The sequence below is a fragment of the Panthera uncia genome, chromosome B1 (assembly GCF_023721935.1).
Source record: "Panthera uncia isolate 11264 chromosome B1, Puncia_PCG_1.0, whole genome shotgun sequence".
Classification (NCBI taxonomy): domain Eukaryota; kingdom Metazoa; phylum Chordata; class Mammalia; order Carnivora; family Felidae; genus Panthera; species Panthera uncia.
In genome coordinates, this window is record NC_064811.1 from 111,197,278 (window position 1) to 111,269,366 (window position 72,089).

Consider the following 72,089-nt stretch of genomic DNA (forward strand, 5'->3'; position numbering starts at 1 on the left):
CTGCATACTATTTTCCATAGTGGTTCTACCAATTTACGTTCCCACCAACAGTGTATGAGGGTTCCCTTTTCTCTACATTCTCTTCAACATTTGTTACTTCTTGTCTTTCTGATAATAGCCATTATAACAAGTGTGAAGTCATGTCTTATTACAGTTTTGATTGCATTTCTCTGATAATTAGTGATGTTGAGAATTTTTTTATGTGTTTGTTGGCTTTCTTTGGGTCTTCCTTGGAAAACTCTCTATTCAGATTCTCTGCCCATGTTTTAAATGGATTATTTGTTTGTTATTGAGCTGTATCAGTTCTGTATATATTTTGGATATTAATCTCTTATCAGATACATGATTTGCAAATACAGTTACCTTTGAACAACATTGGTTTGAACTGTATGTGTCCACTTACATGTGGATGCTTTATCAAAAACATTTTATCAAAATGTCACACAGTATTAGAAGTGTATTTTCTCTTCCTTATGATTTTCTTGACAACGTTTCCTTTCTTTAGCTTTCTTTATTGTAAGAATGCAGTATATAATACATATACACAATACATGTTAATTGACTGCTACTGGTTGAGTCTTCTGGTCAACAGTTGACTATTTAGTAGCTAGGTTATGGGGGAATAAAGTTATTTGTAGATTTTGCCTGTGTGGGTGGTCAGTGCCCCTAACACACACTTTGTTCAAAGGTCACTTGTATCTTCTCCTGTTCAAGCCTGCCTTTTACTTTTACAGTTTCCTTTACTGTGAAGAGGATTTTAGCTTGAGGTAGTCCTGTTTGTTTATATTTGCATATGTTCCCATTGCCTTTAAAGTCAGATCCATAAAAATATCACCAAGACTGATGTAATGGACTTGAACATCTATGTTTCCGTCTAGGAGTTCTATGATTTCAGGTCTTACACTCAGTTTTTAATCCATTTTCAGTTAATTTTTATGTATGATGTAAGATAATGACCAGTTGCGTTCTTTTCCATGTGGCTGTTCATTTTTTCCAACTAAAGACATTGCCCTTTCCCCATTATAGATTCTCACCTCATTTGTTGTAAACTAACTGACCATGTGTGCATGGTTTAACTTCTGGGTTCTCTATTCCGTTTCATTGATCTATCTGTCTTCTGTAATGCCAGTATAGTGTTTTGGTTATTATAGCTTTGTAATATAGTTTAAAATCAGGAAGCATGATGCCTTCAGCTTTGTTCTTCTTTCTCCAGATTGCTTTAACTTTTGGGGGTGTTTTGTGGTTCCTAAAAATTTTAAGCTTGTTTGTTAGAATTCTTTGAAAAATGCCACTAGAATTTTAACAGGGATCACATTGAATCTATAAATTGCTTTGTACAGCTTAACAATATTTTTTCTTCCAATCCTTGAACATGGAATATCTTCCCATTCACATGTGTCGTCTTTAATTTCTTTCAACAATGGCTCATAGTTTTCAGTGTACCTCATTGGTTAAACTTATTACTAGGTATTTTATTATTTTGTTGTTAGTGTATAAGACAAAACAGATTTTTGTATATTGATTTTGTAACTTGTAACTATTGAATTTGTTTATTATTTCTAGCAGGCTTTTTGTTTGTTTGTTCATTTGTTTTGTGGACTCTTTAAGCTTTTCTATATATATGATCATTGTCCGTAAATACTGACAGTTTTATTTCTTCCTTTCCAATTTGGGTGCATTTTAGTTCTTTTTCCTATCTAATTACTCTAAGACTTAAAATACTCTGTTGAATAAAAGTGGTGTGAGTTGGTGTCTTTGTCGTTTTCTTGATCTTAAAGGAAAATCTTTAATTTTTTTTGCCATTGAGCATAATGTTAGCTATGAGTCTAGGTACTTTCCAAACCACTGTTTTGGTGCTTGGTCCCAGGACATGTGAGTATGCAAATGAGCCCTTTAATAGCAGAATCTCCATTCCTTATAACTGTGTGGTTTTCCTGGATGTAAGACCAATTGGTTTTCAAAGCTAGACATTTTGGGGGTTTGTCTCTCTTGGCTGGTCCCAGGAACTGAGGTGCTTACTGTGCGGCACAAACTCTGTGCTCCTCATGGAGGAAGCTGCATTTGTTAAATCTCTTAATTGTGGATTACTGCAGTGGGAGTGGGATTTGGGGGAGACCAAATCTCTGTCTCTCCTACCCATCTTGATGTGGCTCTTTTATCCTTTGTTGTGGAAAAGCTGCACTGTACTGTATAGTTGTACTGTTTTCAGGTCTTTTTCAGAGGGAATTATTTCATATGTAGCTACAGCTTGGTTGTGTCTATGGGAGGAGGTGAGTTCAGGATCTTCCTATGCTGCCATCTTGAACTACCTTCCTAGTCACTATGTCTAAATGTAATAAAAGCATAAGTATATGTTGAATTGTTAGATTTGAACACTGTACACACAGATATTGTCGTATATGAAAATGGATATCCATCTTAGGATCTTATGGATTACAAAGAGAATGAAAAAATTCCAAGAGATGTTACCTGAATTTAATCCCTAGTATAACAAGGTCTCTGTACATAGCACAAGAGTTAGTGGAAGGTGCTATTTATTTAATTTTTGATGATAAAGGAAAGTAATATATTATAGGAACTAGGTGTTTGTATGTTGCTTTTTTTCACTTCTCCAACATGAAGACCATGAATTATAAACAGTCACAAATATCTCAGGTTTAGTCCAAGCCCAGACCAGGAAGTTTAATGAAGAAAAACATAGTCTTGCTTCAGAAGATTTGACTTCTCCAATCAGTTAAATTCGAAGTATACATTCAAAGTGCATTGTATGTTTAATATTGCCTTAATACCCAAACTCAAAGAAAAGAATATGGTGTCAAAATTCTTTCTGCTATTATATCTAGTAGTTAAAACATTTCAAGAAACAAAACTGAAATTACCACATTACTAAATCTTGATACTATATACTAATATATAACAAGGAACACCACCTGATGTTTTTGAATAGTGACTTATAGTACAGAGGAAGAAAATATTTCTGATTCATGTAACATATGTGAAAACCCATCTTGAAGGATTCTAGCATAACATTGGTCCTGCTATGAATGCTCTCTTCTACTGGATTATCTCTTAGTATTTTATATTGAATCTCTGCCTCAGTGTCAGTTTATAATTTTTAAATAAATAGATCAAATTTATACGTGATGTAGAAAATTTGGATTCATTTTACATTGTTATAACAAGGGAAAATTACATAGAATAAAGGTAATTAGTTAATATCGAACATAGAAGACTACTATTCTTTCTTATTTTAACTTAGAGTTGTCAGTTTTCTTTATATGCTTCCAAGTTACATAAAGTATAAAAATATGGTAGGTTTAACAGAATATGAGATGAGGACATTTTTATCCAAGGTAAAAAACACAAAGAGAAGTAAAGCATTATTCCCCATGCTCTTCTTGAGGTCAGGTAAAGAGACCCTGAGTACAAAAACCTTTTCCCTCTTGATGTGGAGGCAATTATTTATACTGTTTGGGCTGGAAAAGTTGACACTTGTTAGAAAAGAAGTAACAAGTAATTATTTCTTCCTTTATACAGCTTCAGAAAGTAAATTCATGTACTGGCTTATTAGAAAAAAAGAACTAAGTTGCTGAATATGACTGACCATATCAATTATGTGAAAGAAAGGAAATGTTATGCTAACATTTAGAATACCAGGCTAAAGGCATTTTGGGGGAGGTTTTCCTGCATATTTTGCCATTGAATCTTGGGTGATAATTGTTGATTGGGTCATGCGTATAGACAAAGTGTTCATCTTATTTGAGAGTATCTTTTCGTATTATCCTGATTTGGATGTAAATATTAAAAAAAAATCTTTAATGGTGAATTTATTCCTTTTAGGAATTCACACGTAAGTTTACCTTGGTTCACATAGCTGAGGAACACCAATTTGTTTGATAGCTTTAAGTGAAGGTCAAATATGAAATATATTATGAAAAGAATATCTAAAATATATTGAAAGTTTACTCTTGCCCAGGGACTTTGAAAGACTTTTGTATGCATAATCTCATTGTAAATCTTAGAATAATCATATGGGAGAAATATTAATGTATCCAATAGTCCAGAACAGAGGGCCAGATAAGTTAGGAAATTGGCCACAATGCACACAGGTTTGTATCAGTGATATAATTTGAATCCATATCTGTGTCCATAACACATATTTATGTTTTGAGAGAGAGAGAAGGCCCAAGTGAGTGAGGGGCAGAGAGAGAGAGGGATAGAGAGGGAATCCCATGAGAAGCAGAGAAAGAAAGAGAGAGAAAAAGAAAAAGAGAGAGATAGAGAGAGACAGGGAGAGAGAGAAAGAGCGTGAGCAGGGGAAGGACACAGAGAGAGGGAGACAGAATCTGAAGCAAGCTCCAGGCTCTGAGCTGTCAGCACAGAGTCTGATGCAGAGGCTTGAACCCACAAACTGTGAGATCATGATCTGAGCTGAAGTTGGACACCTAATGGACTGAAACACCCAGGTGCCCCAATATTAGTTTGCTTTAAATCATTAAACATTGGTAAAACAGCAAGTTATTCATATTAAGATTACAATAAAATTCCCTGTTGTCAAATTAGGAAATATTACTTCTTTTAAGCAGTTAAAATCTTAGCTTGCCAACAAAATATTAAAACAAAACATGAAGTCTAAAAAGATTGGAATGTTGGTGTTGATTTTTCTTCCTAGGCAAAAACCCAGAGATATTTTAAAAATCATTTTTGTATTAAAACTTCTGGCTAAATACTTATAAAACATCTCTTTGGCATTGGCTTTTTTGTTTAAGGAAGAAGAAAGTGGTAGAGAGAACCGTTTCCTTTTCCACAGAAGAAACTTGGCATTGACACTTGTCTCTAAAACATGTGATGTTCCTGTGATTCCTCGGATGTCTTTAAACTGGTGTCCAGCTGTTGGAAACCATTCTTGGTTTTGTGTGGCGTTAGCTCACAGCTGCTGTTGCTGATTCTTCTGCACCTGTTTTCTCTACCAAGTGTGCCCATCTGAGAGAATCAGAGCATGTGATGTGTGGATATCTATCTAGATGCGAATGCTTAAATTGTAAGTAACGAAAGATGATAAAAGCACTTTCAAATAAAGCATACCTTTGTTTTAAATATTCACAGTTTCGAGTTTAAGAGGCATTTAAAATATGCGAGCACAAAGGAACTGTATTAAAAAAATAAGAAAGGAGAGAGGAAAGCAAGTTTTACATGCTAAATTATAATTCCAAGGATGGGATTTTTTTTTTTTTGGAAATGATTTAAAGGAAAGGTTTCTTTTTATTTCTATAAGCAAACAAACACTGACTTGGGAAATAAAGAAAAATATATTACTATGTAATTAGCAGAAGGCTCAGACAGTACTAAAGAATGACATAACAGAATTATCTGTCACGATAATGCAAGGTGTATATGTATTTTGTTTCCTTCATGAGATTGTAGTCTTATTCAGGAAATTACTCTGGTAATTCAGAAAATTATCACTCTGTATCAGTACCATCAAAAGTGCCAGCTTCCTGAATTGGGTGCTGGAACAGAAAAACAAATTTAGTGGAAAAGGTAGAGAAATCCTAATAAAATCTGGAGGGCGTTTAATAGTGATATAGTAACATTGCTTTTCTTAATTAGACAAAGTACCATGGTAATATAAGATGCTAACACTAGGGGAAATTGGGAGAGGAACATATGAGAATTCTATGTAAATATACAAGTATCTCAAAATAAAATGAGTATTTCAAAAAAAATTCATATTGGAATCTATCATATATACAGGTCTTATCCATTCATTTAGCAGATATTTATTCAGTGGCTGTTGGTGCTTGGCACAAATTGGGTAGTGGAAAATGAAAAACAAACAATACAACTCAAAATACAAAAAGCAAGGTTCCCACTCTCATGGAACTTGCAGGCTAGTATGGAAGGCTTACTAATAGAAAGAGTAAAAGCAGATATACAATTATAAATTTTAAATATTTGAATTTTAAAATTTAATGATGCATTTAATTAGGGAGAAGTTTGCTGAGAAAGATATGTTTTTAAATTAATGCTTCTGTGATTTTTTTAGGTATTTTTTTATTGCAATAAAACATATGTAGCATACATTTAACAATATTTAGGCGTACCTAAATAGACCTAAGTTAAATACTTAATGTTATTAAATACTTAATGTCAATTGAGTGACATTATGTATATTCATATTGCTGTGCCACCTTCAACCCTATCAGAAATTTTACCTCATCCCAAATGAAGCTCTGTACCCATTAAACAATAAGTCCCCTTCTTCACCCCCAATGCCCCCACCTTAGTCCCTGGTAACCAATTTTCTACTGTCTGTTTCTATGTATCTCATATACGTGGAATTGTATGATATTTGTCCTTTTGTCTGGTTTATTTTACTTAGCATTACGTCATGTTTTTGAAGTTCATCCACTTTGTAGGTAAGTATCAGAAAATCATTCCATTTTAGGCTGAATAATATTCCATTGTATGTATATATTATATTTTGTTTATTCATCTACTGGACATTTGGGATGCTTCCACCTTTTAGCTATAATAACGTTCTTATGAACACTGAGGTACAAATATATATTTGAATCCCTCCTTTCAATTCTTTGGGGTACATACCCAGAGGCGAAATTTCTAGATTGTAGCAACTCTATGTTTAATATTTTAAGGAACTGCCACACTGTTTGCCACCACTCCTATTTTTTAGGCAAGACCTGAAGTGTGCAAAGGAAAAATTGTTTGGAGAAACAGTTAGATCGTGGATGGCTAGCAGGTAAGGAGTTGGAAGAAGGAGAAATTTTGAAACAAAACAGAAACAGGGTTGCACAGAGCCTCTGAGGCCGGAAAGATATTGGCCACTTTTCAAGACTGAAATGCGAGTAGCATGTGGTTGTTCATGGAGAAAGAAAAGGAGTTGAATTCAAGATGAGGTGTGGACTCAGACAGGGTTCAAATCAGATAGTTATGTATGTCACTGCAGTATGTGCATTTTATTCTATGTAAAAAAAGAAATTTGAAAGGTTTTCTTTAAGTAGGATTATGCTATCTATGCCTTTATTTATTTTTATTCATGTGAAAAATGGATTGGAATAAGTCAAGAATATATAAAGTGAGCCACTTAGGAAGATCGGTGTTCCAGGTAAGATGTTATTACTGTCTTGGGTAAGGAAGGTGGAGTTTGTGATTTAGACACAGAAAATCAGGTGATGAATCCAATGTAGGGAAATAGGTGTCAGAAATTACTTCCAGGTTTCTACTTGTAATAACTATGTATGGTGGTACACTTATCTACAGGGAAGAATTCGGTTTTAAAAATTTCAAATTTGAAGCATCTGTTAGCTATCAAAATTCTTATTGTTATCAACTAAAATATTTCCCTGACTTTAGAGTTATTTATTTATTTATTTATATTTTAGAAAGAGAGAGAGCACGAGTGTAGGAAGAGGAGCAGAAGGAAAGATAATCTTGTTTTAAAAATATCTTTTAATGTTTATTTTATTTTTGAGAGAGACAGAGTGTGAGCAGAGGAGGAGCAGAGAGAGAGGGAAACACAGAATCCGAAGCAGGTTCAGCGCTCTAAGCTGCCCAGCACAGAGCCAGATGTGGGGCTTGAACTCGCAAACTGTGAGATCGTGACCTGAGCTGAAGGCGGATGCTTAACTGACGTAGCCACCCAGGCTTGCTGAGAGAGAAGCTTAAGCAGGCTCCACACTCAGTTTGGAGCCTGATGCAGGGCTCGATCCCACAACCCTCAGATTATAACCTGAGCTGAAATCAAGAGTTGGACACTCAACTGACTGAGCTACTGAGGTGCCACTCCTTGACTTTAGAGTTATTTAAAAATAAATAATTTTGAAAATTATTTCTTTTTCAGTTTCCTCTTGCTAGGCAGAGATAGTAACTCTACAAAATAAACATTTTATCTTTTGTTTGTTTGTTTTTTCCTCATAGTATTCTGGCAATAGTAGACAACTGGATTATTAAAAGCAAGATGGCAAAATACATCTGAAACCTTTCAACACACATTTTATTTCATGGAGACATTAAAATTTATTATTCACAATTATCTGGTTAATTTACCTTATGTAATCTGTCAAACCTGTTCATTCAAACAAAATATGTTATGCCTTTGATACATATTACAAAATGGCTTGACTATAAGGAGCCAAGGTCTCACAATTCCCTTCATCTTAGAGATTTATTCGCAATCATTTTATCCCTTATCTAAGTAGTCTACTCACTGGTTTTATATTTTAGTCATTTCTATTGTTTGGTTGAAGTTCTTGAAGTTTTGTTTTGTTTTGTTTTGTTTTGTTTTCTTGTTCCTTCCTTTCTCTCATGAATAGAAATGTTCTGGCAAAGAAAATGTATGTCACCCAAAGTTAGGACTTTAAAACTGGTGTCATTTGGTTACTTATAACTTTAGTGTGCTTGGGATTTTACTGGCTTTATGCCACCTCACAAGTAACTCATTCCCTTTGATAGTTTACAACATAATTATTTAATCTAATTATTTTACTTCACTCATTTCATCTCTCTAGACTGTATTTGCAAATAAAATGGCTACTTAGGACTTTGAAGATAGTTAAATAAAACAAAAATATGTTATAGGAGAAATATAGAAGTATTTTCCTGTAGAAAATAGATGGTTTTCATTTGGTAATTTATGTGCTGAGCTATCATTAGCAGAATGGAAAATATTAGAAAAGGATTAATTGACAATGTGCCAATATGGTTGGCAAGGACGAATTATCACTTTGACTTTAGGGCTCTGATATTTTTTGTATTTTTATGGTTACATGAATCTATCATGAGTTTTATTATGTCTTCCTCCAACTATTCATGAGCCATGATCAAATGAAGCTTTACATGAAAAAATACAGGAAAAAATAAAAGGATAAGGAAAAAGAAGAGGGGAGGAGGGTAAGAAAGAAAAGTACAATTTTATGATGTGACAGAGGCGTTAGCCAATGCTACAATGGTAATCATATTGTAATGTATACATGTTTCAAATCAACATATTGTATATCTTTAACTTATATAATGTCATATGTAAATTATAACTCAATAAAAATTTATAAATTATTTAATTCATGTGTGAACTTACAAATGTGTAGAGAATGCACGTGTTTCCTCTCCTCTACTTTGTAAATTCAGAGAATAGGCTGTCAGAATTCCATGACTGCTCTTTAAATCCTGGGTTGTGTCCTTTTGATGGCAGACCTTATAAAGGCAACTTTATTTTCTCCTGTAAGGAGACAAGCATAAAAATAGGGAAAAAAAGTTCAAACCATTGAGATGAGAAGTCTGGGTCTTAGACCTTATTCTGCCACTGAATATTTATATGATTTCCCACAAATAATCTGTCCTGTTTGGGAAACAGTATCTTGCTTGTGAATGAATGTATTAAATTAGATCACCACACCAAGCTCTAACATTCTCTTCTCCTCTCCCTGTGCATTTGCCTTTCTCTTTGTAAATATCATATAGTTCACATCGCAAATCTTCTCAAACATTAAAGGCCACTGTTGATTATAAACTGAAGAAAAAGATGATAATTGAATTCATGATAGGAAATAACACTTTCCTTTATTGAGATGTATGAGAAGCACGAGGGCAACACTATCAACGTATCAAAGATAGATCGATGGGGTAGTTCTGTTGCCAGAGGAAAGAGATTTGATTTTCAGTTGCCAACATACAGTGAGACCTGACAGAAGCTTAAAGCAGAATCTTTAGAACCAAAAGCAGTAGCATCAAGTTGGGATGAGTCTGGATAAAACAATGAATGAATGAATGAATGACTACATAAATAAATAAAACATATAAATAACTTGTTCTTGTCCAACAAACAGATTTCATTAGGACTTCAGTGAAAGATGTTTGCTTCCCCTTTGTGCTTTGTGTGCTATTTCTGTCATTTAGCTCATTTCTGACCGTCTTCCATACACCTGTAGCAGCCCTTTCCCAATCTTCTCCAAACAGATATGAACTTGGCTGGGGGAGAGGGAAGTTTACAGCCAAACTCAACCAAGGGCTTAGGACCTGCATACCAAGTATTTTGCTAAGGAATGTATATTCACCTAATTATCATCATAGCCACCATTTTAAATAGTTAACCTCATCATCTCTGTTTTATAGATGTAAAAACCAAGGGTCAGAGACATTGTTTATCCAAGGTCATACAAATAGTAAGTGACTATGCCTAGATGTGAACCTCTGTTTGGAAAATGTATCCCATGTTTTACATTTATTAACGTATTTGATTACTTATTTATGCCCTCTCTCATTCCTTACTATGATAAAAAAATAAAGATACAGGAAAAATAAAGGCCAAAAGAGTACATTGAGTCCATGGGTAAAATTAATCCTACACTTAGACTCGAGCTTCTTGCTTTGCTACATATGTTAGGTTCTCTTTCACATTTTACCATAACAGGGTTCCATTTCCTCATTTAGAAAATAGTAATGCATCTGCCCTGGTTTTTTTTTTAAGTTTTTATTTAAATTCCAGTTAGTTAACATACAGTGTAATATCAGTTTCAGGTGTACAATTTACTGAGTGAACACTTCCATACATCACCCAGTGTTCATCACAGCAAGTGCCCTCCTTAATCCCCATCACCTATTTCACTATATCCCTCCACCCCCTACCACTCTGATAACCCTCCATTTGTTCTCTATAGTTAAGAATCTACTTCTTGGTTTGCCTCTTTCTCTCTCTCTCTCTCTCTCTCTCTCTTTTTTTTTTTTTTTTTTACTTCTTTGCTCATTTGTTTTGTTTGTTAAACTCTATATATGAATGAAATCATATGGTATATGTTTTCCCTGACTGACTTATTTTGTTTAGCATATTATTCTCTACCTCCATCCATATTGTTGCAAATGGCAAGATCTCAGCTTTTTTTTACAGCTAAATAATATTCCATTGTGTATATATACCGCCTCTACTTTATCCATTCATCAATCAGTGAAGACTTGGGCTGTTTCCATAATTTGGCTATTATAGATAACACTGCTATAAAAATCTGGGTGCAGGAATCCCTTTGAATTAGTATTTTTGTATACTCAGAACAAATACTTAGTAGTGCAATTGCTGGATCATAAAGTAGTTCTATTTTATCCAACAAAATTGTAATGTGCACACAAGTTACAAATCTTAAAATAATTGTTAATACCTATAAAAATCTTATGTATTTACATGCTTTAGAGTTTTAAATTGGTATAGCAGTAGAGTATATAATAATTGTGTAATTTTATTAGTTAAGTCAAATGAAACATTAAACTTTATTTTAAAACAAGACTATAATCTTTTTATTCTAATAAAACAAAATGCAGAAGAAAATGTAAGATAGACACCCAGTGTTTTTTTTAATATAGTTCTCCCATAATATATTTGGTTTTATCCAGATTTCATATAATGATATATGGTAATAATTTCTTATAATGTATATTTACTCTTGATTTAATTTTGAAGAATAACCAAGAAATAATGAGAATATGCTGATGTAGATTTGGGGCTTCATGTATAGTGTTCTAAATAGTTTCATATCTAAAAATTGCCTGGACATTTATATACATTTAATACTTAAATACTCAAAATGTTCTTAAAAGTGTTTGCCTATATTATTTTTCAGTGAGAACAATAACAACCTATGAGATTTCTCAGTTATATAAAATAACTGAGGATAGAACTAAGAAGTTCCCCCCTCCCAGAGGATACTTTCTTACATTTTCAAATTATTAACAACAAATAGGTTTTACTCTATAGATTGGAAAAGCAAAAAACAAAAACAAAAACAAAACAGCCAAAGAAACCCCAAACAGTAAAAAGGCAAGAAAAAAAATAAAACTCAGTAATGTTTTAAGGAGTTTGTCTTTACTCAAAATTTTAAAAGCCAGAATAAAGGCAAAACCCTACAAATAAATTAAGTCTTTAAGACTCACCTTAAAATGTTTTGATTTAAGCTGATAGTATCTCTAGTTGTAAACTTTGATTTAGGGCTTCATAAATTAGAGGTCCTTAGGGGAGAAATCTATTGAGATAGAGGAGCAGATTCTTGGAGCCGAATGGGACAATGTGTAGTATACAGAAGCACAGACAGTACTTTTGGATTTCCTAGTAAGTCTATGTTATCTTAGGCTACATAGTTATACATTTCAAACCAAAGACCTTAATAGGTAATGGAAACTGTCTTATAATGAATAACGTTTAAATTTTATAGGGATGATTTTATTGCCTAGTCTTGCATATTTTTTAACCAGGTAGTTATTTAATATTCTTTAAATTTGTGACATTTCATTATTAACCATTTCATTTAAAAAACTGCCTATTTTCCAAAAATGTTGTAGATAATTTTGAAAAGCAAAGTGCATTTATGCAATTACCTTAGTAATTACTAGGTTATTACTAATTTTTACATTAGTTTACTACTGTCTGATATCATGCATTAATATAATTAAGAAAATAGGGGCACCTGGGTGGCTCAGTTGGTTGAGCATCCGACTTTGGCTCAGGTCTTGATCTCACGGTTTGTGAGTTTGAGCCCCATGTCGGGCTCCGTGCTCATAGCTCAGAGTCTGGGTCCTGCTTCAGATTCTGTGTTGCTTTCTCTCTTTGCCTCTCCCCTGCTCGTGCTCTCTCTCTCTCAAAGATAAATAAACAAAAAAAAATTAAAAAAAAAGAAAATACCTTAGTTACTGAAAACATATAGGCTTATGATTATGCTCTAAATATACATTTGATATATTGATATGTCAGTCACTTTGCATTTATAATCTTATTTTTGTAGATAAACGTTTTTCATATTCCCTTACAATTATATATATATATATATATATATATGCACACATATAATAATATATATCACTGATACACTTGTATTGGTTAATAACAATGGTATTGTTAATGATAATGTAATTAATAACAATGGGATTAATAATCGCATACACTAGCAATAATAGTGTTCTTGTTTATTGAGAGTCAACTATGTCAACTATACACTCGTCACATTATGGTGTTTCTTTCCCCTCATAGTAACCCTTGAAAGATATGTATGCATTTATTTATTTATTATTATTTTTTTTTAATTTTTAAAATTGTTTATTTTATTTTAGAGAGAGAGTGTACGAGCAGGGGAGAGGGGCAGAGGAAGAGAGAGAGGGAGAGAATCTAAAGCAAGCTCCAGGTCCAACACAGAGCCCAATGCGGGGCTCAATCCCATGACTCTGGGACCAGAACCTGAGCCCAAATCAAGAGTCAGATGCTGAACCAACTGAGTCACCCATGCGTCCCAGATATGTATGCATTTAGTCATGAGGATGCTGTCACTTAAAGAAGTCAAATAACTTCCCCTTAGTCTTCTAAGTCAAGGAATCTAACTCTATTCTGTTTGATTATGACACACATGATTTTTCTGCTCGAGGGTCTTTTTAATCTATTTTCCATAATACATAGATTCCAGTGCATTTTAACTTTACTACTTCATAAAACACATATTATACATATACATATTAATATAATGGGCCTTAGCTTTAAACTGGTGTGTTGTTTTTTATACTTAAATGTTAAAGAGAATAATAATTTCTAGTCTATTTCTCACTATGAAACCGATTTTATTCCAAACTTCCATACAGCAATAACCCTTTTAAGTAAAAACCTTATTAAACAGATCTGACATAGTGGCTGGCAAAATAATTGTATAAATAATAATTCTCACATACTTACTGATAAAATGAACATTCCCAGTTCAAGATTTCACAATACTTAAGTTATACACATTAGCTATGTATTTAAATTGAAGTATGTTTTCCACTTATTTTTTTTCAATTAAATATAAACTGTATTACATTTAAATTACTATTTCAAAGATACATTGAGCACATACTATGAGCAAACTATTGAAAGAAAGCCAAATGAGTAAAAATACGCTTTCTTATCTAAAAGAAATTTTGATTTAGTAGTAAAGAAATAAGTAAAGAAGATAACCAAAATAACCACAGAATGCATCTTATTACATGTAAATTATGAGGGAGAAACAGCAATACCAATGTGGTGTTAAATCATGGAGTGAACAAGTGAAATGGGGAAAATTAAGGATTTTCCAAGAAGGAGATCATATTCAAGGAGGATTTTACTGTTTGAGTTATAGAGAGTGCATTCTAAATCAAAGGCAAAGGATCAGGGAGAGAAGATTAACTGGATATTCAGGGGATAGCTTGTTTTTCATTTCTGCTGTAGCATATGGTAAGTAGAAAAAACTAGAAGGAGATAAGGTTTTAAGCCATGATGTAGCCTGGAGTGTCAAAAAGTTTGTATATCAGATGGTATAAAAAAAATTTAAGAGTTTTTCCCCCCAAGGTACAATATGAATAGATCTTGCATTTGAAAAATTTATCTTACAGCAATTTCAAGATTAAAGTCAAGTGAAGAAGAACTTCTCACAAAGCGTTATTCTCCTCTGTGATCCCTGGGAATAGACTAGACAGCTTTAGAGATTTTTAATACCTATTTGAATACCTTCTTATGTCAGCCATAATAAATTTGGGTTTTTATGGATTTTCCCTACTCTAAAAAAGGAGATTATGCTTGAGAAATCTTGTTCATGATATTTACCTTGCATTCAACTGCCTGCTGGCACTTCAACGTGCATAAAACTACATTCCTTTTCCAGGATCCTAGATAAGATTCTTCTTTTGGTCACGCACTTGTCTGATAGCAATATCATGTATCCAGTTACCCAGAGAAGAAGTCAAGCCATCATTCTGAACGATTTTTTTAATCCTTAGCCTTAGTCAATATTTATTTCTGCTCTCTAGCTCATTTCTTTGTCTCTCATCACCAGCCTCAACGTATATTATACCTTCTAAGTTGTCTATATCTACTATGACTTCCCACCCATTTTATGCCTTATTCTGTCTGAATAGTCTTTCCAAAAAGGGTGACACTTCTTTTTCAAATCCTTCAAGGAGTTCTCCTTTCCTCCTTTAACATACTACTTAACTCAGCATGGAAGACCATGGGATTTTTCTGGCTTCTATCTTTCTTTCCTTCCTCTTCTCCCATTACTTACTCTAGAAATCTGCCTTCTAACATGATGAACCCCTTTGAGTTTCTGTAAAGATCATCTAATTTCTCAACAGCAGGCATGAATCTCCTTGGAAAACATTTCCGTGTTCTTATCTGTCTTTATCCTTCAAAATACTGTACCTCCATTAATCCCTCTCAAAATCAATTTGACTATATCTCTACAATTGAATCCCAATGACCTTGATCATAATTAATGATTTGCTTTTTATACTATCCACATACCATATCTCTGTTGTTAAATATGTCACAAAATGTTCTAATTTGTGCTTTATAAATCTTTTTCTGCTATTAGACCAAAGCAACATGGAAACAAGGAGATGTTTTTTTAATAGCCTGGCATCTAGCACAGTACATGAGATATAATTGATGCTCAACACAGATACCTGCATAGGCAAAAACTTGGTTCTGTGGGTGGAGTCTTTTGCCTAAAAGAATTAAAGAGAAAACAGAAAATATTATAAAAATAGTATAATAATAATCTGAATATTTAATTCATTTTGCTTTCAGTCCAGACTAAGTTCTGCTAGAGCCCTGACCTTAACAGAAAACTGTGGAATGTTTAATGACAAAAATCATTTTTTCCTATGTGGAAAGTGATGGAAATTTGAGTGTTTTAGTATATGTTGTTTTCCTAAAACTTCAGAGTTAGGACTTCAGTGTAGATGAAGTGGACAAAGAGAGAGGAAAGTAGGGGGAGTTTTTTGGTGAGTGTAACTACATTATTCTAAGCATGTCTCCAGTAGAATTTGAGGGTTTTATAGACTTACTATTGGCTGGTCTAAGTTAATAAATTATGTATTTATACTCATGGTAGTATCACTCATTCCACACACAGACCCACACTCATACAGGTATTTGACAGTAAGAACACCTAATTATGCAATAATAAAAAGCCTTACTTTACAATGAAAGTCAAATCATCATAGATATGGTTAAACATTAAGACAGCACAATTAGAAACTATTTTTCAGTTCTTTGTTCACTTTTATTTTATTCCTGTATTAGAAATAAAGTAAAAATTATAATCAAATAATTTATATCAAAATATATAAAATATACCACTTGTAAAGGTATGTTTTATATTAAAAATAAGTTGATTCTTATCTTGAAAGTACTCTTCTTTGTTGAAGGTCAAACAAAAGAGCTCTGAAATTTCTTTTTTTAGTCTCATTTATGACATCCATTCTGAATTAGTTCAACAAATTAAATTATCAGAGATACATCAAGAGTAATAATGCATTATCCATAAAGAGTGAAGAATTGAACATAGGTAAAATTCATTTGATAAAGAAGAGAGATAAGTTGGCTTGGATAAATGTTACTAACCATTAAATTATGTTAAATCAAAAAGTAGACAAAAAGTAAATATTTTCAGAAATCAAAACAAATCAAAGTTACTTTATTATTTTCATGATTCTTAGTCTTCAAATTAGAAACGTCTGTGCTATTATCAATAATGACATGATAATATTTTAAAAGACTAGGACTAACATATTAGGAAAAAAATTATTTTAAAAATGTTACCCATTCATTTCTTCAATCACATTAATAAAATAAAGATGAGAACCATATAATCCTGTCAATATATGCAGAGAAGCATTTGATAAAATTTAGCATCCTCTCTTCATAAAAACGTTCAAGAAAGTTGGAATAGAAGCAATATACTTAAACATCATAAAAATCATTTATGAAAAGCCTACAGCTAGTATCATCCACAATGGGGAAAAAATGAGAACTTTCCCCATCAGTTCAGGAACACAACAGGGATTTCCACTCTCACCACTGTTGTTTAATGTGGTGTTGGAAGTCCTAGCCTCAGCAATCAGGCAACAAAATTAAATAAAAGGCATCATAATTGGCAAAGAGGAAGTCAAACTTGCACTTTTTGCAGATGACATGATACTCTACATGGAAAACCTGAAAGACTCCACCAAAAGACTCCTAGAACTGATACATGAATTCAGCAAAGTCGCAGGGTACAAAATCAATCAGTAATTGGTTGCATTTTTATACACCAAAAATGAAACAACAGAAAGACAAATAAAGAAACTGATCCCAATCACAATTGCACCAAGAATTATAAAATACCTAGGAATAAACCTAAGCAAAGATGTAAAAAATCTGGATGTATAAAACTATAGAAAGCTTATGAAGGAAATTGAAGAAGATACAAAGAAATGGAAAAACATTCCATGCTCATGGGTTGGAAGAATAACTATTGTTAAAATGTCAATACTACCCAAAGCAATCTACACATTCAATGAAATCACAATCAAAATTTCACCAGCATTCTTCTTGAAGTTAGAACAAACAGTCCTCAAATTTGCATGGAACCACAAAACACCCCGAATAGCCAAAGTAATATTGAAGAAGAAAACCAAAGTGGGAGGCACCACAATTCCAAACTTTAGCCTCTACTACAAAGCTGTAATCCTCAAGACAGTATGATATTGGCACAAAAACAGACACATAGAGCGATGAAATAGAATAGAGAACCCAGAGTTGGACCCACAAAAGTATGGACAACTAATCTTTGACAAAGCAGGAAAGAACATCGAATGGAAAAAAGACAGTCTCTTTAGAAAATGGTGCTGGGAGAACTGGACCACAACAAGCAGAAGAATGAAATTAGACCACTTTCTTACACTATACACAAAAATAAACTCAAAATGGAAGAAATACCTACATGTGAGAGAGGAAAACATCAAAACCCTGGAAGAGAAAGCAGGAGAAAACCTCTCTGACATCAGCCACAGCAATTTCTTACTTGACACATCTCCAAAGGCAAGGGAATTAAAAGCAAAAATGAACTATAGGGACCTCATGAAGATAAAACGCTTCTGCACTGCAAAGGAAACAATCAACAAAACTAAAAGGCAACTGACAGAATGAGAAAAGATATTTGCAAATGACATATCAGATAAGGGCTAGTATCCAAAATCTATAAAGAACTTATGAAACTCAACACCCAAAAAAGAAATAATCCAATGAACACATGGACAGAAGACATGAATAGACACTTTTCCAATGAAGACATCCATATGGCCAACAGACACATGAAAAGATGCTCAACATCACTCATCATCAGGGAAATACAAACCAAAACCACACTGAGATACCACCTCACACTGGACAGAGTGGCTAAAATGAACAAATCGGGAGACTATAGATGCGGGAGAGGATGTGGAGAAACAGGAACCCTCTTGAACTGTTGGTGGGAATGCAAACTGGTGCAGCCACTCTGGAAAACAGTGTGGAGTTTCCTCAAAAAATTAAAAATAGAACTACCCTATGACCCAGCACAGCACTAGTAGGAATTTATCCAAAGGATACAGGAGTGCTGATGCATAGGGGCATATGCACCCTAATGTTTGTAGCAGCACTTTCAACAATAGCCAAATTGTGGAAAAAGCCTAAATGTCCATCAACTGATGAATGGATAAAGAATATGTGGTTTATATATACAATGGAATACTACTTGGCAATAAGAATGAAATCATGCCATTCGCAGCAATGTAGATGGAACTGGAAGGTATTCAGCTGAGTGAAATAAGTCAGGCAGAGAAGGACAGTCATCATATGTTTTCACTCATGTGGATCTTGAGACACTTATCAGAAGTCCATGGGGGAAGGGAAGGGGAAAAAATAATTACAAACAGAGAGGGAGGGAGGCAAACCACAAGAGACTGTTTAAATACAGAGAACAAGCTGAGAGTGGATGGGAGGGTGGGGGAGAGGGGAAAATGGGTGATGGGAATTGAGGAGGGCAGTTGTTGGGATAAGCACTGGGTGTTGTATGGAAGCCAATTTGAAAATAAATTAAATTGAAAAATAAAAATAAAAATTCAATATTGAAAATAAAAAAATGCTATCCATTTATTTCTTCACATATATTTTCTTTCACAAATAAGATATACATGCCATGGATTTATCTGAAAGAAATTGACAAGTGAATTTATTTCTCAATTATGTGAGATGAATTACTATGTTTGATATACTACATTTAATGATTTAAAATAAGTGAATGTTTCTACAAAAGTGGTTTCCACCGCTTAAAATTCTAATATTTCAAAAAAAGTGTTTCTAGGCTCAAGTGATATTTCTTGAGCTTGTTGATTTTGTACTAAAAGGTTTGTGAAGTCATTATTAGAGATGTCTCAGTAACAAGTGACAGCATCATTTTCATGAGAACACTGAATATTAAAATCATAGATAGGCATCTTTGAATTTAAGCACATAAATATAGAATAAGAAGAACTCAGAGGAAAATGGAAGTGTCTTTTCAACGAATAATTGTATACATAGACTTGATCCCATTAATTCTGAGGTATATTTTAACAGGAAAGAAATGAAGAGAAAAGTTTTGTTAAGACTGCTGTGGCAAGTAAAGAATGTAAAAGAAAAGTATTAACTCAAACCACTGATATGAGATGATTCCAGAAATTATGGAAACAAACTTATAAGAATGTTTTGAAAAGAAATTAGGAAACATATCTTGAAATGAAATGATATGTTAAGAGATTCCGAAAATATCAAAGACTAGTAAGGACTTCAAATAAAACAGAAAATACATAAATGAGAATGGAATAGTTATATAGATTTATATACATATAAATAAATGTATAAATGTACATATATACATTTTAGCTCTGATCTCAGGGTTGCATAACTTCTTGGGATTCAATTTTCTTACTTACAAAAATAGAAGTGCTACTTGTATAATTTATTCTGAATACAAGGTATGTTTCTATCTAGTCTAGAAAGATTGCAACTATAAACACAGTATTAACTTTATCTATCCCTGAAGAAGTTCAAACCTCTTTGCCATTTGCCTGAGAAGAAATAAAATGTACCATGTAAAATATGTACTATGATATTATCCATGAACCGACGTCATCTTATGACAATGAACACAAAAATAATAAATGCATTCCATGTATTAAAATATCAAAGACAGCACAATATAACAAAATTGGTTATATTATTAAGAGTCCCAGATGATAATAATTAGACTGGCAACTTAGAATTGAGGGCACTTTAATGAAGTGATAAATACAATGTATAGGTAGCATTTACAAAAACCACCAAGGGATGTTACAATACTATCAGGCTAGCAAGGGGAGTGGGGAGAGCTGTAACTACCTCTAGGCCAAAAGGAGCAAGATGAGGGAGAGGTTACTGGAAGCCAGAGATGTGAGCTGTATGCAGAGGGATTCAGTGTATGCAGTGAAGACACACTATTGGTCATGCATATGGCCAACCAATGTGACCTCGTAGTGATGGAACACGCTGTTAGATTGACCCCACTCTTCTCCTACTCTTCAGTCCTTCTGATGACTCACATTAGCCAAATCCCCTTGAAAGTCTCCAGGGATGCAACCCATACAGGACAGCCTTCTTAGATCCCAACCAGGTATAGAAGGGTAGAAGGTACATCTGGAGGATTAATCATTTCATGAAGATATTAAAAATTGATCAAATATTTTTCTTCTTAACAAGTAGTTTTAAAATAACAATATATACCAAGGGGAAAGAAGAGCGATTTGAACCAATACGTCTGAATTTGAATTCTAATTCCATTGTTTCCTAGCTGATTGACATTTGACAAGTCAATTTCCTTCTTTACATAACAGCACCCTCTATATATTGGGGACTGTAATACCTGGTAATATGTGAGGGGGTTTCAGTGGATTATAAATAAAAAGAATGTATACAAAATTGAGTACAAAACAAACATTAAAAAAATGTTTTCTTTGGGGAGCCTGGGTGGGTCAGTCAGTTTAGTGTCTGACTCTTGGTTTCAGCTCAGGTCTCATGGTTCATGAGTTTGAGCCTCCTGTCTAGCTCCTCGCTGACAGTGCAGAGCCTGCTTGGGATTCTTTCTCTCCCTCTTTTTCTGCTCATCCCTGCTCTTGTTCTCTCTCCTCTGTCTCTCTCTCTCTGTCTCTCTGTCTCTCTCTCTCTCTCTCCTCTCTTTCTTTCAAAATAAGTAAAGAAAGTTTAACAGAAAACAATGTTTTATCTTTCTCTCTATAAATCAAATCAGTCAGAATTCTTAAGTCCATGGCCTCTCTCTCTCTCTCTCTCTCTCTCTCTCTCTCTCTCTCTCTCTTTAATTTGGGTAAGAGCTAAGTTTTAAGAACATCACATCCTATTCAGTTTCACATTCTTTCAAGGCAAGAAAGAATTTGACTCATTTGAAAATTCTGCCATATTCAATATAGTTAAGAAAATTAGAACTAATTTAATGTTCAAGGACTTCTAGAAATCAAATGCTATAATTGCATTCTAGAATGTATGCTGTTTCATGTCTTATGCCACATAGTTCTACACAGAAGAGGAATAAAACAATCTGATACAGTCTAACCATGGCAGTTCTCAGTCATCTTGGAATATGTGCTTTTGAAATTTTCACCTATCCTTGACTGGGACTTTTTAAAAATTAAATTGTATCTAATAAGAAACAGAAATTTTATTTTGAATCAGTGTCTTAGGAAACATAAGTAAAATCACAACAGACAGATTTTATTGTAAACCTTAAATTGTTAATTATTAAATTTCTATCCTGCGTTTGAGAATATACTCATTACGTTTAAAGAAGAAAATGAGCCAACATTGTACAACTAAATACCACCAGGCTAACTTACATGACAAATATCAAAATATTTTAGTGAGAAATAGCATTTCAGTAGAGTTTCCAAATCTTTCTTAACCAAATTAAAATAGAATCATGAAAACATAAGCAATTATTAACTGTATTTCTTCGATAATCCTTGCCAGACTTTCTCAGCCACTCCTTTAGCTGATGTCAAACAACAGGTTGGGCTACAGGAAAAAAAAAATGTTTCATTTCTTACTTCAAAACATAGGATTATAGATGTGAGTGAGAAATAGATAAGTGCATAGACACTTTGCTAAAATCTGTTTGTTCTTTATTTTCATAGTAACTCACATTATTATTTTAAATGTATCACAAAACTTACATATAAAATGTAACAAATGTCATGTCTTAAATATGTCCTAGAGCATATTTCCAAGAGAAAATAAGCAAAGGAAACTGCAAGTTACATTTATATCATGGATTTTTTTTCTCTCTGAATGGTCATATACACACTATGCCAAAGATAAAAAAAACTAAATGAGAAACTTAATTAAGAAAGATGCAATAAAATATAAAGCATCGATTAATAGTAAAATTTCAGCTTGGTTAATAGTAAGTATTAAAATTTATACACCATGATTGTGTAAAAAGAAATATTACTTAAGTCTTGCATGAATTATTCAATATATTGATTTTGCTACGTATAATCAAGAATAAATATGTCTGGCGATTTAGTTTTAAAAATAGTTTTAATATAGTATAGGCAGACATTAAAATTTCCATTTAACCACAACACATTTTCTAATAACATTTTATGTAAAACATTTTTCTTGCTTATATTATATGCAATTGTAAAGAAAAATATCATTGTTTTTAACTAAATTGTTTTAATTGGAGAAAGAAACTCTATTTAATCCCCTATTAAATTTTAATTAATATATATATTTTTTAAAACACAAGGATTCATTTCCTACCAATGCATTATAAGGAATGCTATTTTAAAAATTTGAGGGACATAAATATCCTGGTTTTAAGTGGACATTTGGTATCAAGTGTCAATGTGTTCATTGTTGTCCAGTTGCTAAAATTAGGGGCCTCTGGGTGGCCTAGTCAGTTGAGCATCTGACTCTTAATTTCAGCTCAGGTCATGATCTTGTGGTTTGTGGGTTTGAACCCCACTTCAGGCTCTGTGCTGATGGTGTGGAGCCTGCATGGATTCTGTCCTTCTCCCTCTCTCTCTCTCAGAACAAATAAATAAACATGAAAAAAATTTAAAAGAAAAAGAAGTAACAATTAGTCTTTTAACAGACTTTGTCTTATTTCTTAAGGTGTAGAGATTGGTGAGTAAATATTGTGTGTGCAAAAGACTATATATTACTTTAATACATACTTTAGTACTTTACTAAATAAACTAAATACTTACCAAAGGGAAGTAATAGTTGCCACTTATTTATTTTAAAGATGGATATTAGTTTGTTTGTTTTTTTTTTTCCTTCCTCTCCCCCATGGTCTTCTGTTGAGTTTCTCAGGATCCACAGAAGAGTGAAAACATGAAAACATGGTATCTGTCTTTCTCTGTATGACTCATTTCACTTAGCATAACACTCTCCAGTTCCATCCACGTTGCTACAAAAGGCCATTATTTCATTCTTTCTCATTGCCAAGTAGTATTCCATTGTGTATATAAACCACATCTTCTTTACCCATTCATCAGTTGATGGACATTTAGGCTCTTTCCATAATTTGGCTATTGTTGAAAGTACTGCTAAAAAAAAAAAAAAAAGGGGGAGGGAGGCATACCATAAGAGACTCTTAAAAGCTGAGAATAAACTGAGGGTTGATGGGGGGTTGGAGGGAGGGGAAAGTGGGTGATGGGCATTGAGGCGGGCACCTGTTGGGATGAGCACTGGGTGTTGTATGGAAACCAATTTGAAAATAAATTTAATATTAAAAAAATAATAAAATAAAAAATATGGATATTACTTGCAGAGAATAGAGTATCAGATGATGTAGATCTGACAATATAGATTTGACTATTTTTTGAAAAAATTGACACATTACAATTTGTAAACATCAGATGTACAGCATGCTACCTTGATCTATTTACATATTATACTATAATTGCCATTGAAGCAAAGTTTACCACATTACATCATTATAGTATAGTATTACTAACTATATTCATTCTACTGTGCATTAGATCTCTATTGCTTATTTGTTACTCATTACAAGTGCATATCTTAAATGCCATCAATCTTATCTTCCCACCTCCAATCCCCTGGTAACCACAATTTTACTTTTTTATTTTAATTAATTAATTAATTAATTAATGTACAGGTCTGGCTTTCTTTAGATTCCACATATAAGTGATATCACATAGTACTCGTCTTTCTTTGTCTGATATTTCAATTAATGTACACAAGGTTCACCCATGTTGTTGCAAATGGCAGTATCTTTCCTTCTCATACCTGAATAATATTCTGTTGTATATTATACCACATCTCTTTTCTACCTATTCATCCATTGATGGGCATTTGAGTTCTTTCCATGTGAATAATACTGGCTATTGTGAACAATACTGTGATAACAGGGGTGTATATATCATTCATCAAAAGTCTGTTCATTTTCTTTAGCATATACACAAAATTGGAATGGCTAGAACATATGGTAGATCTATTTTTATTTTTTTAATGAACTTTCATTTGGGTTTCCATAGTGTTTGGACTAATCTACATTCCCACCAACAATGTAAAGTTTTCCTTTTTCACCATATCCTTGCCAGTATCTGTTGTCTCTTGTTTTCTTGATGATAGCCATTCTAATAGGTATTAGGTGATATTTCACTGTGGTTTTAATTTGTATTTTCCTGATGATGGTTGAGCATTTCTTTATAGGCCTGTTTGCCATTTTGATGTCTTCTATGGAAAAAATGTTTATTTAGTTCTTCTGACCATTTTTTAAATTGAAGTATAATTAAAGTGTTATATATAGTGTTATATAGTTTCAGGTGTAGAACATAACAAACAATTCTACACATTTCTCAGTGCTCACCACAATAAGTTTAGTCATCATTAATCACCATACAAACTTATTACAATATTATTGACTATATTCCCTATTCTGTTCTTTCCATTTCCATGACTTATTTATTTTATAACTGGAAGTTTGTACCTCTGAATTCTCCTATAGATTTCACCTATATGCTTACCCACATCCTGTCTGGCAACCACCTGTTCGTTCACTGTTTTTAAAAGTCTGTTGTTGTTGTTTTTGTTTGTTTGTTTCTTTATTCATTATCCTGTTTTTTTAGATTCCACATATAAGTGAAATCATACAATATTTGTCTTTCTTTGGCTTATTTCACTTAGCATAATACTCTCTAGGTCCATCCATGTTGTTTCAAACGGCAAAATGTCATTTTTTATGGTTGAGTAATATTCATATATATATGTAAAATACGTATATATAAATGAATATATCTATAAAAATATCTATAATATATAAAGTTTATCTATAAAAGAATATCTATAGTATATAAAGTTTATGTATAAAAGAATATCTATATATCTATAAAAGATTATCTGTATCTATATCTATATCTATATCTATATCTATATCTATCTATCTATACCTATATGTCACATATGCATGCACAAAATATCTTTATCCATTCCTCCCTCAATGGAAACTTAGGTTGCTTCCTTATCTTGGCTATTATAAATATATAATGCTGCAATAAACATAGAGGTGCATCTTTTCAATTTTTTTTTTTTCATTTTCTTTGGGTAAATACCCACCAGTGGAATTACTGGATCATATGGTATTTTTATTTTTAATTTTTTGAGGAACCTTCATACTGTTTTCCACAATAGCTGCACCCATTTACATTTGCACCAACCATACACAAGGTTCCTTTTTATCCACATCCTCAACACTTGTTATTTCTTATCTTTTTGATTCTTGCCATTCTGACAGAGGTTTAAGATGATGTGTCACTGTGATATTGATTTGCATTTTCCTGATAGTGATGTTGAGTATTTTTTCATGTGTCCATTGACCATCTGTATGTCTTCTTTGAAAAAAAATGTCCTCTGTCCATTTCTTAATTGGATTATTTGTTTTTTATGGTGTTGAGTTGTATAAGTTCTTTATATTTTTTGATTATTAATTTCTTATTGGATATATCATTTGCAAATATCTTCTCCCATTCGGCAGATTCTTTTTTGTTTTATTGATGGTCTCCTTCACAGTGTCTTCTGTCCATTTTAAAATCATATCTGTTGTTATTGTTATTGGTGTTGTTGCTAAGTTGGAGTAGCTTTTTGTATATTTTGAATATTAGCCTTTATCCAAAATAAGGTGTGCAAAAATTTTCTTTAATAGGCTGCCATTTCATTTTGTTGAATGTTTCTTTTGCTGTGAAGAAGTTTTTGAGTTTTTTTATTTTATTTTATTTTTTTTAACGCTTATTTATTTTTGAGACAGAAAGAGACAGAGCATGAACGGGGGAGGGTCACAGAGAGAGGGAGACACAGAATCTGAAACAGGCTCCAGGCTCTGAGCCATCAGCACAGAGCCCGACGCGGGGCTCGAACTCACGGACTGCGAGATCGTGACCTGAGCCAAAGTCGGCTGCTTAACCGACTGAGCCACCCAGGCGCCCCAAGAAGTTTTTGAGTTTGATGTAGTCCTACATCTTGATTTTTGCTTTTGTTGTTTTTGCTTTTGGCACTTTGTCCACAAAGTCATCACCAAGACCAGTATCTGTGAGTTTCTTCCCTATATTTTCTTCCAGGAATTTTATGGCATCTGGTCTTATGTGTAAGTCTTTGATGTATTTTTAGTTAATTTTTGTGAATCTTGTGAGATAGGAGCAAGTTTCATTGTTCAGTATGTGTTTTTCCAGCTTATTCAGCACTATTTGTTGAAGAGACTATTCGTTCTCCAATGGGCATTCTTGGCCCCCTTGTGAAATACTGGTTCACTGCGAATGCTGGGATCTAATTCAATCCATGCATCTATTTTTGTACCAGCACCATGTTGTTTTTATTACTGTGGCTTTGTAGTATAGTTTGAAATCAAGAACCGTGATACCTTTGGCTTTGTTCTTTTTTCTCAGGATTGCTTTGGCTATTTGTGGTCTTTGTGGTTCTACATGAATTTTAAGATTGTTTCTTCTACTTCTGTGAGGAATGCCTTTGGTATTTTGATAGGTATAATGCTGAAGCTAGAGATGGCTTTGGGTAGTATAACCTTTTTAAACAGTATTTATTCTTTGACCCATGAACATGGAATGTCTTTCCATTAGTTTGTGTCTTCCTCAACCTCTTTCAGCAAAATCTTGTAAAGTTTTCACTTTATAGACCTTTCACTTCCTTGGTTAAATTTATTCCTAAGTATTTTACTATTTTTGATACTATTGTTAATGGGTCAGTTTTATTTCTTTCTCTGATGTTTCATCGTTAATATAAAGAAATTACACTAATTTATTTAAAAAGTTAATATTTATTTATTATTGAGAGACAGAGAGATACAGAGCGTGAGCATGGGAGAGGCAGAGAGAGGAGGAGACACAGAATCTGAGGCCGGCTCCAGGCTCTGAGCTGTTATCACAGAGCCCAACACGGGGCTCGAACTCATGAACTTTGAGATCATGACCTGAGCCAAAGTCAGACACTTAACCGACAGCCCCCCAGGTCCCCCACTAATTTCTGTAAGTTGATTTTGTAACCTTCAGCTTTTCTGAAATCACTGATTAATTCAAACAGTTTTTTAACTGGCTCTTTGTAATTTTCTATATATAAGATCATATTGCCAGCAAACAGTGGCAGTTTTACTTCTTTCTTCCCAATTTGGACGCTTTGCCTAATTATTCTAGCTAGCACGTCTGGAACTATATTGAATAGGAGTAGTGAGAGTGGACAATCTCGTCTTGTACCTGATATAAAAGGAAATCCTTTAAAATTTTCTCCATTGACTATAATATTAGCAGTGCATTTGTAGTACATGACCTTTATTATGTTGAGGTATATTCCTTCTATACCCAAACTATTAAGGGTTTTTAATCATGAAAAGGTGTTGTATTTTGTCAAATGCTTTTTCTGCATCTTTTGAGATGATCATGTGATTTTTATCTTTCATTTTATTGATGTGATGAATTACACTTATTGATTTGCATTAGTTGTACCCTGTTTGCATTCCAGGGATAAATGTCACTTGGTCATAGTATATAATCATTTTAATGTATTCTTGAATTAGGTTTCCTAACATATTTTGTGAACTTTTGCATCTATATTCAAAATGGTCTATAGCTTTCTTTTCATGTGAAATCCTTGTCTGGCTTTTGGTATCAACGCAATGTTGGCTTCACAGAATGAATTTGGAAGTGTTGGTTCTTCCTTGGTATTTTGGAAGAGTTTGGGATGGACTGGTACTAATTCCTCTTTCAGTGTTCAGTAGAATTCACTGTTAAAGCCCTCTGGCCCTGGGCTTTTCTGTTTGGGGAGTTATTTTGATTAGTGACTCAATCTCTTGACTCATTATTGGTCTGTTCAGATTTTCTAATTCTTCCTGATTCAGTCACAGTAGTTTGTGTGTTTCTAGAAATGTATCCATTTTTTCTAGGCTATTTAATTTGTTGGCATATATTGTTCATAGTAATCTCTTATAATTATCTGTATGTCTGTAGTATCATTTATAATGTCTCTTTTTTCGTTTCTAATTTTATGTATTTGAGGCTTCTTTTTTTAGTCTACCTAAAGGTTTGTCAATTTTGTTTCTCTTTTTGAAGAACTAGCTTTTGGTTTATTGTGACTACAGTTTTAATTAAGATATATATATATATATATATATATATATATATATGAAATTGCATTGTTTAAAAGACTAAACATCTCAATTAATAACCATTTAGTTGACACTTAGCACAATGACATGGTGATCTTATTTTATCATTCATGAGTAAAAAGATGAATAAGGCAAAATAGAGTCAGTCTGACAGCAGGTAGAATTAGATACTGTAGAGGCAGGGGTGTTAGTAAACAATATTGAAGGTATAGCCAAAGCACACCCAGAACATTGACATGGAAATGACTTTAAGAGATATATCAGAGGTAGAAACAGGGAAACGATATGATTAAGTGGATAGAAATTAGTGATAAATTTCCTGAAGTCTGGGATGGTTAATATGACATTGGATATAATTTTATCCAAAATAAGAATAAAAGAGTAATGGCAGGTTTTTAGGGGTGATAAAAAAGGGGTGATACACAGTAATAATTTTATAGTCGTTGTGGTTATGTTGCTTGTGGGACATGTATGAGTTAATTTTTAGAAAGATCTAGATACACAGGGAAATATATTGCTACATGGAGTAATATCACTACTTAAAAGGTATCATGGAAGTTAGTAGAATTTTTTTTTTATGTCAACAAATATTCATTCTCTATATGACTATGTTTTAGACTAAGCCTAACTGTATACGATTAAATTAATACCTGCTTTCCACCAGTCCATCTATAGTCAAATACCAGGGTAAAGTACAAGCTTGTTAAGACAAATAATTATTTGTGATAATTTGTAATAATATGCTATAATGATAGCAATGATGATGACTGCTGACGTTTACATACCACTTCTTATGCACCAGAAACTGTTCGAAGGCATACATTTTTCCAAGTTCTTTACATAAAGTAGTTCATACAGTCCTCAGAATATGCTTATGAATTTCCATTTTATTCATCAGACATTTAGACGAGAAGATGTTTTAAGTGACTTCCAGTTGTAGCAATCAAGGGCAAGCCACCCAAGATGCACCACTTTGGCATGAAGATTATTTTGAGTTAAAAGCAATCAAAACCCAGCAGATTCAGGAAAAGCTCTTTACTTCCTCTTTGATCGTCTAAAAAGAATTTATATCGAGGACCTGCTCTAAGAAGAAAGCTATCACCATAGATATCTATATGTTGTAATAAGAACTTGGTATGGTAGACAGGGAGGAACCTAGCAAAGCCTGTTTGAGCAAAGTCCTCTCTATGTCTCATTGTTTCTGAAAGGCTCAGCAAATTGTTTGCCAAATGTGTTCTCTTTGTCATTTTTCTGAGAATTGAATTTTTCCTTTTGAAGTCCTAGATCTCTATCTCCTTCTCCTTAGTTCAAATGACATAGACACCTCATTTTGCCTATCTTTGAAATGGTTGTGTGGATTCCCTTAAATACAAAATTACATTTGACTTCCCTTGTTAATATTTCTCATGTCAATTTGATTCTTAGTGCCATTGCTGCAGCTAGAAGGACCTTGAAGGGCAGAGGATATCTTTTTTTCCTCACACAGCCCAATTAATAGAATTTATTAAGCTATAAGTAATCTTATCTTGATAGAATGTTTAAAAATGTAATTATTAGTTTTCCTCTCTATCCACAAAATACACAGTAATTCTGAAATTCAGTTAATACCTCCGCTAATGTACTAGCGATTTTTTTTAGTACCATGGAATATCTTATATGAAGCAACTTAAATTCAACACAAATAAAGTAGGTCTTAATCAACTAAAGATTATTAAAATCTGATTTAAAACTGGTAACTCTAGGGGCGCCTGGGTGGCGCAGTCGGTTAAGCGTCCGACTTCAGCCAGGTCACTATCTCGCGGTCCGTGAGTTCGAGCCCCGCTTGGGGCTCTGGGTTGATGGCTCGGAGCCTGGAGCCTGTTTCCGATTCTGTGTCTCCCTCTCTCTCTGCCCCTCCCCCGTTCATGCTCTGTCTCTCTCTGTCCCAAAAATAAATTAAAAACGTTGAAAAAAAAATTTTTTTTTTAAAACTGGTAACTCTATATTCTCACATTTTGAGATTATCCTTCATAACATTTAATAATGACTACATATCTTATTCTAAAATATGTTAGGAGAGGAGTGCTGATATAAAAATGAGAACAGTCCAACTTATACACCTTAAAAGACAAATCTTATAAATGGTATGGCTGTTAGAAAATACAACCAATCATGTCTGTCCCTTTAAAAATTTTGAAGACTCTAGTAAAATCTGAAAAGAATCACATTGATTTCAGTTAACAAGGGAGGATTCATCTTTGTACTAAGTATTCCTTGTAAAAATTATATATTTTTGGATACAGTTCCAGGTCCCTATGGGGTAAAATCTGCATAACAACCCCTAAAATAATTGAAATCAATATTTTTCATCCCATCTTTGTTATGACAGGTACCATCAAGAATACAAAAATTTTCCTACTAAGAAAAATCAAAGTATAAATTTTGTGGGGCTATTAATATTTCATTAAATTTATGTTTTATAAAAGCATGTCCACTTTTAAAAAATTGAGTCATGTTTCTTTAAGAGAATTTTGTGGCTTAGTCATCAACAGTTAGGGAAGATTATAGTTTTCTATGGTGCCCACACTAAAGTATACAGTGCCACAATCCAATTAAAAACCAAAGGAACTCATAGAAAGTAAAACAGTACTTACCAAGGGCTTGGAGGAAGGGATACAGTAGTTTAATGAGTTCAGGGTTTCTGTTTGAGATGATGAAAAAGTTCTGGAAATGAATGGTGGTAATGGTGGTAAAACATCACAAATATACTTTTGTCAGTGAATTGCATAATTAAAAATAGCTAAAATAACAAATTTTATCCTATATGTATTTTACCTCCAAAAATGCAGAAAATGAAACAAAGCGAAACAAAACAAAACAATAACTACAACAACAAATAAAGCAAAAAAACATTGCTAGACTTGTCTCCGGAGTGTACCATAAATGAATAAACCTTACTGTCACTCATTTTTTTCCTTGTTAACTTCGTATCCTACCATCCAACAGATCTTGGCCCTCAAAAGCATTGGGGATATCATTAGCTTAATCACCTATTCTCCGTTCACTGCTTATAACTTTGCTGGTCATCTTTGTCTCTTTAATATCCATGGCCCAGTGGCGAAGCTAGGGGCAGAAAAAGAAGGCTATGACTCTGAACTTCTGGTTCTACATCTTTTATATATAGCAGTGGCTCCAGATGGGCTCTCTTCGGTGGAAATTCCAAGGAAATTTTCAAATTCTCCAAGCAATTATCCGAGACTTTTGCTCCATAAGATTTCTGTTTAACCCATACTTACTGTCCCAAAGTAGCCTCACTACCTTCCATATGTGAAAACTTGGTATTTCATTTTTAACGTGAACTTATATTTAAAAGGACTCAGTGAACCCCAGTATAAATGAAATTTCTAGCTTGACAACTAGCTTGGGAGAGGCAGAGGTAGAGCGCTGAGAGTTGAGGGAAACTTGTTTTCCAGTAGAGTTAACCGCTCACAATCAAGAGCATTTACAGGAGTCACAAGTTCAAAGGTAAATGCCTGCTTCAACTCCATGCCATTATGTCATCTAAAACTCAACAGAAACAGCTGGGAGGCTTTCAGGATTTGTGTGTGTGTGTGTGTGTGTGTGTGTGTGCACAAGAACTAAACTGGCAGGCTTTAAAAGGTACAAGTGAAACTTCAGGGGGCTATGTGTCTGTGAAGTGATGGTAAAAGACCTAGCAGGGGAGGAGAATTGTAAAAAAGGGATGATTCTGGCGGGATCTATAGGGTAGTTAAACTGACTTGGTTGCTAAAAAACCTCCTGGGTCGGAACATCAGTCAAGAAAAGAAAAAAATATATATGTTGGTTTAAAAAAAAGCTGTGTTTAAGACTCAAAACAACATTTGATATTATTCTAATTCCCATTTTTATTGTTTTCTCACATTTCCTTTTAAAAACATGTAACATTGGAACATTTTACTCTTTTTAATAAAAAAAATGCATAGGGGCTTGTTTATAAGCACAATAAACCATTTCATGGTGTGAATTATTACCCCATAATTCACACCTTGTGCATTAAATGGAGCTCAGTGTAGTCTTACATCTAACAATGCAAAGCGTATGAGTTATTACATCATAATTCACATCCTGTTGTGCTGTGCTTCTTAATATCATCTCTTTGTAAAAAAAAAAAAGTATATTACTTTATGCTCATCTCTCTCATTCTTAAATTTGGGTGTATATAAATGACTTTGGAAGACTGTACAAAAATGTAAGTCAAACTATACTTAATGCTGTGGATTATGATATTTGTTGTTTCTTTTACATTTGAAATACAGTTATTGGCTACTTTAAATCAATATATATAAATGTACCAACAAAGGAATTCAACAGTATCTGAGTAGGTTTTCCACGTATGTGGTACAAGCAGATTTATTTATCTATTAGGTGACCTTGATTTTTGTCCTTAATGTTAAACATATCTGTTTGAAACTTTTTTCACAAATTGAGGCAACGGTTGTAAATTATTTAAACATTGGACACCTCGGTGGCTAGGGCGGTTCAAGAGGCATCCAACTCTTGGTTTTGGCTCTGGTCGTGATTTCACAGCTCCTGAGCCCACATCAGGCTCCATGCTGATAGTGCAGAGTCTGATTGGGATTCTCTCTCTCCCTGTCTCTCTGCCTCTCCCATGCTTACTCTCTCTGTTTCTTTCTCAAAATAAATAAACTTTAAAAATTAAAAAAATAATTATTTAAATGTAATTTAGATGGCAAGATCACTTACACATTTAGGGATCTATTTTGTAAATATTCAAAAATGTCCTTTAATTGTTAACTCTGGAAGTAGAAGTATAATTTTGTGGTAATTTTGCCAATTTTGTTAATGTTAAATATTGTCTTTAAAGTTAAAGAGTGAAGATTAATTTTTATATAAAAGTTGTTTTCTTTCTTTTTAATTTTTTTGTAATGTTTTATTTTATTTTTGAGAGAGGGAGACAGAGCATGATCAGAGGAGGGGCAGAGAGAGAGGGAGACACAGAATCTGAAGCAGGCTCCAGGCTCTGAGCTGTCAGCACAGAGCCCGACACAGGTCTCGAGCTCACGAATCATGAGATCATGACCTGAGCCTAAATCGGATGCTTAACTGACTGACCACCCAGGCGCCCCGATATAAAAATTCTTATACATATGTCTCCATGTTTGACTTAGACAGAAATGCCTGATGTCCAAATTGAGGGCTGCTAGAGTTTTTTCTTATTAGCTTGAATTTTGCCTAAAGCCATAACACCAGAAATCATTTGGCAAACTTTTGTTTGTTTGCTTGTTTAAGAAATAAACTGAATCCCAACAAGATTAAGCTAAACAAATATGATAACTAGACAGTTTAAATACTTCAAATTTTATGTTGTAAACTTTGTGATATCTGTTGTATGATTCTCAGAATTTCTTTTACATACTTAATACTAAAAGAGCCAATATTCAGCTTTAAATTAAGATATTATGTATATGTATATAATACCAATTTAATACCAATAAAATACTAATTTATGTATATAGTCTGTGTTTTCCATAGTTACATTTTGTTTTTTAAAGTTAAACTTTAGTCATAGTTAAGAAATGAAAAATATAGTTCCTGAGCCACACTAGCCACATTTTAAGTGCTCAATATTCACATGTGCTTAGTGATTGCCTCTTGAACAATTCAGATATTGAAAACTTTCAACATTGCAGCAATTCTCTATTAGACTGTGCTGATAAATACGTACGCGCGCGCACACACACACACACACACACACACACATATATATACACACACACACACATATGTGTATATATATATATATATATATATATATATATATATATATATATGTTATATGTGTGGTTTAAAACATAGAACATGTATTTTAAAGTGAATGCTTCTATTTGCTATCCAAATTGAGTAGACAACAAGAAATCCCTAGGAGCTCTAGATTAAAAACTGATCTAACACCCTTAAAGGTATTTTAAAAAAATTCATTAAAGACTTTATCTCAGCATGTTGCTTTTATTTTATTTATGTATTTTTTTTCATCGGTGTGCTTGTTTTTAAGCACTTCTCTTCACCCCAGCATATTATTAGCACTTTCGGCTATGGGACTGCAAACTATTTACTTTCAGAAATTATGCACTCAAAATTCTTTGAGGAGGATTTTGTAAAGAAAACTTCAGCCCAAACAGAGTCCTCTTTTAGTTTACAAACAGGTGATACATTTCACTTGGTTTATGCCAAATACGATCATTTTCCCTTTTCTCTATGTTGTCTAATATATTTTCATGTAATTATTGTATAGATTTAGTTTTGTTGATTTATAAATGCCAATTATAGTTTGACTCCAATACTTAAGTAGACTATACTATAATTGGATTTGACTGGAGTTGTTTTTATAATTAATTTTCATGTTTGTTTGCTGAATGTATTATGTACACCTTTGAGCTGTTTGCCACATGCAATTAATTGTAGAAGATTTGACCTGATATGCTATTTTTCCTTTAATTAAAACTCCAACTCATTGCTCTGATGAAGATTGGCACTGTGGAAAAGGTAAATACAAAAGAAGAGTGTAAATTAACTAGCTCCAAGGAAGTGTACACACCATGGGAAGAAGTGAGAAAAGATTAATGCCATCTAATATTTATCTTGTGCTCTGGCCTATGGAAATTATCATGACATGTTATTCATTCAAGCGCTCATCCTTTAGTCATTTGCTTAGCACCTATTACATATAAGTTTCCATGTTAGGTGGATGTAAGGCTAGAGAATCATGAAGCAATGAGAAAACCGGAGTAGTGCGTAGTCATTACAAGACTCCTCAGAGCATTTTCAAGGAGATTAAGTTCTGCTGAATTTAAGTAGAGTTAAATAAAGGCAAACTTTTGAAAGCATGGTCAGTGACTATGCACTGCTCTCCAGTTGTTGGCTCCTACTAGGTTAAGTGTCTGCTCAGGTCACAATCTCGCAGTTTGTGAGTTCGAGCCCCAGGACAGGCTCTGTGCTGGAAGCTCAGAGCCTGGAGATTGCTTTGGATCCTGTGACTCCTACTCTCTACCCTTCCCTTGCTCATGCTCTGTCTCTCTCTGTCTGTCAAAAAATAAATAAACATCAGAAGAATTTTTTTTAAATGACCATAATTCCTGCCACCCCAGTCCCCTGCTCATTCTTGCTAATGGTACTATCCGTGGACAAGATATCCAGTGATCTCTTTCTCATTCATTGAGCTCTGTTACTCCAAAGACCTCAGCTGTTTCAGCTACAAATTCCCAAGAACTTTAATCACTAAATCTACTCTATTTCTAATGTTACCAATTCTGCCTTTATCCCTTCTTCTATCTCTTTCAGTAGTATTCACTGGATACATTAATAATGAAAATATTGAGATTAGACTATTATTTCCCATGAGGTCAAAAATATGAAAGGACATAGTTATTACATCTTAAAAACTAAACTGTATTTTTACAAAATTTTTACAAATTTTGCAAAAAAGATTTTTTTTTTTACAAAAAAGAAATTAATCAAACTTCTGTTTATCTTTCAAGTCTTTCACACTGGGGAAAGGCATATGAAGTATAAGCCAAACTATTTATGTTATGAAATTCACATAAGGCTCTGTTTTATGAAAGTGCATCCTATACAATGAAAGGGATTTGTCAAACTATAGCTAAATATGTCTTAAATTGTCTCTTTAGATTTCATAGAAATAAATTCAAAAACGTAAAATCATCATTTGTTGTATGATAAACTGCATGACACAACCATGGTTTTTAATCTTGCTTTGAAACGTGTCAGATACACAGTTAATTATTTGAATGAAGTACCAGATTCTAATGAACTTGGCTAGCAGATGCTTTATAATTTGTGGCAAGCCACTGCTTACATAGGATATGGAAATATACATGCATTTGCTTATTTCATTTTCAGAGCAATTCTATGACGTGGGTAGTATTATACTCATTTATAGATGGCGGCACAGAGAGGCTCAGTGACTTATCCAGGGTCATACTACTTAGGGTAGAGTTATGTTCAAATGCAAGCCAGCTCTTGCATTTTAGGGCCCAACATCTCTCTCAGCAGTATTTACTGAATATGTGATCAGAGCTCTAAGCGTGGAAATGATAAAGAACAGTTTATTTCCTTCCTTTTTTTTGTTTTAGAATAAAATTGGAGGCAAAATCTCTGAGATATATCATATGAAAGAAGAATTTAGCATCCTTAAGGAAAGGACTGACTTCAGAAATTATTCCAAGAGCAGTGTGGTAGAAACAAAGTAGACAGAAAATCACAAAAATTGCTTCACTTTATATAATTAAAGTAGAAATAGCCATACTTCTCAAAGGCCATATCCATCTTAACCACTTATGCTCACAATTATGTTTTCCAAGGTGCATTTATCACATATTATGATTTATGATCAAATTTATACGTTTCTTAACCACCTGACTCCCTAAATGTAGAGCATTTGGTTTGTGAACAACAAAATGAGAGCTGGTACACGTTGTTGCTTTTCTTCTCCTACAGCACCCTATCCTCTAGCAAAGTAACAATGCCTAAGGTTAATGTAGGTCACACTAAGTTAAGTATTTTGAAATTTTTTTCAAGTAAACAAAACCAAAAAAGTAAATATGTAAAGAGCCCATCTTGAAGCCAGTAATGATAACAGGATAGGTATAAGTAAACAGTTATTATTAAATATTTTTTTACATTTAAAAAGCCAAAAAAAAAAGTAAACCCTTTCATAAGGCCATGGGGCAGATAAAGACAGGAGAAGTCTAATTGCAATGTATCCTGTAATGGAATCACAGTCTGTAGAAGCTGATTAAGGTTAATTTGAATCACATCAATTTGAATTAACGTGGCCTTTGCAGAATGAACACCACCTCAGTGCCAACATGATCAATTAGTACCTTTACCTCCATACATCCGCCTGGAAAGGTTAGATTTATTAGTTATCAAGATAACATTTTAGAATGCAAATCCATGTTACTTCATTTCCTCTATCCCACCTCAAGTAAGCACCTGAAAATTCTCAGGACAGATGTGTCTTGCAACGAAAGCTTCTACAATGTAAAGCAAGAAAGGACATCTGGGGAAAAGCACAGCCAGTTTTACTGAAAAGACACAATTTTGCGTACTTACAAATGTTGTACAAATGAGTTAAAGTTATCCAGTTAAAATTATAATTCATGGCAAATAATTGGTTATATTGTTAAGGATATAGTCATATGTTGCCCATAGAAAATGAAATTGCAGAGTTTGGAATGTCCCTATATCTTACATTCTAACTTCCCACCTCCATCTCCTCATTCTTGCATATTTTCATTGCTCGTGTTTTCACTTATCTATTGCTATGTGACAAATCACCACAATTACTTGCTTAAAATGACAAAAAAAAATTATTTGCTCATCATTCTACTCCTTGGGAAGACAAGCACGACTCATGCATTTCCATTTCATGTGGTTTCTGGGACAACTCATCGAGAGCTGGGCACAGAAAACGGTGTCACTGATAAGTGTCTTGCCTCATCTGGTACAGCTGAAATAGTTAAGGGGTCGACTTCTCTCTCTCCCTTTCTTAGTCTTATTATTTAAGGTCTCTCTATTTCCAAAGACTATCTCTTCCCAAAGGTATCTAGACTTCTTTACAATGAGCACCTTCCAAGAAAAGTTAACAGAAACTGCTAGGTCTTTTAAGTCCTGGGCCTAAAAGTCATACAATATCACTCCTATCATTTTCTATTAATTAAAACACGACTCAGGACCAGTGCACATTCAAGACAATGGGAAAATGACTCCCAACTGGATGGAAAGAGGGGCATATGCCTACATGAATGGGGGAAACTTTGTGCCCTCTTTGTAATCAGTTGATATTACACAGCTAAGACTGAATCCTTTTCTAGAAAACTTCTCTTACATGCTAGTCAACTGAAGCTAGGTCACACATTCCCCTTTTGCATGTTTCTACCCCGTACCATTATACTTAACACACTTGAATGAAATGATTTGTGACAGCTTCCTTGCAAGACCATAAGAAACAAGAATATAATCAGTCCTTGGGGCGCCTGGGTGGCTCAGTCTGTTGAGCGTCCGGCTTCCGGTCAGGTCATGATCTCACAGTTTGTGAGTTCGAGCCCCGCGTCGGGCTGTGTGCTGACAGCTCAGAGCCTGGATCCTGCTTCGCATTCTGTGTCTCCCTCTCTCTCTGCTCCTCCCCTGCTCACATGCTGTCTCTCTCTCAAAAATAAATAAAGATTAAAAAAAATTTAAAAAAAGAACATAATCAGTCCTTAATCATCCTTCCGTCATCTGTATTTAGAGCAGTTTGAGCAAAGCAAGTGCTCAACAAATGATCACCAAATGTAACTCAAACTTTATCATGATTTTCTAGGATTATAATGACTGACTGAGGAAAGATGAATTTGGGAATACCCACACAAAGCTCATGGTGATCATGTAACTAGAATATTTCATGAAAAAAATTACAATAAAATGAAACAATGAGACAAAGGTGACCTAGAAGATTGTATTATCACAGTGTGTTGCTCTAAAGGGGGTGACACAAGTCATTTATTTCTATTTTGTTTGATTTGCATCTTTGCTGTAGCCATAATAACTCATTTTTGCTTCACTCAGTATGTATATCTGCATGTGGCATTTGTAAGTATTTATTCTCATAGTTGTAAATTTTCACAATTCTGCCCTTCACATTTCGAGAAATGTAAGAAAGGCAGATATTATAGGGAGTGGAATTTTCCTGAGGGTAAAATTTCAGAACTGAAACTTTAAGAGAGAAAACTATTCATCAAAATCCACAGACTGCACATTTGAAAGATGTGGGGTCCTATTCTTCCTCTAGCATTTCCATCTCCCATTTCCTTTCCTCACTATTGGAAATAGTCGTGAACTTGTAATGATTCAAATGAACTATTTCAAAGCAGCAAGATGACTCAGCATAAAACCATTTATTTAAAATGCTTAAAACAGCATATAATATTTTGTTTGTTTTTTTCTTTAATGCAACAGAGGGCTTGATTAGGCCAAAGCTAACTTCCCTACTTCTTCTGAAGGTATAGGAGAAAGAGAAATAAGAATCTGAATAGAACACATTCTTTAGCCCTGAAATTTCGCCAATGAACAGAATACCTGTGAAATTCTTATGATTTTTTTTAACTGAAAAATGATTATAAGTAGATATTTTATAGTCACACTGAGAGACTCTCACATGCCAAGGAGTGCGTAGATACAATAGAAATATTTTTTCAGCGAGAAATCACAATGAGAAATACACAGTTACTGTTGTTCTGTTTTAGCAGTAGCTTTGCTTATACACATCAGGATATAAGTGGCTAGTTTGCCAATTAATTTCTTTAGCTTTCTATTTCTGTTCATTATGTTGAAGGCTATAAGAAAGGTCTATTTGAAATGTGTCCCCAGAGATATGCTTTTCTACTAGAAAATCACTTTAATGTGAAGCTTACGTTAGACAAAGGAACATGAACACAATAAATAAGTTTACAATTTTCTTCTAGTTATTCACATGTGTTGAGTCACATGGTTGGAAACTCTGTAGCAGGAACAGGACAAAAATGCAAAGCAAGGAAAAATTTGCCCAGTGGTGGTGGTAGTTGTTGTTTGTTGTTTGTTTTTGTTTTTGTTTTATTAAGCAGGCTAAAGCCTAGGCCCCTCCCACACAATTGTGCAAAGGTTGGGGTGAATGGAGCAGCTATCAGTGCATGCTCCTTTTTCCAAACTGGTCACCAAAAGAAAGGAAGTGAGGGGAATGGCCTACCAGAAGACTATTCTCTGAGACTAGCCCCTGTGGTTAATATAAGAGAAAAATGAGACTGGGCAATAAAACAGGCAATACTAACACCTCTTGAACACCACCTTTCTGGCATGGTCAATGTCCGTGGTCAAATGTCCATCTTTGCAAGCATTCTAAACATATAATTACTTAACAGAAACCAAATACAATTTTTATTTTTACTAACACTACATGTTTCATTATATTTTCTAGAGTAGATTGAATGTTATAAAAATATCATGAAAGTTTCTTTTAGCAAACACTGGTCTGAATTTAAAATATTGACATCTAGTGTTGAAATATGTTGACATAAACGTACTAAAATTAAAAATGTAACAGATATTCATCTGCATTTGGTTTAGCTGAATATGTCTGTTTTCTTTTTAACTTGCATCCGAAGAACGCTGTGGTTTTTATCTATTTCCTGTCACTCCCATTTAATAATTATGTCTGTTGTTTGTTCATCTTAGCACATTTCATATTCATCAATGCAAATAGCCTGTGTTTATTTATGGAACTCTAAACAATGCTTGAGTAAACTATTGGGTGCTTCATTCCATTTAACACATGATTGCTGTATAAATCTCTGTCCCTCAAATTCCATTTAAGCACACAAAATTAATACATGTATGACTATACCACGTATAAACACACACATATACATACATTTTAATTCATTTCTGTTATATGCATACATTGTGTATTTAGTTTGTATTTGGCAGAGCATTTCCATAAGAGTAACATAAAATATTTAGAAATATTTAGGATACAATGAGAAAATATTTGATCTTCTAGAAAAATAAACAAAGTATGAAAAAAGAATAAAATTGATAAAAGAGTACAAACTATGTTGTTGGAGACAATTGTTAAAAATAGTTGTGTTAGTTCATGAAGAGATTAGCTCTTGAGTCTAAGTTTAATAGTCTTTAAATTAGAGAAAATCAGACTTGATTCTAGTGATGATTAAATTTATAAGTCAGGTCTGGCACATAGGAGATGCTCAATAAATTGTCTTCCTCTGGCATTTTTCAAAGCAGATGCATGATGTTTACTTGTTGTTTTTAATCTAGGGGGAGAATATAATCCAGTAAAAGGGACAAGAGCTTCTATTTTAGGAAAATCTGGGTTCCAACCCCAGTCTGTGCCCGGGGTTTAACCTAGGTGAACTTTCCACATCTAATTTTCCTATCTACAAAATATATTTCTTATCTACAAAAATATAGAATATTTCAAATTTCCTAGTACATGAAAATGCAGCAATTATCACTACAGATAACATATATCAATCACTCATCCAGTATATCACTCAGTCCATAATTATGACAATAGCAATATGCTATATTTATACATTTACTTTATGAGAAGCACTGAGGTAAGCACTTTACACACATCTCACCTAATACTCAATTATTTCATTGTTCTTATCTTTATTAGTTTCTCAAATTGTTTTTGATTACTTAATGACATAATTAATTATTTTTTAATTACTCAAGCAAATCCAATAAAACTTTCAGCAATAATGGAAGTTTGGGGGTTTGTTTGTTTTTTTTAATTTTTTTTTAATGTTTATTTATTTTTTGAGACAGAGAGAGACAGAGCATGAACAGGAGAGGGGCAGAGAGAGAGCGAGACACAGAATCTGAAACAGGTTCCAGGATCTGAGCTGTCAGCACAGAGCCCGACGCGGGGCTCGAACTCAGGGACCGTGAGATCATGACCTGAGCCGAAGTTGGACGCTTAACCGACTGAGCCACCCAGGCGCCCCTGTTTGTTGTTTTTTTGAAACATCCATGATGGTAACTATCAACCATAAGTAGCAAGTGTAATGTAGACTGAAGTTTTTTTTTTTGTTTTTTTGTTAATTTAATTATATTTCATTTAAAATGAACTTTAAATGGCCACATGTGGCTGGTGGATACATACTAGACCCATGAAGTTAATCTATATAGATATCACACTAAGCAAATGGAGACAAATAAAACTTAACTTGAAGCTATTTTCTAAGATCAGAAATATTTAAAGGCTGTACCATACAATTTATCACCTAATCTTACATTACCCTGCTGTGTACGGTTTATTGTATGTTAGTGCTATCTCCCCAGATTTTGCTGTGAATGCCTTGAGCGTAGTGGCTGGTTTGTTGTTGTTTGTTTGTTTTTGCTACTTGCCTATGTCAGGAGGCCTTTGCACAACCCTGCTGAGTTAGGCTGAGGGGTTTCCTTGTTCTTTTGCCAGGTGATAACACTTCCCTTATTTTTGAATATTTGGAGCTGGTAAAACTAGTATAATTTAGCCTATTCAATTCCCAAAAAGTAATCTATAGCAAAAAACAGAGACCAAATTTGAGACATTCCCTTTATATCATAACTATGTCAAGTGAATTTATACTTAAAAAAAAAACAACTTTGAAGTTCTTTGTTGAAGAATAGAGGAAACCTGCCCCCCGGTAATCAAATAAGAAAAAATAATAATAATGAGGAGCGCCTTGGTGGTTCAGTCAGTTAAGCATCTGACTTCGGCTCATGTCATGATCTCGCAGTTTGTGAGTGTGAGCCCTGTGTCTTGCTTTGTGCTGACAGCTCAGAACCTGGAACCTGCTTTGGATTCTGTGTCTCCCTCTCCCTCTGCCCCTACCCCACTGGCACTCTGTCTCTGTCTCTCCCAAAAATAAAATAAAAACATTAAAAAAATTTAAAAAGAAGAAAAAAATAATGAAATCAAATGGCATCATTGTTAATCATTTGAGATTTAAAACAAGACATTACTATAAGTCAGAGCAAATGAGAAAAAGCGATCCAAAGATCTTTACTGGGATCAGACCTCCTTTTTGTTTATCTGTTACAAGATGAAGAATCAAATATATCAGATATATATTATGATTTTTCTCAAGTTTTTATTTAAATTCTAGTTAGTTAACATATATGGTAAAATTCGTTCAGGTGTAGAATTAAGTGATTCATCACTTACATATAACACCCAGTGCTCATCACTGGATGGGTATCCTTAATATCCATCACCCACTTAAACCAGCCCCCACCCATTTCCCTCCATCAACCCTCAGTTTGTTCTGTATACTTAAGAGATGGGGTGCCTGGGTGTCTCAGTTGAACAAGCATCCTACTCTTGATTTAGGCTCAGGTCATGATCTCATGGTTATGAGCCTGAGCCCCGCGTTGAGCTGTGTGCTGAGCTTAGAGCCTGCTTGGGATTCTCTACCCCTTTCTCTCTGTCTCTCCCTCCTTGTGTGCGTGTGCAATCTCTCTCCCTCTCTCTCAAAATAAACAAAAAAGAGTTTCTTATGGTTTGCTTCCCTCTCTTTTCTTTCTTCACTCTATGTTCATCTGTTTCTTAAATTCCACATATAAGTGAAATCATATGGTATTTGTCTTTCTCTGACTGACTTATTTCACTTAGCATAATACACTCTTGCTCCATCCACGTCATTGCAAATAGCAGGATTTCATTCTTTTTGATGGCTGAGAAATATTCCATTATACACACACACACACGCACACACACACACACACACACAATTTTTTTTTCATTCATCAGTTCATTGACATTTGAATTCTTTTTATAGTTTGGCCTTGGTTGATAATGCTACTATAAATATTGGGGTGCATGTATCCCTTCACATCTATATTTTTGTACCTAGTGGTATAATTGCTGGGTCATAGTATAGTTCTTTTTTTTTTAACTTTTTGATGAAACTTTATACTGTTTTCCAGAGTGACTGCACCAGTTTGCATTCCCGCCAAGAGTGTAAGAGTGTTCCTCTTTCTCTGCATCCTTGCCAACACCTGTTGTTCCCTGTGTTGTTAATTTTAGTCCTTCTGACAGGTGTGAGATGGTATTTCATTGTGGTTTTGACTTATATACCCTGATGATGAGTGATGTTGAGCATCTTTTCGTGTTTCTATTATCCATCTGTATGTCTTCTTTGGAAAAATGTCTGTTCATATCTTCTGTCCGTTTCTTAACTGAATTATTCATTTTTTTTGGTGTTGAATTTGCTAAGTTCTTTATAGATTTTGGATACTAACCCTTTATCAGAAATGTCATTTGCACATATCTTCTCTCATTCTGTAGGCTGCCTTTTAGTTTTGTTAATTGTTTCCTTTGTCTTGCAGAAAACTTTTATCTTGATGGCTTCCCTATAGTTTATTTTTGCTTTTGTTTCCCTTGCCTCTGGAGACAGGTTTAGTGAGAAGTTGCTATGGCCAAGGTCAAAGAGGTTGCTGCCCGTGTTCTCCTTTAGGATTTTGATGGTTTCCTGTCTCACATTTAGGACTTTCATCCATCTTACCTAGGAATAAATCTAACCAAAGAGGTAAAAAACCTGTACTCTGAAAACTATATAACACTTATGAAAGAAATTGAAGATGACACAAAGAAATGGAAAACATTCCATGCTCATTGACTGAAGAACAAATATTGTTAAAATATACTTAGCCAAGGCAGTCTATACATTTAATGCAATCGTTATCAAAATACCACGAGCATTTTTAAAAGAGCTAGAAAAAACAATCCTAAAATTTGTATGGAACCACAAAATACCCCCAGTAGCCAAGGCAATCTTGCAAAAGAAAAGCAAAGTCGGATGCATCACAATTCTGGATTTCAAGTTATATTACAAAGCTGTAGTGATCAAGACAGTAGGGTACTGGTACAAAAACAGACACATAGATCAATGGAACAGAATAGAAAACCCAGAAATAGACCCATAACTATATGGTCAACAATCTTTGTCAAAGCAGGAAAGAATATGCAATGGAAAAAAAGGCAGTCTCTTCGACAAATGGTGATGAGAAAACTGGACAGCAGTATGCAGAAGAATGAAACTGGACCATGTTCTTACACCATACACAAAAATATCTTTGATACTTTTAAAAAGGAAAGAATTTATGAGTGAAGGAAAGACAGAAAAACAGGAACTGTATCTCATATAGCAAATAAAAATTATAAGGCATTTTGCTCCAGAACAGAACTAATTGATGTCTTTCTCTTACAGTATCACTCATTGCTCACTTGCAGTATTAAAGATAACCTATACATTTATGTGGGAAGGTCGAATACCTAAAAAAAAAAAGTAATTATCCCTTCATCTTTGGTCAAAATTCACATAAATGATTTTAACATGTACTTTACTCATAGAAATACTTCTAGCAAGATAAACTTTTGGAAGTGGAAAACTGGTAATAGACTCTGCACTCCAAACTCTTTATTATAGAAAAGAAGGTGCCTCCCAGAAAATAGGCAGATTTGTTCAATGTAACCAAGCTAGTCAATAGCAGAGTCAGAACAAAAATACACACTTTTTTTTTTCTCAGTTTGAAGTTTTTTTCTACATTACGTTGATGGGTTAAGATTACTCTTTGAACAATACTAAACATTTGAAGACTGTATAACCTTGAAAACACTAATAATGTGTGATAAATACACACGATACATTTGGTAAGTAAAAAACCATTTTTTGCCAATTATTTTGAAGGCCTATCAATCCTAATCACATTTGAGAATGTTATACATCCTAACTAAAGAACATCATAACTATGACCCAAAAGTTATTATAAAAATGGTATGAGTCACTTTTGGGGTATTTAGCCAAACTTTTAAAACTCTCTTAGAAAATCCAACTTAATTTACTAATTCCACTATCAAATTATTAGGCCTACTAAAAGCTTTTTTTCCATAAGCAGTCAAATCAAACAGCATATACTAAACTTTGATCAATACTTCTTTCAACTAATACACTACCAGTGGATAGAGACAGAGTTACTTCTCTCCTGTTCTGACAGGCTTTTTCTATGCATTTCTACACTGTGTTAATACATTTCATAAAAACGCATAAAAACTCAGCTACTAGGTATCATGGAAACACACAGAGAGAAAGATCGATTGTTCAAATCAACCTTCATGGCTACTTGAAGAGGCTCTATGGTTCCAGGCTATGCAGGTGAAACAACAGCTGTCTTGCCAAGCAGTCCCTTCCACCCCTCCAAGGTCCTCAGAACCGTAGGACCATCCAACCCAGTTTTACCTTTAGCAGAAGTTATTGATTCAAAGCCGACAAACCATCGTATATGGAACATGAGCATCGAACAGCTGCCAGATTGTATATTTAAATTCCATCCTTGGTTGATAGAATCCAAGATTTTTAAAATATGATTTCATAGATTAACAAAGTGTGACCACACATCATATTTTATGTTACTGGAAGAAATTTAGAAAGTAGCCTTGTTTTCAAAACCCACAGGAAAATGCTGCTGTAATAGAATTCTGATTTAGATACAAGAAAAATAAGTGTCTATTTAATGCTTGCATTCACTTAGTCATTGAACTGATTAACACACATCCTATAATATTCGTATTATATATTATTATACATGTATGTATGGCCTCATTATAGAGTAGTTTGACCCATTATATTTATCATGTGAATCACATCAGTTTTATAACCATAGAGATAAAGATACATTCAGAAAAGCCTTGAGAAATGATGAGATACAGCAAGAGTCAGCCACTAACATCCTTATTTTTTGGCCCCCAACAAAATAAAAATGATGTAGCTTTTATATACGAAGAAAACATATAGTTCCCATATATAAGGAAACACACCGAGAGCCATTATCTCATGCATTCAACAGATATTGACTGAAGTCTCACCATGCAGGAGATACTATGCTAACTGTGAAGGGTATACAAACAGACAAAATACATTTAAGATATGGCAAGGAGTTGTATACCTACTAATAATCACTCATACTAAGCAAATGAGTTTATGGAGTTTAAGCAAAATATAACTCCATAATATAAACATTATGGAGTTTAGAGGACATTCATGAGCTGGTCTGTCTGTCTGTGTGTCTACCAAAGCAATATCAATTTTTTGTCACTACTCATATAAACTCTAAATTATACTCGTAAGCATTTGGAACTCCTATGTACCATATATTTTTACAACTTTGTATGCCTTCTGACCAGGCTGTGTATACACCAAGACCCCCTCTGCATCTTCCTGGAACCTATTCACCATTTAAGTCTCTGATAAACATTACTATAAAGATTTCCCTCAAACAAAATTTGTCTTCAATCTGTGTTCCCATGATACTAATCATGCTAGAAGACAGATAAATTATAGAGTTCTGTTATGAATCTTTTCTTATTTACCATAAGTTCTGAAAAGATAAGCATACTTTAATCTTTCTTGAAAGTTTATAACTATTTTTATGCCCTTTTGTGTTCCAATCATACTGGGATTCTCAAAACTTTATAGTTCCTTGCCTTCACCTAGCAAGCTTAACATTTCTACATTCCTAGTAACCTAATTGCTAATGAAATGAGCATTTTTCATATGTTTATTGGCCATTTGTATATCATTTTTGGAGAAATGTCCACTCAAAGCCTTTGCTTACTTTTTAAATGGGTTTCTTTGCTTTTTTTTTTTTTTTTTTTTTTTTTTGTGGCAGGGGAAGGTAACCTCTTTTAGCACCTGGAGGAAACTCTTTCATACAAATGAGCTGGGATAAGGGAGGATCCTTGCCTAGGATTATTGGCCTGGCCTACCACCAAGGGTAGAGTTTTCATTTTATGGATGAAGGATGAGTGGGAGAAGAGAGCCATGGATGTCTCCACTGATGCTATTCTTGAATGGAATTGGGCTTCTGCAACACGAAGCTGGATGGGGTGGGAGTTAGGTGGGTTGGATGAAGAATGGTAGTGGCCTACCCATTGCAGGGAGAAGCGACAGCTCTAGATTAGGAGCTAAGGAGAGAAGTAGTCCAGTCTTATCAGCTGTACATACCTGGGACAAAATTCTGTCAGGCTGTGCTGGAGAGACCAGGATGGGTCAAGGCTCGGATGACACAGACTCTCACTGTTTTTACTGAGACTTAGTAGCTTTTCTTAAATAAATGTTTTTCCATTTGGTGTATGCCTTTAGAATAATGTTAAGACACTATAAATGTTTTTCCCCCATATTTTCACCAACTAGGGTTATTACTCTGAGGCGAGGATCTGTGGAACTCCTTGTGCCACCATGCTGGAAATGCTATCCCTGTCCATATACATTTCATACCAAACTACAGCAACTGTTATTTCTTTATGTTTCTGGTTGGATTGCCTCTGTGTCTTAATTGAGAATCACCTCTACATCTTGTATGCACTCCTTACTATCACTACTTGGAGAAGCTTCATTCATTCTCTCAATTCAACAGTGCTTTCTTTAAGGAGGTTTCATGATTTCTAAACTTGGTGCATTCTCCTCAATATTTTAATCCTCATAGCCTCTTATTTGTAAGTCTCTCTAGTTACTCATTTTTGCCTTACTTTGGAGTTGTTCTTTTTCATCCTTTTTTCTGCCTTTGATTTTAAATTCCTCCAGAAATGAACTTATGTTTTATTTATCTTTGTATTTGTACCTCCTTTTCAAAATGTTGGCATCTGAAACAAGTAACATCGAAATAGTTGTCAATATATACTTAGTTGTGGAAATAAATTAGTGAATGAACAACATACAACATAGTTCACTATATGAAATACTGTATCATAAAAGCATGCAGTATTCAAACTGTAACTCAGAAGGTTTTATAATACCATTTTATTTCAGACTTCTTTGATTCTAATATTAGCTCAGCCATATTCCATATGTTTAAAATACATGAATTGTGACAAAAAAATTAATATGCTGGTATGTTTAGTTTGGTCTTAATTTAGGAAGGGATTGTTAAGATATTGGAAAGATGTATAAACATAAAAAATATTAATAATTTAAGTAAAAATCCATCAATAGACTTAAAAAAAGTTTTGTTATTGAAAAATGCCTTAATGATATCAAATTATGCAATTGTGCTAAATGTTTTCAAGTGACAATAACAGAAATGCTTTCAAAGTAAAATAGTTTTTTTTACTGAACTATTCCCCTTAGTTTTATATCATTGTCTTGGATATTTTCTAAACTTTAATTTCATAAAATAAAGGAGAAGGAAAATGAGGAGAAAAAAAAAACAAACAAACTAATTTTCAACTTTCTCGTATTCCAAAAAGCAAATGGATAAAATAGTGTATATCTAGTAATAAAACAAATGAAAATGTATAGTGGATCATCATTACCAATTGAAGACCAATGATATCTGTGAAACAAAAAATAATGAAAACTAAGTAGAACCTGTTTATTTATAAATTAAACTGTTAAGAACAAGCGTAGGTAGCAGTAATAAAAATAATGGTTCATCCAATTAAGGAGTTTTGGAAACTGTAATAAAGTGTATTTATATAGTCTGTTTTTGGATAAAGATGACTTTGGGGTATAAAAAAAGAATAGAGGAAAAACTTATTTATCTTTAAATACAAACTTTATATACCATTGATAGAATAGTATGAAAGACAAACCCCATAAGTCAACACCCCTAGAATAGGAGTCTATACAGTTTGAGTAATTTAATGATGAATTTCTTCTTCTAATATTTTTATCCCTACTCTGTATTAAAGTATTGTGTAAATATAATACTAAGAGGTTATATATCACTGTACTGTAAATCTAGAAACAGACTTAGAGAAGAAACAAATTTGTTCCAGAAAAAAATTAGGGGGAGGGGCAAGATGGAATATTGTACACCATAAATAAAATGTGTCAGAGCTTGCTTTCTTCCTGGAAGAATAATCATCCAGCCAATAGTTAATCTACATACAACATCATATTCCCTATGGGACTTATTCTTTTCCTCAAAGCAAGAACAACCACGACTGGAGAAGAATAAAAAACTTGAGCAAGGAGATCAATGATAGAGTACAAACAAGAAAATAATTAAAGCAAAACAGTAACAAAAACATTAATAACCAGTACAACAGTAGAGCTTCAACTTAAGAATACAAAATAGAAAAAAAAATATGCTTAAAACATAGTCAACGAAAAGAAACAAAACATAACAGCAAGTATGCAGATTTTAACCATTGATTGGAATCAAAATTTCTTTTGATGCTTCGTAAAATGTATTGAAAGTATAACCCTGAGTTATTTAGGTTGAGTAAATTGGACTGATACCATAGAACATAGGTCAACTATGGCCAGATCTTGTTGTCTTCTGTTTTGTCAATAAAGTTTTATTTGCACACAGCCACACGCATTTGTTTATGTATTATCTATGGCTCTTTTTACACTACAACAGTAGAGTTGAGTAGTTGTGACTAAGACTTTATGGCCCATAAAGCCAATAATATTTGCTATCTGGATGTTTACAGGAAAAAAAACATGCTAACCCCATCATAGAATACATGCTCAATGAATAAGTCAGATATGTAGTGATTCCTGAGAAATCTTCATGTCATCATACCAAAAAAGAAAGAACATAAGAGGAGGTCTGAGAAAGTGTTATGTACCCCCAGATTATATAATTTATTTGAAGGTATAAAGTAAGCATTACTTCAGGAGCTCATCCTATCTGCCTTAATTCAGAATACCTAGAAACAGAGCCCGAGAAGGAGATTTGGGTACTAGTGATACATTAAGGGAGTCCTTTTCATGAAAAAAAAAAAAATCTGAAGTGGGTGGAAGGATAAGAGTGAGAAGGATATCAACTCTGATTAAGTCTACTTGGCCTACTCCATAAAGAAGGGGAACTCTGAAATAAAAATCTAAAAATTTTACTGTAGAGTTTTGCCTTCTTGAAACAAAGATACCTTTATATTAGCCATTCAAAGGATAGAGACTGCCCCCAAAGCAGATGGGGGCATAAATAACCTCACAACAAAGGTGGTTTTTGCTGGTGGAAGCAATTATCTAGGAAAGGGAGCAGCTTTGAGCATTAGCAGCCAGTATTTTACAAAAGCTGGAGGATGGGGGCATCAGCCTCGCACAAGAGATCTGTGTGGGGCGTCAACAGCATCTACTATAATACCTTATTCGAAAAGCAGTCTATTAAGTGTCTCTTGGATATCAGACTTTTTTTTAATTTTTAAAAAATTTTTATTTATTTTTGAGAGAGAAAGTGAGAGTGAGCAGGGGAGGGGAAGAGAGAGAGGGAGACACGGAATCTGACACAGGCTCCAGGCTCTGAGCTGTTAGCAGAGTCCTACGGGGGCTCGAACTCACTGACCGTAAGATCATGACCTGAGCTGAAATTGGATGCTCCACTGACTGAGCCAGTCAGGTGGCACCCCTGGATTTTAGTCTTGATCACTAACATGATGTAGCCATTGAATGGCATTGAATAATGCAGACACTCAATATTTACTGTATGAGTTAATTTGCTTATCATCACCAGACAAATGAGGCTGCTTTAGTGCTTTTATAATTAAGTAGAAAGATAATGGGATAAAAAGTTACTCTTGCTTCCTTGGTTTACATAAACTGAAAAGTTGAACTTGATCAATTTTCTTCCATTGACCAACATCAAGAATTTTCGTTGTGATAATATTTATAAGATCCATCTCTGCCAATGGAACAGTAATACAAGCATAATATTTATTTTACCTTGTTTACACTTGCAAGGTAAAAGAAATAAAAATTGTCAGAAAAATTCAGCAGTCCACATAAATTTATGTCTTCTTAAACATTTTTCTCTACAACATAACAAAAGCACAGAGCATCATGCTGTATTTTATGGACATTGTAAAAAGCTTTTTTTTTTTTTTCTTTAAGATTTCTGTCCTCATGATTTCCTCCTCTTGTTGCTTTCCACAAGCTTCAGGAACAACCTAAGAAAATATACAACCAAATATTTCTTCCCTCACCCCCTGCACTGTGCAATCTGTTCTCAATATTCTCATACAAAACACTATGTACTAGACTTTGAAAAGAGATGATAACCTAAGACAAAACAAGGCAAAAAACCCAAAAAACTCAAAAGCCCAAATATATCTAAAGCAAAGGTTTATAAAATAGTTGCAAATACTGTTCCAAATACTCATCATTGGATGTTTTCTGGTCCTGGTGCAAGGAGTTTGAGGCAATATACATATATTCGCTACATGTCTTTATTTATATATTCTTCCTACAGTTGTGACAGCAGTCACCTGACATTGAGGAACTCCGTATCTTGCCCAAATTATGAAAATGCTCCCAAATATCTAGCATAGACCCCGACATGTAATGGGCTTCAATGTTAAATGAATTAATGAGTGAACATATTATGAAACTGATTCTGGCTACTTTTGGTAATACCGTGGAGCATTAGACATTATTTTCCCCTTGAGTTGTTCAAATTATCTGATTTGATTTCTATAATTTTGTATAAACATAACAGAGACCAGTTTAAAATATCTATTGTGCGTATATTCTGTAGGCATTAAAAGAGGAGCAGGACAAATATTTTGAGGAACTTAGTAAACTAGGAGTGGAGACTGAAAAGATGGCAGGGTTTAATTCTAAGTAGATTGAAATAAGTAATGCTTTACTCAGTGTCTGCTCTAGCTTTTTTTTGTGTGTGTGTGTGGTGTAAATGGCATAGGATATTATATTAGTTTCAGTTTTACAGTACAATGATTACATATTTGTATACACTTCAAAATGATCACCACAGTGAGTCTAGTTACCATCAATCACCATAGAAAGTTATAAAACTTATTTTTCTTGTGATAAGAATTTTTAAGATTTACTCTCATCAACTTTCAAACGTGCAATACAATATAATTAACTATTATCACCGTGTTTTACATTATATACCCATCACTTACTTATTTTATAACCGGAAGTATATACCTCTTGACCACCTTCACCAATTCTACTTATCCCTCAACCCTCCTCCACTCTGGTAACCACCAATCTGTTCTATATAACAGCTTCTATGAGCTTTGTTTTATTTTGTTATGTTTGTTCATTTACGTATTTTCTAAATCCCACATATAAAGACAATAATATGATATTTTTCTTTTCTTTTTTATGTTTATGTTTAAGAGAGAGACAGAGGGAGCACGAGTGATGAAAGGGTAGAGAGAGAGGGAGACACAGAATCTGAAGCATGTTCCAAGGTCTGAGATGGCAGCACAAAGCCCAATACGGGATTGGAATTCACAAACTGTGAGATCATGACCTGAGCAGAAGTCGGAAACGTAACCAACTGAGCCACCCAGGCACCTCTGGTATTTTTCTTTTCCTAATTTCACTTTGCATAATACCCTGTAGATCTATTCATGTTGTCAAAAATGACAAACTTTCATTCTTTCTTATTTTTGAGAGTATTCCATTACACACACACACACACACACACACACACACACACACACACACACCCTAAAACTTCTTTTTCCACTAATGTATTGATGAACACTTAGTTTGTTTCTGTGTGCTGGCTATTGTAAACAATGTTGCAATGAATATGAGCGTGTGTATTCTTTCAAATTAGTACTTTCATTTTCCTTGAATAAATACTCAGAAGTGGAATTGTTGAATTACGTAGTAGGTTTTGTGTTTAATGATTTGAGGAACCTCCATTTTGCTTTTCATAGGGGTGCAGGTGCACCAATCTACATTCCCAGCAACAGTATAACAAGGTTTCCTTTTCACTACATCCTCGTCAACATTGTTATTCCTTACCTTTTTGACAAAAATCATTCCAACAGGTGGGAAGTCATATCTCATTGTGGTTTTGATTTGCATCTCCCTGATGATTAGTGATGTTGAGCATCTTTTCATGTGCTTGTAAAAAAGAGTTATTCAGATCTTCTGCCCATTTTTAATATAACTTTTTTTTTTTTGCTATTGAGTTGTATGAGTTATTTAATTAACCTCTTATCAGATATATGATTTGCAAATATTTTCCCCCACTCAGTAGATTGTCTTTTCATTTTGCTGATGGCTTCTTTTTCAGTGAAGAAGCTTTTTAGTTTGAGGTAGTCCTATTTGTTTTTCATTTCTTTTCCCTTTGCTTTTGGAGTCAGATCCAATAATGTCAAGGAGATTACTGCCTATGTTTCCTTCTAGGAGTCTTATGGTTTCAGATCTTATACTCAACCCTTTAATCCTTTTTTAATCCATTTTGAAATAATTTTGTATATGGTGTAAGATAGTACTCTACTTTTATTTTCTGTCATGTACCTGTCCAGTTATTCTATTTCTTGAAAAACACTTTTCTTTCCCATTTCAAATGGGAAAATAAATAAATTAATTGATGATAAATCAATCTTTGTCATAAATTAATGAACAATTTAATTTATTTGTGATAAATTAATTGATCATACATGCGTGAGTTTATCTCTGGGCTCTCCATTCTGTCTATTGAATATGTGTCTGTTCTTATGCCCATACTATGCTGGTTTGCTTACTATAGCTTTATAATATAGTTTGAAATCAGGAAGCAGATGTCTCCAGCTTTGTTCTTATTTCTCAAGATTGCTTTGGCCATTAATGGTCTTTTGTGGTTCCTTACAGTTTAGGATTGTTCATTCTATTTCTGTGGAAAATGCCACTGGGATTTTGATAGGAATTTCATTGAATCTATAGATTGTGTTTAGTTATATGGATATTTTCACAATACTAATTCTTTCAATCCATGAGTACAGAATATTTGTCCATTTGTTTATATATATATTTTTCATAACTTTCTAATAGTTCACTCTGGAAAACAGTGCGGAGTTTCCTTAAAAAATAAAAATAGACGTACCCTATGACCCAGCAGTAGCACTGCTAGGAATTTACCCAAGGGATACAGGAGTACTGATGCATAGGGGCACTTGTACCCCAATGTTTATAGCAGCACTCTCAACAATAGCCAAATTATGGAAAGAGCCTAAATGTCCATCAACTGATGAATGGATAAAGAAATTGTGTTTTGTATACACAATGGAGTACTATGTGGCAATGAGAAAGAATGAAATATGGCCCTTTGTAGCAACATGGATGGAACTGGAGAGTGTGATGCTAAGTGAAATAAGCCATACAGAGAAAGACAGATACCATATGTGTTCATTCTTATGTGGATCCTGAGAAACTTAACAGAAACCCATGGGGGAGGGGAAGGAAAAAAAGAAAAAGAGGTTAGAGTGGGAGAGAGCCAAAGCATAAGAGACTCTTAAAAACTGAGAACAAACTGAGGGTTGATGGGGGGTGGGAGGGAGGGGAGAGTAGGTGATGGGCATTGAAGAGGGCATCTTTTGGGATGAGCACTGAGTGTTGTATGGAAACCAATTTGACAATAAATTTCATATATTAAAAAAAATAATAGTTTTTAGTATTTAGGCTTTTTACCTCCTCAATAAAATTTATTCTTAGGTATTTTTTAATGCAATTTAAATGTGCTTTTTTTTAAAAAAGTTCCTTTTCTGTTAGTTTGTCATTAGTGTATAGAAATACAACAGAATTTTTTCTATTGGCTTTGTACCCTGAAAATTTACTGAATTCTTCCATGAGTTCTGACACTTGTTTGTTAGTTTTGGTGGAGTCTCTAGAGTTTTGTATATATACAATCTTATCATCTGAAAATAGTGAGTTTTCCTTCTTCCTTTACCATTTTTATGCCTTTTGTTTCTTTTTTCTTGCCTAATTGCTCTAGCTAGGATTTCCAATACTATGTTGAACAATAGCAGTGAGAGTTGGAATCCTTCTCTTGTTCCCAAACTTAGAGTAAAAGTTTTCAGGCTTTCACCATTAAATATGATGCTAGGTGTGGGCTTATCATCTATGATCTTTAATATGTTGAGCTATTTCCTTCTATACCCATGTTGCTGAGAGTTTTAATCATGAATAGATGTTCAATTTGGTCAAATTCTTTTTCTGTATCTATTGAGATGATCATATAAATTTTATCTTTCATTGTGTTGATGTAGTATATCATGCTGATTGATTTTTGGATGTTGAAACATCCTTGCATCCCTGGAATAAATCACACTTGGAATGGGGTATCTTCCTTTTAACATATTGTTTAATATTTTTTGCTCATATTTTGTTGAGGATTTTTATGTCTGTGTTCATCAGGGTATATAGACCTACATATAGTGTGTGTGTGTGTGTGTGTGTGTGTGTGTGTGTGTGTGTGTGGTATCCTGGTCTGGTTTAGGTATAGGTATGAAGGTCATGATGCCCTCGTACAATGAGTTTGGGAAGAATAGGTATTTGTGAAGAATAGGTTTGAGGAGAATAGGTATTAAATCTTCTTTAAATGTTTAGTAGAATTTACCAATGGAAACGTCTTTCCCTGGACTTTTGTTTGTGAGGAAGTTTTTTGTGTGTGTGTGTGTTTTTTTTTTTTTTAATTACTGATTCAATCTCAGTGCTAATAATCAGTCTATTCAGATTTTCTATTTTTTCCATGAACCAGGTTGATAAATTTGTTGATCCATAATTGTTCATAGACGTCCACAATCATTTTTATTTCAGTAGTATCAGTTGTAACATCTATTTAATTTCTGATTTTATTTATTTTAACACTCTCTCTTTTTTTGTTGGTGAATCTAGCAAAGATTTGTCAATTTTGTTCATTTTCAAAGAACCAGCTCTTAGTCTCATCAATCTTTTCTATTCTCTTTTAGTCTCTGTTCTATTTATTTAACTCTGATCTTTGTTACATCTGTTCCACTAACTTTGGACCTCGTTTGTTCTTTTCTAGTTCCTTTCAGTTTAGAGTTAGATTGTTTGTTTGATGTTTTCCTTGTTCCTTAAGGTAGGCTGATATTACTATGATTTTCCCTCTGGAATTTTTTTTTTTTGTTGCACTCCATAGTTTTTGGTATGCTTGTTACTACTTACATTTGTCTCAAGGTATTTTTATTTCTCCTTTGATTTCTTTGTTGACTTATTGGTTATTCAGTAGCATGTTGTTTAATCTCCACATATTTGTGATTTTCCAGTTTTCTTCTTATAATTGATTTCTAGTTTCATAACTTTGTATTCAAAAAAGATGTTTGCTGTGATGTAATCTTAAATTTATTGAAAAGTTTTTTGTGTGGTCTAGCATATGTGCAGTTCAGAATAATGTGTATTGCTGTTTTTAAATGGAATGTCCTGACCATATCTGTCAAGTCCACCTGGTCTAATATGTCATTTAAAATTGCCTGGATGTTTGATCCATTTATGGATGTGGATTATTAAAATCCCTTACTGTTATTATATTGCTATCTATTTCTCTATTTAGGTCTGTTAATATTTGCTTTATATATTCAGATGGTCCTATGTCGGGTGTATAAACACTTATAAATTTTATATCCTCTTGTTCAAATAATCCCTTTATCCTTATGTACTGCTCTATTTTGCCTCATATTATAGTCTTTATTTTAAGTTTATTTTGTCTGATATAAGTATAGCTACCCCAGATTTATTTTGGTTTCCATTTACATGTCAAATCTTTTTTCCATTACTTCACTTTCAGTTTCTGTGTGTTCTTACATGTGATGTGAGTCTCCTGTATGCAGCATATAAATGGGCCATGAGATTTTTTTTTCCCCATTCAGTCACTCTATGTGTTTTGATCAGAGACTTTAATCCATTTACATTTAAAGTAATTGTTGATAGGTATGTACTTAGTCATTTTCTTCATTGTTTTCTGGATGTTTTATAGTTCTTCTCTGTTCCTTTCTTCTCTTTCTCTCTTCCCTTGTGTTTTGACTTTCTTTAGTGTTATGCCTACATTTCTTTTACATTATCTTCTGTGTGTCTACTATAGATTTTTTGTGTTTTGGTTACTTCAAGGCTCATATATCACAGCCTGTATATAACAGTCTATTTTAAAATGATAGTAACCTAAATGTGACTGCATTCTAAAATTCTACTTTTTTATCTTCTCCACCTATGCACATGTTGTATTTTTTAATGTCACATTTTACATTCTTTTTTTGTGTATCCTTTAACTAATTATTATAGTTACAGTTATTTTTACTAGTTTTGTCTTATAACCTTCAGACTACTTTTACAAGTGATCAATCCACTCATTTTACTACAAATTTACCTTTACCAGTTAGATTTATATTTTCATATGTTTTCTTGCTACTAATTAGTGCCCTTTATTTTCACTTAAAGATATCCCTTTAACATTTTTTGTAAATCCAGTTTAGGGGTAATGAACTCCCTTATCATTTGCCTGTCTGAAAAACTATTTCTCCTTCAATTCTGAATGGTAACTTTTTCAGGTAGAGTATTGTTGGTTGGAAATTTCTTTTCTTCAGCACTTTGACTATCTTGTGCCACTCCCTTCTGGCCTGTAAATTTCTGAAAAATTTGCTGATAGTCTTATCCTTTGTATATAACATGTTGTTTTACTCTTGCTGCTTTTAAAATCTCTTTAACTTTTGAAATTAATTATAATGTGTCTTAGTATGAGTCATTTTTTTTTTTTGGTTTATCTTTTTGAAATTCCTCTGGGATATGTTGATCTGGATGTCTGTTTCTATCCCCAGTTTAGAGAAATTTTCAACCATTATTTCTTCAAATAATTTCTGTGCACTTTTCTTTCTCTCTCTTTTCTTTCTGGGACTTCTATAATGTGAATGTTATTCTGTTCAATGTTGTTCCTTAGATCCCTTAAGCTATTATCACTTTTTTTTAATTTCTTTTTTCTTTTTGCTGTTGTTTGCATGAATTCTACTACCTTCTCTTCTAGATCACTAAACCTTTCTTCTGTTCATCTAATATGGTTTTGAAATCCTCTAGCATGTTTTTAAGTTCAGTTATTGTGTTGTTTCACTCTCTAACTTCTATTTTGTAATTTCTTATATTTTCTATCTCTTTGTTGAAGTTCTCACTATGCTCATCCATTCTTCCTCTGAGTTCAGTCACTAGCTTTACAAACATTATCCGGAAATCTTTGTTAGGTAAATTACTTACCTCCATTTCATTAAATTTTTTTTTCCTGGAGTTTTATCTTATTTTTTTCATTTAGGACATATTCCTCTGTTTCCTCATTTTGCCTGACTCTTTATGTTTGTTTCTACGTTTTAGGCAAAACAGCTACCTTTCTCAGTTTTGAGGAAATAGTCAGGTGTAGAGAATGAAACTTATCATTCAATCTTGTTCTAGCCCTTGGTTGTCTCTTTCATCTTTGTGATTGTTCAAGCAGTTTGGTTTATTCTAACAGATCTCAGTTGTTGAGGGTGTGCCAAACCCTGTCAGTGTTTAAATAGGAGTGATCTTAGTCAGCATCTAGTTTTAGACTGGATGCAAGCCAGACCTTCAGGCAGCTGCTTTGAAATTATGCAAATTATACAGTCCTATGGGACCACAATCATAAGCCCTGCCACAATCTGGGAGTATCCCCTGGGCAAGTGTGGTAAAAATCGGGTTTCCATATGAATGTGTAATTTCCTTTCTGGGAGGCACTTAGAGAACTCAGTGAAGCAGGGGGAGATCAAAATGATAACATTTTTCTGGCCTACGTTCCCTGAGAGCACATCCATAGCCTCTAGATGTGTGACAATCCTAAAGTCTGCTCCTCAGGCTGAAGCTTCAGCTCAACGAAATAGGGCTATGTCATCGAAAGACCAAAGATGCCCTTTAGTCTGCTGTCTCTGTGGTGCCCTGGGAGCAGTAGCCTGCCAAAAACCGTCTTTCCAATTGTTAGCCAGTCTTGCTAGCCTGTCAGACCCAAAAATGCAAGTCCCTCCACCCCCCAGCCACCAGAGCCAGGCAATCAAGGAACATCCCTATGGAGACTCTATACCTCTGTTGGCTTTAGCAAAGTGAGAGAGAGCACAGGACGAGGGTGTGCCTGCCAGCTTTAGTAAGGCAGCATGGGAGCACAGAGCCAGCAGACACTTATGAGCGTTAAAGTAACAGCAAGGGAGTGCAAGGCTGGTGCACGCCCACCTGCTTTAGTGACAACGTGGAAGTATGCGGGGACTGCAGGCACCCACTGGCACTAGCAAGCTAGAGAAAGAATGCAAAAATGGCATCCACCAGCACCCCCATCTGTGGAGAGTCCCAACAGACCCCGCTGCTCTGGCAGAACTTGAAAATTAGCAAATGCATCCCCTTGATGTATAGTCTAGCGGTTTTCGAAGTCCTGCTTTTGTACTGGGCCCTTGGTTGAGTGAATCCGCGTGTAAACCCTGTAAGAGCAGTATCTCAGTTCCTTATAGTCCTTTGGGCTCCTGGATGTAAGCTCTGTTGGTTTTCAAAGCCAGATGTTTTGAGGGCTCATCTCTCCAGTGCAAGTGTTAAGGACCGGGTGCCTGATGTGGAATATAAACCCTTAGCTCCCTGGGTAGAATTGCCAGATTTGTAAGATTCCTTCTAATTGTGGATCACTGTGTCAGTGGTGGGGTTTATGGCAAGGCCCCTTTTCATCCTCTCCTACCCATCTCATTGTGGCCCTTTTATTGTTTGTTGTGAAGGAGCAGTTCAACTAGTTTTCACCTCTTTTCCAGGGGAACTGTTCCATCTATGAGTGTAGATTTGGTGTGTCCGTGGGAGGAAATGAGTTCTGAATCATGCCGTGTCTCTATTTTGGACTGCCCCCTCTGCCTCTTGGCAGTTCATGCTTTTCATTTTCACATAATCCTTTCTTCAATTTTTTTTGGTTTATTCATTTTTGAGAGAGAGACAGAGAGACAGAGAGACAGGGCGTGAGCAGTGGAGGGGCAGAGAGAGGGAGACACAGAATCCAAAGCAGGTTCCAGGCTCTGAGCTGTTAGCACAGAGCCTGACACAGGGCTTGAACTCACAGACCGCAAGATCATGGCCTGAGTCGAAGTCAGACGCCCAACTGACTGAGCCACCCAGGTGCCCCATTTTCACATGATTCTAACCCTTTGAGTTCACAGTCTTCTTCAAGAAAAGTAAATTTTCTGTGTCATTTTTAGACAGAGAGACTTAAAACAAAAATGATTGACTCTTTATCCCTTTTTTTATTTTATTTTATTTTATTTTTATTTTTTAATATATGAAATTTACTGTCAAAATGGTTTCCATACAACACCCAGTGCTCATCCCAAAAGGTGCCCTCCTCAATACCCATCACCCACCCTGCCCTCCCTCCCACCCTGCCCTCCCTCCCACCCCCATCAACCCTCAGTTTGTTCTCAGTTTTTAACAGTCTCTTATGCTTTGGCTCTCTCCCACTCAACCTCTCTTTTTTTTTTTTTTTTTCCTTCCCCTCCCCCATGGGTTTCTGTTGTTTCTCAGGATCCACATAAGAGTGAAACCATATGGTATCTGTCTTTCTCTGTATGGCTTATTTCACTTAGCATCACACTCTCCAGTTCCATCCATGTTGCTACAAAAGGCCATATTTCATTTTTTCTCATTGCCACGTAGTATTCCATTGTGTATATAAACCACAATTTCTTTATCCATTCATCAGTTGATGGACATTTAGGCTCTTTCCATAATTTGGCTATTGTTGAGAGTGCCGCTATAAACATTGGGGTACAGGTGCCCCTATGCATCAGTACTCCTGTATCCCTTGGGTAAATTCCTAGCAGTGCTATTGCTGGGTCATAGGGTAGGTCTATTTTTAATTTTCTGAGGAACCTCCACACTGCTTTCCAGAGCGGCTGCACCAATTTGCATTCCCACCAACAGTGCAAGAGGGTTCCTGTTTCTCCACATCCTCTCCAGCATCTATAGTCTCCTGATTTCTTCATTTTGGCCACTCTGACTGGCGTGAGGTGGTATCTGAGTGTGGTTTTGATTTGTATTTCCCTGATAAGGAGCGATGTTGAACATCTTTTCATGTGCCTGTTGGCCATCCGGATGTCTTCTTTAGAGAAGTGTCTATTCATGTTTTCTGCCCATTTCTTCACTGGGTTATTTGTTTTTCGGGTGTGGAGTTTGATGAGCTCTTTATAGATTTTGGATACTAGCCCTTTGTCCGATGTGTCATTTGCAAATATCTTTTCCCATTCCGTTGGTTGCCTTTTAGTTTTGTTGGTTGTTTCCTTTGCTGTGCAGAAGCTTTTTATCTTCATAAGGTCCCAGTAATTCACTTTTGCTTTTAATTCCCTTGCCTTTGGGGATGTGCCGAGTAAGAGATTGCTACGGCTGAGGTCAGAGAGGTCTTTTCCTGCTTTCTCCTCTAAGGTTTTGATGGTTTCCTGTCTCACATTCAGGTCCTTTATCCATTTTGAGTTTATTTTTGTGAATGGTGTGAGAAAGTGGTCTAGTTTCAACCTTCTGCATGTTGCTGTCCAGTTCTCCCAGCACCATTTGTTAAAGAGACTGTCTTTTTTCCATTGGATGTTCTTTCCTGCTTTGTCAAAGATGAGTTGGCCATACGTTTGTGGGTCTAGTTCTGGGGTTTCTATTCTATTCCATTGGTCTATGTGTCTGTTTTTATGCCAATACCATGCTGTCTTGATGATGACAGCTTTGTAGTAGAGGCTAAAGTCTGGGATTGTGATGCCTCCTGCTTTGGTCTTCTTCTTCAAAATTACTTTGGCTATTCGGGGCCTTTTGTGGTTCCATATGAATTTTAGGATTGCTTGTTCTAGTTTCGAGAAGAATGCTGGTGCAATTTTGATTGGGATTGCATTGAATGTGTAGATAGCTTTGGGTAGTATTGACATTTTGACAATATTTATTCTTCCAATCCATGAGCAGGGAATGTCTTTCCATTTCTTTATATCTTCTTCAATTACCTGCATAAGCTTTCTATAGTTTTCAGCATACAGATCTTTTACATCTTTGGTTAGATTTATTCCTAGGTATTTTATGCTTCTTGGTGCCACTGTGAATGGGATCAGTTTCTTCATTTGTCTTTCTGTTGCTTCATTGTTAGTGTATAAGAATGCAACTGATTTCTGCACATTGATTTTGTATCCTGCAACTTTGCTGAATTCATGTATCCGTTCTAGCAGACTTTTGGTGGAGTCTATCGGATTTTCCATGTATAATATCATGTCATCTGCAAAAAGCGAAAGCTTGACTTCATCTTTGCCAATTTTGATGCCTTTGATTTCCTTTTGTTGTCTGATTGCTGATGCTAGAACTTCCAGCACTATATTAAACAACAACGGTGAGAGTGGGCATCCCTGTCGTGTTCCTGATCTCAGGGAAAAAGCTCTCAGTTTTTCCCCGTTGAGGATGATGTTAGCTGTGGGCTTTTCATAAATGGCCTTTATGATCTTTAAGTATGTTCCTTCTATCCCGACTTTCTCAAGGGTTTTTATTAAGAAAGGGTGCTGGATCCATTGACAGGATCATATGGTTCTTCTCTTTTTTTTTGTTAATGTGATGTATCACGTTGATCGATTTGCGAATGTTGAACCAGCCCTGCATCCCAGGAATGAATCCCACTTGATCATGGTGAATAATTCTTTTTATATGCTGTTGAATTCGATTTGCTAGTATCTTATTAAGAATTTTTGCATCCATATTCATCAGGGATATTGGCCTGTAGTTCTCTTTTTTTACTGGGTCTCTGTCTGGTTTAGGAATCAAAGTAATACTGGCTTCATAGAATGAGTCTGGAAGTTTTCCTTCCCTTTCTATTTCTTGGAATAGCTTGAGAAGGATAGGTATTATCTCTGCTTTAAATGTCTGGTAGAACTCCCCTGGGAAGCCGTCTGGTCCTGGACTCTTATTTGTTGGGAGATTTTTGATAACCGATTCAATTTCTTCGCTGGTTATGGGTCTGTTCAAGCTATTTCCTCCTGATTGAGTTTTGGAAGCGTGTGGGTGTTTAGAAATTTGTCCATTTCTTCCAGGTTGTCCAATTTGTTGGCATATAATTTTTCATAGTATTCCCTGATAATTGTTTGTATCTCTGAGGGATTGGTTGTAATCATTCCATTTTCATTCATGATTTTATCTATTTGGGTCATCTCCCTTTTCTTTTTGAGAAGCCTGGCTAGAGGTTTGTCAATTTTGTTTATTTTTTCAAAAAACCAACTCTTGGTTTCGTTGATCTGCTCTACCGTTTTTTTAGATTCTATATTGTTTATTTCTGCTCTGATCTTTATTATTTCTCTTCTTCTGCTGGGTTTAGGCTGCCTTTGCTATTCTGCTTCTATTTCCTTTAGGTGTGCTGTTAGATTTTGTATTTGGGATTTTTCTTGTTTCTTGAGATAGGCCTGGATTGCAATGTATTTTCCTCTCAGGACTGCCTTCGCTGCATCCCAAAGCGTTTGGATTGTTGTATTTTCATTTTCGTTTGTTTCCATATATTTTTTAATTTCTTCTCTAATTGCCTGGTTGACCCACTCATTCGTTAGTAGGGTGTTCTTTAACCTCCATGCTTTTGGAGGTTTTCCAGACTTTTTCCTGTGGTTGATTTCAAGCTTCATAGCATTGTGGTCTGAAAGTATGCATGGTATAATTTCAATTCTTGTAAACTTATGAAGGGCTGTTTTGTGACCCAGTATATGATCTATCTTGGAGAATGTTCCATGTGCACTCGAGAAGAAAGTATATTCTGTTGCTTTGGGATGCAGAGTTCTAAATATATCTGTCAAGTCCATCTGATCCAATGTATCATTCAGGGCCCTTGTTTCTTTATTGACTGTGTGTCTAGATGATCTATCCATTTCTGTAAGTGGGGTGTTAAAGTCCCCTGCAATGACCACATTCTTATCAATAAGGTTGCTTATGTTTATGAGTAATTGTTTTATATATCTGGGGGCTCGGGTATTTGGCGCATAGACATTTATAATAGTTAGCTCTTCCTGGTGGATAGACCCTGTGATTATTATATAATGCCCTTCTTCATCTCTTGTTACAGCCTTGAATTTAAAGTCTAGTTTGTCTGATATAAGTATGGCTACTCCAGCTTTCTTTTGGCTTCCAGGAGCATGATAAATAGTTCTCCATCCCCTCACTCTCAATCTAAAGGTGTCCTCAGATCTAAAATGAGTCTCTTGTAGACAGCAAATAGATGGGTCTTGTTTTTTTATCCATTCTGATACCCTATGTCTTTTAGTTGGCGCATTTAATCCATTTACATTCAGTGTTATTATAGAAAGATATGGGTTTAGAGTCATTGTGATGTCTGTATGTTTTATGCTTGTAGTGATGTCTCTGGTACTTTGTCTCACAGGATCCCCCTTAGGATCTCTTGTAGGGCTGGTTTCGTGGTGACAAATTCCTTCAGTTTTTGTTTGTTTGGGAAGAACTTTATCTCTCCTTCTATTCTAAATGACAGACTTGCTGGATAAAGGATTCTCGGCTGCATATTTTTTCTGTTTAGCACACTGTAGATATCGTGCCAAGCCTTTCTGGCCTGCCAAGTTTCAAAGGAGAGATCAGTCACGAGTCTTATAGGTCTCCCTTTATAAGTGAGGGCACGTTTATCCCTTGCTGCTTTCAGAATTTTCTCTTTATCCTTGTATTTTGCCAGTTTCACTATGATATGTCGTGCAGAAGATCGATTCAAGTTACGTCTGAAGGGAGTTCTCTGTGCCTCTTGGATTTCAATGCCTTTTTCCTTCCCCAGTTCAGGGAAGTTCTCAGCTATAATTTGTTCAAGTACCCCTTCAGCACCTTTCCCTCTCTCTTCCTCCTCTGGGATACCAATTATGCGTATATTATTTTTTTTTAGTGTATCACTTAGTTCTCTAATTTTCCCCTCATACTCCTGGATTTTTTTATCTCTCTTTCTTTCAGCTTCCTCTTTCTCCATAACTTTATCTTCTAGTTCACCTATTCTCTCCTCTGCCTCTTCAAGCCGAGCCATCGTGGATTCCATTTTGTTTTGCATTTCGTTTAAAGCGTTTTTCAACTCCTCGTGACTGTTCCTTAGTCCCTCGATCTTTGTGGCAAGAGATTCTCTGCTGTCCTGTATACTGTTTTCAAGCCCAGCGATTAATTTTATGACTATTATTCTAAATTCACTTTCTGTTATATTATTTAAATCCTTTTTGATCAGTTCATTAGCTGTTGTTATTTCCTGGAGATTCTTCTGAGGGGAATTCTTCCGTTTGGTCATTTTGGAGAGTCCCTGGCGTGGTGAGGACCTGCAGGGCACTTCCCCTGTGCTGTGGTGTATAACTGGAGTTAGTGGGCGGGGCCGCAGTCCGACCCGATGTCTGCCCCCAGCCCACTGCTGGGGCCACAGTCAGACTGGTGTGTGCCTTCTCTTCCCCTCTCCTAGGGGCGGGATTCACTGTGGGGTGGTGTGGCCCGTCTGGGCTACTTGCACACTGCCAGGCTTGTGTTGCTGGGGATCTGGCATATTAGCTGGGGTGGGTAGGCAAGGTGCACGGGGGCTGGAGGGGCAGGCTTAGCTCGCTTCTCCTTAGGTGATCCACTTCAGGAGGGACCCTGTGGCAGCGGGAGGGAGTCAGATCCGCTGCCGGAGGTTTGGCTCCGCAGAAGCACAGAGTTGGGTGTTTGCGGGAAGCGAGCAAGTTCCCTGGCAGGAACTGGTTCCCTTTGGGATTTTGGCTGGGGGATGGGCGGGGAGATGGCGCTGGCGCCTTTGTTCCCCGCCAAGCTGAGCTCTGCCGTCCGGGGGCTCAGCAGCTCTCCCTCCCTTGTCCTCCAGCCTTCCCGCTTTCCGAGCAGAGCTGTTAACTTATGACCTCCCAGACGCTAAGTCGCGCTTGCTGTCGGAACACAGTCCGTCCGGCCCCTCCGCTTTTGCCAGCCAGACTTGGGGGCTCCGCTTGGCCGGCGAGCCGCCCCTCCGCCCCGGCTCCCTCCCGCCAGTCCGTGGAGCGCGCACCGCCTCGCCGCCCTTCCTACCCTCTTCCGTGGGCCTCTTGTCTGCGCTTGGCTCCGGAGACTCCGTTCTGCTAATCCTCTGTCGGTTTTCTGGGTTCTTTAGGCAGGTGTAGGTGGAATCTAAGTGATCGGCAGGACGCGCGGTGAGCCCCGCGTCCTCCTACGCCGCCATCTTCCGGAACCCTAAAACTCTTTATCCCTTTTTTATTCCAAGAATGCACTCTCACTTTTATTATTATTGCCTATTATTCTTAACATATTCAGCTGTAGATTTTCATTTATGAACCTCACAATACATTTTTAAATTCAAATATCCGCGACTTTGATCAAATCTTCAACTTGTATATCAGAACATTAAGTATGTTAGCTGAGGTTTCTACTCTCAGGTATCACGTATATAATCATGTATATAATTTTTTAAGAAAAAGCATAAAGATTTATTTTGGAGATTCACATTTTTAACATAAATCCCATTATTATGAAAAAGTGTTAATTGTATTATTTTCTATTTAAAACTTAAAATGAAATCACCTATTAAGAAGAGACTTACTTTTCTTACAAGTGAAAAGCAATTTGCATTAAAATGTAGCTCATGAAATCTAAAGGAAAAAACTCTTAATGAACAAATTACTTCCTTCTGATATTAAAGATTAGGTAGACATCATATGGAACACTGACCTTAAATTTGAACAAATTAAAACTTTATAGCGGTTCCTGGGTGGCTCAGTTGGTTGAGCTGCTGACTTCGGCTCAGGTCATGATCTCACAGTTCATGAGTTTGAGCCCCACATCGGGCTAGCTGCTGTCAGTGCAGAGCCCTCTTTGGACCCTCTGTCTTCCTCTCTCTCTCTGTTCCTCCCTTGCTCGCTCTTTCTCTCTCTCTCAAAAAAAATAAGCATTTTAAAAAAATAAATGAAACTTCATCAATAATTTGGATAGAAAATATATGTGTGTGGAAAATTGTACAATTAAAAAAGGTAGTATCTAATTTTTTTCTTTTTACTTTTTAGGAATCTAAAAAGTTTTAGTTTTATGTGACAATTTTATCACATTTTTTTTTACATTATTACTTACTACAGTAAATCAGAGGGATATAATGTTTCTTCTGGGGGGATGATACTGTGAGACAGCAGTCAGAAATAATAAAAGTGAAAGCAGTCTTTAGACTTCTGAAGGGAATGACTTTTTGCTGATTCAGAGTAAACATCAAAGCTCTGCTTTGAGAAATCTTATCTTTGAACTACTCTACATGGAAAAAATAGAGACTGGTCATATCTGGATTCAGTTTTCAAATAACAGTTAACATAGAAAGAAATGGAATCATCCACACATTTCTAAGTCAAGTTATGTCATATAATCCTTTCACCCTCTTTTCTACCAATGCACCATGACCTGAAAGCCATTTTGTATTCACAAACTCATTACATTTATGGAATCCAAAGTAATAAGGAAGGGACCATTTAAGATGGGCTAAAGCTTGAAACATAGTAAATCACAACAGACTCCAAAGGCTTAAATTTAAATTGTCTTTGTCAAAAATTCAGACATAACTAAAATAGTATTCTAACTTTCTCTGCATGTTCCATATGTATTTATTTGGTAATTATTTATCTGTGGTAACTTTTAGGAAGAACCTAGTTTTAAAATTCTATGACTCATTTTGCCCATACACTTAATCATGCTTCATCAATTATTAATTACTTCAATTCTTGTTACTTTTTGAAGCTGGAGTCTTGTAGCCAAATTTCTCTCACCTATGTGAGAACCTACTGAATTACAGACCAAATTATCCAGCTACTTATTAAGTATCTATAAATTTGACTGCCTGAAAGGAACATAAAATTCATCTACCTATGTAGGCTCATTATCTTTTCCCTCAAACCAAGGTTCTTCCCCTCATCTGTTCAGATGTCGAAGCTCAAATGGAAAAGGTGGAGCCAATCCTTTATAATTCTTTTTCTTTTATAGCCCCATACTCATGTTTATTTTTATTTATTTATTTTATATTATTTCCTTTTTTTCTTTCTTTCTTTTTAATTTTTTTTTTTTTTTTTTTTTTTTTTTAAATCTAAGTTAGTCAACATACAGTGTAGTATTGGTTTCAGGACTAGAACTCAGTGATTCATCACTTACGTATAAAACCCAGTGTTCATACCAACAAGTGCCCTCCTTAATACACTTCACGCATTTATCCTATTCTCCATCTACCTCCCCTAGAGCAGCCCCCAGTCTGTTCTCTGTATTTAAGAGTCTTTTATGGTTTGCTTCTCTCTCTGTTTTTCTTATTTTTTTCTTCTCTTCTCCTATGTTCATCTGTTGTTTCTTAAATTCTACATATGAGTGAAATCATACATTTGTCTTTCTCTGCCTGATTTATTTCACTTAGCATAATACACTCTAGCTCCATCCACATTGTTGCAATTGGTAAATCATATTCATATTTAATACCACATCAAGTATTGCCAATTTTACCCCTATATGTATGAATTTCCCTCCATCCCATCCAGACTACTTAAAATCCAGCTATTATACGATTTTTCCAGTAGTGATGCAACATTCTCCTATATACCTACATTTACTTTTATCCTTTCAATCTGTTTTATTATTACAGCTAGAGTTATATTTCAAAATCACAATCTGAGCCTATCACTTCACTATAAAAACATTAAGTTGATCTCAGTGCTACTAAGAGACATACAAAAATTTGACATACAAGGTTCTGTATAATATGGTGACTGATAAATTAAATTATGTCTCCTCACTATGGATTACTATAATGCTGCAGTTTTCCTTAATATTAAATTTCATACATATATACCTGTGTGATTACTTCTTATCTCTCACTTAAGATTATGAAGGCAGAGTGTTTGCCATTCTGACACTAACTGTTTTCACTGGCATCTAGGTTGAATGAAAAAATAAAACACAGAAAAATAAAGGAGAAACATTACCAGGATATGCATAAAGGGAAAAATAAAAATAATATAATAGTGGTTAATTTTAACAGTATTAACCAGGAAGAAATTATTTATCTGACAACTGGACAAAGGTAAATTGGTGATGAGAAATACATTTATTCATTTATCTTTCAATTAACATACATTTCCTAGGAGTCTATTGTATTTTAGGAATGTAATTGCTGACAAAGGACTTACCCACTAATATTGTATGTAAAATTATAAATATAAAATTGCATTGAAGTAAGCGGTATTTTGATACAGAAATTCAGAGACACTGGGAGCATAAATGAGACTCAGAGAAACCTGCACAAATATTTGGGAAATGGATAAGGATTTGACCACAGAATTTTCAGCAGTTAGCAATGAAGGAAAAAAATCCCTAAGAGTGTTTAATATAGAAAATAATAAGTATTCATAAATAATTATTCATAAAGAGACAAATTATTAAATAAAGCTCTAGACATAGTAAGAAACTCTATGGAGATGTTAAACAGAACAAGGTCGATGGATAGCCCTGACCTAGAAATGTATCAATGACTTTTTTTTTTTTGATGAAAAAGAGGAAGTTGCAAAATCAAGTACGTGTGAACATGTATGCATAAACCTTGTGAATGCATAGTAAATAGTCTAAAAGGTGTACATCACATAGGCCAAACTCTCAATGATGATTGGTCATTGAAAGATATTTACATGGAAAAAACAATTATTATTTAATTATTATTTGTTATGTATTATTTTCTTGTTTGAATTTTAGTAGTTTTTTTTTTTTTTGGTTTGGTTTTGCTTTTGTAATTGTGAAATAAATGTTTAGAAAAATAAATAAAAGCTTCTCACCATCTGGGATAGATTTAGAGACACTTATAGATTTGACCCTTTCCCATATTCATTTTGTAATATCTTATGACTATCTAGTTATTTTTTTTTATTTGTCCAGTGAAACAGGAAAAAAAAAAAAAAAGAATGGTCTACAGTTTCAGAAAGTCTATGACTTTGAATTCCAAGTTAAGTTGTCTAAACTTTATGATAATGGAGAAGATTGGAAGAATATTTAATAGGGAAGTAATATTTATCTGAACAATAGTAAAGTAGCCTATATGTCATTACAAGGACACATAAAAACTTTGTACAATATCTTTTTATACTTGAAATTGAAGGAATGAAATTTGGAAACTGAAGACTACTGTTAAATGTTCTAAAGTTAATTAATATAAGGTTTGCTTTACATTTAGAGAATAAAAGATGATTACTAGGGCATATATAGCAAGCCACTTATTCATTCATATATTAAAATAATTAATTTCTCTGTTACTGAAATATAGCAAACCTATAGCAAATTGCTTATATTTTATTTATACAGCACAATGAAAGCTTACAAATGTAAACACCTGAAGATCATGAAGGTAAAGAAAAAAAAACAGTAACATAATTGTATTTGACAAATTTGAAGAAAAAAGTGTGTGTGCGTGTGTGTGTGTGTGTGTGTGTGTGTGTGTGTGTGTGTGTCTTTACTGGACACAAGAATAAGAAAACTAAATCTTATTTTGTTCAAAAATCAGTTTATCCATCCATTCATCCATCCATCCATCCCTCCATCCTTCCACCCATCCATGCATCCTACTATCTCTTTAGCAAACTTCAAAGAAAGTTACTGAACATATCACCAATATGTTAGTGTGTCTTGGTGTAAATGGTGTCTTGGAATAAACATTTGTATGGAGGATGGACCTGTGAAATGGACTAAAATATATGCATATGTATTTATTTAATGAAATAAAATTTTAAGTTAAAATATAAAAAAAATACTCATGCATTATAATGAAATGTAGAAATATTTAATTTGAAGATGAAATTAGAAAAAAATAGATTATGAACAGAATAAAAAATACTCAGAAGAAAAGTAACTTTACCTTGGAACATATACCTATTAAAATTTTCTTTTTTTAAAATGCATGTATTTTTAAGGTAATCCAAAGAATTTATTTAGTATCTAAAGGATGAATTAGCTATAAATAACTAAATTTTAAGAGGCAGAATGCTTTTTGAATAGACAATGCAGTAAAGATTTAAGGATCCTTTTAAAGATCTTAGAAAATGAGAAATCAGAGATCTGTATCACAAGAATGTCAGAAGTAATGTTTAATACAATTATTAATAGTATGGCTATATTAAAACTACACAAAACCATTGTAAGTTATAAAAATGAAAAATTATTTATTTTCATGGGTAAAAATCAAACAATCAAACCTTGACTAATCTAAATCTGCTCAAAATATATATTTCAATTTATTATA